The 71,226-nt window shown below is 42.7% G+C and overlaps 3 protein-coding genes and 1 pseudogene across 7 annotated transcripts; 2 read left to right on the top strand and 2 right to left on the bottom strand.

Moving 5' to 3' along the window:
* The first annotated feature begins 3,922 nt into the window (after positions 1–3,922).
* LOC128596163 (androgen-binding protein homolog) lies at positions 3,923–6,425 on the top strand. 2 transcript variants are annotated; one of them, XM_053605646.1, is made up of 3 exons: positions 3,923–3,985; positions 4,467–4,648; positions 6,227–6,425. In XM_053605646.1, exons 1-3 carry the CDS (start codon positions 3,925–3,927, stop codon positions 6,326–6,328), a joined length of 345 nt encoding a protein of 114 aa, XP_053461621.1. In that variant the 5' UTR covers positions 3,923–3,924; the 3' UTR covers positions 6,329–6,425. The 2 variants fall into 2 exon arrangements, with proteins under 2 accessions (XP_053461621.1, XP_053461623.1); XM_053605648.1 differs by having other exon boundaries at positions 3,932–3,985; positions 4,470–4,648.
* Positions 6,426–13,785: 7,360 nt separating this feature from the next.
* Positions 13,786–25,189, top strand: LOC128596159 (zinc finger protein 181-like). 3 transcript variants are annotated; one of them, XM_053605643.1, is made up of 5 exons: positions 13,786–13,904; positions 14,589–14,665; positions 20,169–20,289; positions 20,549–20,644; positions 21,813–25,189. In XM_053605643.1, the coding sequence occupies exons 2-5, from the start codon at positions 14,657–14,659 to the stop codon at positions 23,285–23,287; spliced, it is 1,701 nt and encodes a 566-aa protein (XP_053461618.1). In that variant the 5' UTR covers positions 13,786–13,904; positions 14,589–14,656; the 3' UTR covers positions 23,288–25,189. The 3 variants fall into 3 exon arrangements, with proteins under 3 accessions (XP_053461618.1, XP_053461617.1, XP_053461619.1); XM_053605642.1 differs by having other exon boundaries at positions 13,786–13,975; XM_053605644.1 differs by lacking the exon at positions 13,786–13,904 and adding an exon at positions 14,096–14,136.
* A 13,518-nt stretch (positions 25,190–38,707) lies between these two features.
* Positions 38,708–40,556, bottom strand: LOC128596161 (regulator of nonsense transcripts 3B-like; annotated as a pseudogene). Its single transcript, XR_008383083.1, has one exon. The product of XR_008383083.1 is annotated as a regulator of nonsense transcripts 3B-like (transcript).
* An 857-nt stretch (positions 40,557–41,413) lies between these two features.
* ZNF599 (zinc finger protein 599) lies at positions 41,414–64,057 on the bottom strand. The gene is given in 8 exon segments (XM_053606182.1): positions 41,414–41,512; positions 41,514–42,261; positions 42,263–42,473; positions 43,466–43,924; positions 59,536–59,634; positions 61,526–61,649; positions 63,594–63,704; positions 63,860–64,057. Coding segments are annotated over 8 exon segments (2,049 nt in total).
* Positions 64,058–71,226: the final 7,169 nt, after the last annotated feature.

Genomic DNA, 71,226 nt, shown 5'->3' with positions numbered 1-71,226 from the left:
GCAGTGACGAACTGTGAACCCTGTTTGGCACAGGGTTCTAACCAAGACCAAAAAGCTTGAGTCCTCCTTTTGTCTCTGTGGCGCCAGCAAACCTTACTCTATCACTCTGAACTCGAGAGTCACAACACCATCTGTCCAGAGTGAAAGCCAAGCATCTTTCTGCAGCTCACCGCACTGTGTGATGTGCTCATCCCATCTCAGCCCTGAGGGCTTTCTGAGCTCACCCCACCATTCTCCCTGCCCTCCTTGGCTTCTTTCCTTCCTTTCTTTATTTTGCAGTTGTCATTCATGGTTTTCAGCTGGTTCGGGCAGGGTTTGAACACCCTACCCATTGACCTACAGGCACCACCCTACTGGCTTCCTTTCTGTTTCAGGCCAAGCCTGCTCCTGCAGCAGGGCCTTTGTGTGTGCTGTGTCTGCTGCCTGAGATGCTCCTTCTCCAACTGGCTGCAGGATCCGCATGCCCTAATTCCTCAGGAACTCCCCCTCATTCTCTTTAAATATCACCTTATAAGGGGGCAGTGAAGTGGGTTATGCCTGTAAGCCCAATCCTCTGGGAGGCCGAGGCAGGTGGATCCCTTGAGCTCAGGAGTTCAAGATTAGCCTGAGCAAGAGTGAGACTCATCTCTACTAGAAAGAGAAAAACTAGCGGGCATTGTGGCGGCACTTGTAGTCCCAGCTGCTCAGGAGGCTGAGGCAGGAGGATCTCTTGAGCCCAGCAGTTTGAGGTTTCTATGAGCTATGGTGACTCCACAGCATTGTACCCAGAGCAACTGAGACTCTGTCTCAAACAAACACAAAACGAAAATCATCTTCTGAGAGAGACTGATCTAAATTCTTGACCCCTTACAATAAAAGGCCTTCCCCATCTCCTACACAGCGTCCTCCGTTCTCCCTCCCCTTCCTCCACACCACTTCCCGTCATGCGTGGATGGTCTCTCCCTCTTACTCTTGCTTCAGCCTCCAGAGTAGCTGAGACTACAGGCGCCCACCACCAAGCCCAGGTAGTTTTTCCATTTTTAGTAGAGATGGGGTCTTGCTCTTGCCCAGGCTGATCTCAAACTCCTGTCTGGCTCCCTCTTAGGTGTGTATGCTGAGGTCCAGGACAGCAAAGGCCTTGCTGCTCCTGCTGCTGTGTCCCCAGAACTAGGACAGGGAACCCCACATGAGTGCTCCATAAATGTGAGATAAATTGAAGGCATAGCCCATTTCTCTGGAGTCTATAAGCAGGAAAAATCATGCATACTGGCTTGGCACCTGTAGCTCAAGTGGCTAAGGCACCAGCCACATACACTAGAGCTGGCGGGTTCGAATCCAGCCCAGGCCTGACAAACAACAATGATAACTACAACCAAAAAATAGCTGGGTGTTGTGGCAGGCACCTGTAGTCCCACTTACTTGAGAGACTGAGGCAAGGGAATCGCTTAAGCCCAGGAGTTGGAGGTTGCTGTGAACTGTGATGCCGGGGCACTCTACCCAGGGTGACAGCTTGAGGTTCTGTCTCAAAAAAAATTCATATGTACACTTGCACTATAGGTACTTATGAAATTGATTGGCATTCAATAGAGTGAAAGTTCTCAATGTTTGTCACGTCAGAATTAAGCAGTTATTTATTTTTCTGCTGGAGGCCCTTGCCCGACCTTTACTCTCAGTAACAGAGTAAGGTTTGCTGGTGTCTCAGAGCCAGAGGGAGGACATACATTTTTTGATCTGGTTTAGAACCCCGTGCCAAACAGGACTCGCATCCGGTAACTGCTCTTGGCCGAGAGGCTCCAGCACTGAGTGCAGCTGCCAGGTGTCCACCATGCCATCTGCTCTGTGACAATCTTAGTCTTTCCTTGTTTTTTTTATGGCCTTAGCCATCTTGAAGAGGACAGGCCAGGTATTGTAGAAAGTACACCAAGCTGAGTCTGTTTGAGTTTTCCTCATAATTTACACTGGGGTTAGGATTTCGGGAAAGACACCACAGAAATGAAGTGTCTTTCTTGTCACATGGTGTCAGGGTGTGTGCGATATCCACGTCTCATCACTGGTTATCACTTACCCCTTGATTACTATTATCTTTGCCACGCACCAGGGAAGCTGGTGGAATGATCCAGTTGGTGGGAAAGAACGGGAGCATTCCCAGACCCTTTCTGTTCTCCCCTTTCTCTACTCTTTTCTTTGGAAATGTCTGTAGATCCTGCTGGGAATTCTTCTGTAAGGAACGTTTGTCTCTTCGTCCCTGCTTGTTTATTCAATCATTTATTTCTATCTCCATCTGGCTGCAGGAGGGACTCACATTCAGCCCCCCTTGGTATTCATGGGGGATGTGGTGCAGGAGGACCGCACAGATAACAACATCCACAGACGCTTAGGCCCTTCCGTCTGCGTGCACGTGCGGTGATCCCATGTCGCCTGTGCACGTTGACCCCTCATTCACGTGACTTCAAACACAGCACTTGGTGCACAAGAAATTCAAGGTTAGGGTTTTGGAACTTTGAGACAGAGTTTCGCTTTGTCACTCTCGGTAGAGTGTCATGGCATCACAGCTCACAGCAACTTCCAACTCCTGGGCTTAGGCGATTCTCCTGCCTCAGCCTCCTGAGTAGCTGGGCTATCCGTGCCCCCACAATGCCTGGCATTTTTTTTTGTTGTTGTTGCAGTTTGGCTGAGGCTGGGTTTGAACCCACAACCCTCGGTATATGGGGCAGCACCTTACTCACTCAGCTACTGGCGCCATGCTAGGGTTTTGGAACTTTGTAGAATTCTGTCCCCCCACCGAAATATTTTCAATCTACATTTGGTTGAATCCACAGCTGCGGGACCCACACATACAGAGTGCTAACTGTGTACAGTTTTACACTCTGGCTTACAATCCAATAATATGTCATTTATTTTGATGCTCATACTGTCCCAGATTTGACCACCAGGAACTTTCTCAGGCTTCCTCCTGCTACAGTGCTCATGGACAATCTCATCTTGTCAGTGCCACAAACAGCTTTCCTAGGGTAGAAGATTGAGGTGAACTCCTGAGAGGCTAAGCAGACAAAGTGTCACCTCTGGTTCACCTGGAACTCTGGTCTATAAAGCTCTAGCCCACAGTGGCCTTTAGGAATGTGGACACCTTGGGGGGTTCTGCTGATGTTACTGGATGGGCTATGTAGGTCCACCCTTTTGGGCCGTCTTTACTGATGGACATGGGTGAGACAACCAGAGAAGGGAAAATGCTGGAGCCACAAGGAGTCAAGAAGGATTCCGGGAATTAGCTCCCTATAGGGTGAGAGGGAAGCTGGTGGCATGATCCAGTTGGTAGGGAATGGAGAGCATTACCAGACCCTGAGGAAGGAAACATATGGCCACAAGTCCTGGCACTTCCCTGGCATAGAGTGACTCAGAGCCCAAAGATGCACCCACTTGTCACTGTGGCCCAATTTAGAGATGGCAGCTGTTAAGATGTTCAAGGGGCCCCTATCAATCTCAGATCCCCATTCTTATCCCCAGGTCTTTAACTCATGCAAAAGTCAGTGTTTAGATGATATTTTGGCCACATAGACTTGTCCTTGACTCCTTCTGTGACTTTCATTTGTCCATTCGAGGAGAGTACTGCGTTAGAGCCAGGATAGGTGGGGGAAGGATGTGGCCAGGAGGCAGAGATGACATTTGTGGCTGGGACAACACAGTATTTGTTGACCTTAGAAAGATCAACTCCAGTTGCTTTTGGGCAAAGATACAACCTCTTCTCTCCAAAAGTCAACAGCATTAGGACAACCATCTCCAGGTGTTTTGCTCCTTAGAGGGGGGTCTAAAGGAATCACATGTTCCTCAGCCCAGCCCACAGGCATTATGAGCTCCTGGAAGGGGCATGGTCTAGTGTCAAGGAGTCAGCAGTTTATAAGGCAGCAGAAACCCTGCCCTGAGCAGAGCCTTCCAGCAGCCAACATGATGAAGGGGGCACTGCTTATGCTGGCCTTGCTGGTGACCGGAGAGCTAAGCCTCAAGACGGGTGAGAGTGGGAAGGAGGGAACAGGTGGCCTTTCACACCTCACCATCCTCTATCTTCCTCTGTCCTTCCAGATCTCAGAGCAGCTTCTAGGGATTTAGGGACCATCTGGGAGATTGTCCCCATGGGGCCTTCAGAAGACCTCAGTGCAGAAAGCGGTGGGGAGAGGGAGGCCTGCCGGCAGCTGAGCACACAGTGGGGAGAATGAGTGGGGACAGTGGTGCTTATTTGAAAGCCAGAAGCACAGCAGGCAGGCGTGTATGGAACGGTGTTCAGGGACAGAGGGGTTGCTAGTTCTGGCCTCTCTCACTGCTCCTTCCTTCTGGGGGTGCCCCCTAGAGAGGGCAGTCTCTGGGACATCAGCAGTCCTGGGAAAGGGCATGTCTGCAGGAAGTCACTCAGGAGACACTGGGGACATGAAGAACCTCAACCCATCTGACCCTGGCTGCTTTCTAATGAGGTATTTTGCTGTTTGTGTTTTCAGTAGAAGCTTGCCCTGCTTTCTACGGAGTCTTTGGTGCACTTGTCGCTGGAGACAAGCACATATTGGACAGCCTCCTCGATCAGGTCAATGCTACTGAACCAGAAAAGGCAGCCTTTGAAAACATCCAGGAATGCTTCAATGAGGAGGGTATCAAAGGCAAGACGCTGGATGTGCTCGGCCTGGTAACTTCCTCTCCACGCCTGCCCTGCCCACTCCACACGCAGCACACAGTAATGTGCCACATAGTAAAAGACCACATAATCATGTGATACACAGCACACATGATCTACCAACAATCTGCTCCAACCTTCAGGACATATAATATGTGACAATAAGCCACATGCACATCCACCCTGTTCTGCTGCCACACCTGTTCCTCTGACACCAATGAGCTTACATACAGTTGGTAAACAGGGGAAGGATACCCGTGAGACTCCTGTGATTGTTTTCCTAGGGGAGCTAACACAGCAGGAGTAGAATTTTTAATGTTTGTCAGCAAAGAAAGTTCTCAGTTCAGCTCCTGCACAGGTGGGAGCCCTGTAAGTTCTATCTGACACATTTTTAAAATGAGCATCTGCCCTTGGATTCCCTCCCCAGGAAGAAGGCCCTGGCCTTGTAAGACCTCTGCTTATGGGCTAGTTTCACTTCCGCTGGTGCAGCCTTGATGGCCAGTCTACTGGCTCAGATGGTGTCCCACTTCCATCTCTATTGTCTCAGGCTGCAAAAGCCAGAATTTATCCCTAAGATTTTGATGCCTGAGGCAGCTTTTAGTTACAGGCCACTGATCACCAGGATTATCCAATATATTTCCTGATGAACCTTTTTTATTTTTATTTTCTTTCTGAGACTGAGTCTTGCTCTGTTGCTTGGGCCAGAGTGCAGTGGCATCATCGTAACTCCTGGCTTCAGGGGATCCTCCTGCCTCAGCCTGCCAAGTAGCTAGGATTACAGGTGCCCACCACGACTTGTGGTTAATTTTTCTATTTTTAGTAGAGACAGGGTCTCACTCTTGCTCAGACTGGTCTTCAACTACTGAGCTCAAGTGATCCTCCTGCCTTGGTCTCCCAGAGTGATAGGATTACAGGCATGAGCTACTGCACCCAGCTAAGTTTTTGTATTTCTTGTAGAGATGGGTCTTGCTGTGTAGTTTTGGCTGGCCTCAAGCGATCCTCCCACTTCAGCCTGGCCCCTGATGAGCTTTTTGCTGCTATTGTTATTGTTCTTGTAACACAGTTATATAGATTTTGATAAGTCTGTCTGTCACCCTATTTTCCCCAAAGTGCTCTTATTTTGAGTGTCTGATTCTGCAAAATGAGAGGTTTTTCAAATAACAGAATTCCTTATGCTGATCTATGCACGCAGGACACATGAAGTTGTTTAGGACATATGTGTACACGTTCTATCCTCCATGCATCTGACAGATGGGTCTTAGGTGCTTCACAGAAAACCAGGCTGAGCCACCTGGTCCCTCCCTTGGGGCCAGTCTCCCCTTGCCCTCCAGAATCTTCTTATCTCCTTCCCTCCCTGGCCGGAGTGGTTGTTCAGCCTCCCTCCTGATACCTGTAGTTGGGCAATTGAGCTTCCATCCTCATCCTTGACTGACTGCAGCCCCCTTGGACCTGTGGGGTGGAGCTAGATCACAGAGAGGAACTTTTCATTCTTGTGGAAGAGGAGTGGGGATGCTGCTGGGTGGGTGTTGGGTAGCCCTGCTGTGGGTTCAGAACCTGCCTGCAGCCACCTCTTTCCCCTCTCTCTCCCAGGGCTCCATCGCCATTAGTGCAGAATGCCTCAGCTTCACAGGAAAAGAGATAATAGAAGATATCAAAAATGCACTTTCCAAACTGAACCCTTTTTCGAGATGAATCTTTGCCACTCATGGCTGACGTGAGCACCATCTTCTTGCCCTGCTCTCCATCCCACCTGAAGCTGGAATCCAGACACCTGTCCCCACCTGATGCTGTCTTTGTTAGACTGTCCCTAATAAAACACTTGCAGCTCAGCAAGGTGTGCCTGGTGTCTGTGTGTTGTGTGAGAATCAGAATGTGGCTGAGTGTGAGGAGAGATGACACACATGGCCACTGAGACTGTGGGGACAGGCCCTGCCACCAGCTAGCTGTGTGATCATGGGCAAGCCAGTTTATTTTTCTGAGGCTGTAAAATGTCCAATGAGGACTCAAAAACATGTGTCACCCTAGGCTATACAAGTCTGGCAGGATAAAAATGGTGTGAGCGGCTAATGGCAGCATTTCTCTGGCTCTGGCCTTTATCATAGTTGCAAGGCTATAGTCTCTTATGGCCAATAATTGTTGGGTAGCTAAGGAGGTGACTGGGTGGCTTCTCCCAAATCCTCTTGGCCTCCCAGTGTCATTCCGTATTTTCTACTTCTTGGCTAGATGTCTCCTGAGGAGGCCAACCTTCTGCAGGGATGTTCAGTAACACTGCTGCTCGTTAAGTTCTGTCATGGGGACCAGGACACCAAGTAGTCTCAGCCTGGGAAGAGGGACTAACGGAGTAGATGACAGAAACTCACCATCAAGGAATGCCAGGATCATGGAAAGAGCCCAGGCCTGGAGGTCTTTTTTATAGCTCAGTGCAGTGGCTCCCACTGGAATCCTAGCACTCTGGGAGGCTGAGGCGGTTGGATCCCTTGAGCTTAGGCGGTTGAGACCAGCCTGAGCAAGAGTGAGACACCATCTTTCAAACAATAGCAGGCCATTGCAGTGGCTTCTTGTAGTCCCAGCTCCTCGGGAGGCTGAGGCAAGAGGATCACTTGAGCCCAAGAGTTTGAGGTTAGTGTAAGCTATGACGCCACAGCACTCTACCACAGGTGACAAAGTGAGACTCTGTCTCAAAAAAAAATCTTACTTATACAATGTACCACCTGGGACAAGTGCTGTTATCTCCCCTCAGAGTCTATTTCCAAAAGCATCACATGGGTAACAGCAGCATATGATCATGTCAAGAGATACAAAGAAAGCATTTGACAAAATTCGGCACGCTTTCATGATAAAAACCTTCAACATAGAAGGACCATTACTCAAAATTCTAAAAGCCATATATGAGAAATCCACGACCAACATCATGTTGAATGGGGAAGAGTTGAAAACATTTCCCCCAGGGACTAGAACAAGACAAGGTGCCACTGCCATCACTACTATTCAGTATAGTGCTGTAAGTCCTAGCCGGAGCAATCATGCAAGAAAAAGAAATGCAGGGTGTTCAAATCAGGAAGGAGAGGGCCAAACTGTCGGTCTGCAGTGATGACATGATCCAGTATCAGAAAAACCCCAGACTCCACCAAGAGACTCCTGGAATTGATAAATAAATTTAGCAAAGCCTTAAATTATAAAATCAATGAACATAAATCAGTAGCATTTCTATATACTAGTAACAGTCAAGCTGATAGCCAAGTCAAAGACTCAATATCATTCACAATAGCTACAAAGAAAATAAAATACCTAGGAATATACTTAACAAGATGAAAGATCTCTACCTGGAGAACTATGAAACACTTATGAAGGAAATGGCGGAGGATGCAAACGAATGGAAAAACATACATTGCTCAAACATTGGTAGAATCAACATTGCTACAATGTGCATACTATCCAAAGTGATTGCAAAGATGCAATGCAAAATACCAATGTCATATTTCGCAGATGTAGACTGAAAAGGACCCCCATCTTCACCACTCAGAAAAGATGGATTAAAAAAAAAGACTTAAATATAAGGTATTAAACCACATGAATTCTAAAGGAAAATGTAGGAAAAATGCTTCTGGATATCAGCCTAGGCAAAGAATTTAGGACTAAGGGCCCAAGTAATGGGATTTGATTAGACTAAAAAGCTTCTGCACAGCTAAGGAAATAATCAACAGAGTAAATAGACTACCTAAAGAATGGGAGAAAATTTTCATGAGCATACATCTGACAAAGACCTAATATGCAGAATTTACAAAGAACTCAAACAAAGTGGCAAGAAAAAACAACCCCATTAAAAATTGAGCAAAAGACATGAACAGAAGCTCTTCTTTTTTTTTATGTTAATGTTTTTCTTTTTTTATTTTCTTCTTGATTCTGTGTTTCTTTCGTTCTCCAGTCTGATTGAAAAAGTGGAAAAGAGTAAAAGTAGCCATTCAGAAGGAGAATGTTTATTTTATCCAGGAAGGAGTCTTCTCTTTAGACATAAACAAACAGAAGCTTTTCAAAAGAAGATAGACAAATGCCAACAAACAGAGGAAAAAATGCTCAATATCACTAATCTTCAGGGAAATGCAAATTAAAACCACAATGAGATAACACCTTACTCCAGTTAGAATGGCTTTTATTTAAAAGTCCTGAAACAACAGATGTTGGTGTGGATACAGTTTTAACACTAAAATGTCTAAAAAATTGAAATTTTCAAAAATTCCTTATTTCACAGCCATAGGAACATGTTTCACATTGTTAAAGTTTTGGGGACTGTTAGAGTCTAAGGACATTTGAGTTCACTCATCATGTCCATTCTGCGTGCAGTGTTCTCACTGGACAAGACATTCTGTTGTGCTTTCTCCTTGAATTCATTAATTAGGAAGTCAGCGCCCAAGGCCATGCCACAGTGCCTAAGATTCCTTCATGAAGGGACAGGATATTTGTTGCAGATGTAGACTAAGGCTCCAAGGGTAAAGAGTTCTTGGGATATGGCTGCCATGGCAATAGTGTTGTTAGGATAATTCTAACAATCACAAACAATACAATTACAAAAATGATAATCCACATCATAATCCTTCTTGCACTTTGGAACGTCCATGGCCGTCCTCCCAGTGATTTCCAGTGAGCACAATAAGGGCTCCTGGGCTGCACTCCCCAAATAGACTCTGTGCTTTAGTTTGCTCTGCCGTGGTCTCCACAAACATCTCAGACAGCACTGAGTGGTGCGTTCTTTTTATCTGAAGATGTACATAAGTTGGGTTCCCACTCTCATCCTGATGAAAACTTTGTTCAGTGAACTTTATTTCAGCTCTTATAACGGCTTTTAATTAGCCGTTTTCTTGATTTCTTTATTCAGATCTTCAAAGTCTTCTTTTATGTTTCCTTCTAGCTTTAGTGAAGAAAGAATGGAATTATACAGAGTTATTTTATGCAGGTAACTTAACTTTGTTCACATACAAATATTCTAGACTTTTGCCCTCCCCTCAAGATTTATAATTTTGCTTCCTTATTTTACAATATTTTAAATATCTTTTGCTGAACCAAAATTGTCTTTGAGATATCAGAATTAATTCCCCACATAACAAATGAAAAGATGCCACATATGACTTGTTTCTAATCAAGATGAAATAACAGGGAGCGGATTTATTCTTAGTTAAAATGATTATAAAACCACATAAAATACATGAAACAGGTCTCAAGATATTGTACTTGAAGCAGTGTGGGAGAGTTGCCTTTAAATTACGGGAAGGCAACATGCAAAGTACACCCTATAACTGCCCCATCTTATTGCCTAGAGAAAACTTCAAGGGCATGCTATGTGAAGGGGGGAACTAAATGGAGCCTGGAAGTCTCCTTAAGGTAAGGGGATGAAATTAGAATTAAAGGAAGAACCAAGGCCTATGTAGCTGTACAACAGAGTACCAGAAATGAGAGGAACAGAGGAAGATTCTCTAAGATCTGTAGAAGCCCCTCAAGTATTTGTCTGAGCACTGGTATGTTAGGAAACTACTAGAAAGTGGGGAAATATCCATCCACAAACATTAGACAAGGAAAAAAATCTCAGAGATCACAACAGGTCAAATGTAGAGAATTTCACTTCCATTGTTAGGCTTTTTGTTTCTTTCCTGCACTTTTATCATTCTTGGCCCTCTTTCAATTATGCACTTTAAAAAACTGCTGCATGGATTACTGTGTGACAAAGAAGCAATATAGCTACATGGTTTGCTGGCTGCGGGGGAACTAAATGACATACACAGTGATAGAATTTGAGAGAAATGACATGACTGTCCACTGATCATGGGCATGTCTGTTATTTACACAGTGATTTTTTTCTTTTTTTTTTTCACACAGTGATCTGTGGGCTGAAGAGCTGGTAGCAATATTTGTACTTATTTCAATTACTCACAGTTAATATGAAATTACAACCATATTATCAGGGACTTATATTGGTATCAAGTAAATAACCAAAGTTTGTGTATATCTAGTTCAAAGTGAGGACTACCTATATGGAACAGAAAAATGCTGGCCAGGCACAGTGACTCACGCCTGTTAATCCCAGCACTTTGGGAGGCTGAGGGAGGTAGATTGCTTGAGCTCAGGAGTTAGAGATCAGCCTGAGCAAGAGCGAGACCCCCATCTCTACTAGAAAAAGAAAAACTAGCTGGGCACTCAGAGGCTTGAGCGTACGAGTCTGAGGTTGCTATGACACCAGGGCATTCTACCCAGGGTGATAGATTTGAGATTCTGTCTAAAAAAAAAAAAAAGGCTAAGTTGGATAAATTCATAAAACTTGTCTAAAGGTAAGGCATTTAAATCATATTGCCATTCACTGTATAATTAAACAGCAGGAACTTTGCAAAATATACCTGCATCTGTCATGTACTAGTGAACTAGCAGTGTCAAAGGTTACTTTTACTCACTTGCAGGGATCTAATTATCTATTCCATGAATTTTGGACAGAAATAAAAACTAACCCAAGTTGCTGTCCTGCACAGTACAATAACTTAGAAGTTTTATTGTGATTTTTAAAATGCAGGGACAATATTAATTTTTTTTCTGAATTTAAAGATCTACTTTAACCACTATTCTTGTACACTGAAAGCCTCTGAAAACTTTTTTTTAGTCAAACTTGATTGTTTCCTAATGTATTCAAATCTAAACCTACCAGGCAATACAGCCTGTATGTGCAGAATTTATATTGTGTCGAAGTCTTTTAGACAGAAACTAAACTTGTTTGAATCTTAAGTAAGGTCAAGTTTCTCTAATACATTTTCTGTATTGCCAAAAGTTAAAACAAGAAATGAGATCTAAATTTCCACACAAATTTGCATCAGATATTTCCAAGGCAAAACTATAATTCCAACAGATATTTTTGGACCTCACTGCAAATGCAAAGGAAATTTCCTTATTTTAAAATCCATGTATCTTGGCTGGGTATCTGTGCTCAGTGGTTATTGCTCCAGGGCTGGTGGGTTTGAACCTGGCCCAGGCCTGCTAACCAAAGAAAAACGAACAAACAAAAAAAATAGCCGGGTGTTGCGGCAGGCACCTGTAGTCTGGGCTACTAGACTGAGGAGGCTGAGGCAAGAGAATTGCTTAAGCCCAGAAGTTTGAGTTTGCTGTGAGCTATGACACCATAGCTCTACTGAGGGTGACACACTGAGACTCTGTCTCAATAAAAAAAAAAAATGATAAAATAAATCCATTTAACTGTGTGAGATTAATCTGTAATATAATGACATATTAAAAAAGCAAATATCAAAAGAAAAGTCTAATGGACTTGTATAAGAGCCATGCTAGTGATTAATATACTCTATTTAAATCATATTTTTGGCTGGGCGCCCATAGCACAGTGGTTACGGCACCAGCCACATACACGCAGGCTGGTGGGTTCAAACCCAGCCCAGGCCAGCTAAACAATGACAACTGCAACAAAAAAAAAATAACCAGGCATTGTGGCAGGCGCCTGTAGTCCCAGCTACTCAGGAGGCTGAGACAAGAGAATCCCTCCAGCCCAAGATTTAGAAGTTGCTGTGCTGTCTTGCTATGACGCCAGGGCACTCTACTAGGCAGCAAAGTCAGACTCTTGTCTCAAAAAAAAAAGAAAAGAAAAGGCACAAAGAGTCACAATTTCACACTTGGTAGACTCACAAAATTTGAAAGTTTCACAAAATAAAGTGCTTGCACTAACAGTTAACAACCAAAATAACTATAAACTCTAATAGGAGCATAAATTGATAAATCATGGAAAACAATTTGTCCTTGTAAAACAAAGATGCTTATGAGAACATACTTTGTGCAGGCAAATCTTTCCTTACTGAGAGGAAACCAGCTGATGTCATGTTTTTTTGTTTTTGTTTTTTTTTTTAAGACCATGGCTGCCACAGAAATTAACCACCACACTTACACGATCTACCAATGTAGAAGCACCGCCCACCGCCTAGCCAGTATCATGCACATTAAGTACTTGACATGGACAAGAAAATTGATAGCCTACTATTATAATTTTAAAAATAAGTAAAATAGACCAGGCATGGGTGGCTCACGCTTGTAATCCCAACACGTTTGGGAGGCAGAGGCGGGTGGATCGCTTGAGCTCAAGAGTTTAATCCAGACCAGCCTGAGCAAGAGTGAGACCCATTTTTACTAAAAATAGAGAAACTAGCTGGGCGTCCTGTAGGTCCCAGCTACCGGGGAGACTGAGGCAGGAGGATCGCTTGAGCCCAAGAGTTTGAGGTTGCTGTAAGCTGTGATGAAAGGCAGACCCCTGTGGTGTGCAAGGTCACCATAAAGTGTCAAAAGGGACAAAGAACATTCTCAGCAAAGGAAACAGCATGTACCATCTAAGGCCATAACGGCCTGATGTCAGAAGCTAAGTAGGGTCGGGCCTAGTTAGTACTTGGATGGGAGACTGCCTGGGAATACAGGGGGAAGGAAGGAGGGAAGGGAGGGAAGGGGGGAAGGGTGAGAGGGAGGGTGGCCGGACCAGGCATGGTGGCGTGAGCTCACGAGTTTGAGAGCAGCCTGAGCAAGAGGAGACGCTGTCTCTACTGAAAACAGAAAAACTAGCAGGGGCGTGGTGGCGGGCACCTATAGTCCCAGCTACTCGGGAGGTTCGCTTGAGCCCAAGAGTTTGAGGTTGCTATGAGCTAAGATGATGCCGCTGCACTCTACCCAGGGCGACAGAGTAAGACTGTGTCTAAATAAATAATCAAACAAATAAACAATAAAATAAAAATAAGTAAAATAAATTGCAGGGTAGCAGCAAGGCCTGGGAGGACATCCAATTTGTGAGAGCACAAATGACCCGGCAGACCTTGTCGCGTCCGCATAATCTTCTGGGAAGCGTAGTTTTGTGGCCCGAGAGCCACTGTCTTTACAATGCAAGTACGGGCCTTGGTCCCGGGAAGGATACTTCGCCACAAGATGACAGCGTGCGCGTCCTGGCTCCGGGCGGTGTAACTTCTTAGAAGGCAGAGCCTGTTTTCCTCACGGGCCGCCATGTCGGCGCCGCCGCGGAGACTTCTGGGAAGTGTGGTCTTCCGCAGGGCGACCGTTCTCGGGCCGGTTAACTTCTGTCCCAGAGGCGGAAGAGTCTGGGAAATGTTGCTCGGTCGTGGGCGTCGCTCCTGGTTGGTCCTCCTGAAATCTCGGGCCTGAGAGCCGGGTTCCTAGCTCTGGAAGGACCCTGGGCAGTGTAGTTCCCGGAGTCCCAGCCGGTGGCCCGCTCACCAGCGACCCTGCGCGTCAGGTAGGCGGAGGCGCCCGCTCCGGACGCCCCCGGGCCTCGGGGCCAGTGAGGTCCTGCCGAGGAATCGCCAGGTGGGTCCCCAGGGGACTCCGGCCGAGGAAGCTTGTCTGGTCCCGGGGCCTACGCCTCGGTGCGTCCTCGGCCGGGGCCGGGCTTTTCTGGCCGCCCGCGCCCTGCTCTCTAAGGAGGGAGGAGCGACGGTGCTTGGCTTGGAGAGCGTTTGCGAAAGCCAGTGAGTGCCCGTGAACGCTTACTGGAAACAAAGGCCACCGGCGAGTGTTTTCATGTTATCTAGCCAAGAAGCTGACGCTTTCCATTTGTGTAACTTGAACAGATAGATGGTCTCAGTGTCTCCGAATGTCAGTTTCGTCGTCATTAAAAAATAGTAATCTGAGATAATGAGAAGGCCCACCTTTTATAGTGGTGAAGATTGAACAAGCGGATATTTGAAATTATTACTGTTGCTTATGAGTCTGTCATTGAGTACAGAAGAGTTGATGTTCCCCGCAGGTGGCACCCGGTAAAATGGTTAGTTAGGCCATGCCAAGAAAAGCCCTGTTGAAGCGAAGAGAAGGGTTGGAACTCAGATTACCACTGTGTTTTTCCATTGTGGCGTATCGCAGAGTTGAGGATAAGCCTGGTTTCTCACAACTGCTTTTTCCTACCCTTACTATGCCTTCTCAGGATACTGCCCATTTATATAATGCAAGAGCCTGGAAGAGAACTGCATTGATATCGTGAATCGCAAAGTAATGTCTCAGGTAAGTCGGTTTGTCCCCAGGTCTTCCTGAAACTCTTATTAGGACTTTGAGTTTCTTTGCTTCTCCTGCCTGTTTCTGCGTAAGAAAGCCCTAAATGGGACTGGGTCTACGGTTCTTTTCATTATACGAAAGGACAGAAAACCCACAGGAAAGCCCCAAAGTACTGGCCACCTCACTCACTACTTCTCTTTTCTACAGTTTTTGGCTGGAAGATTCTCTAGAGTCCTGAGTCAAAAAAAAAATTTTTTTTTTTTTTTCTTTTTGAGATAGAGTCTTACTCTGTTGCCCTGGCTAGAGTGCCATGGCATCATCATAACTCACAGCAACCTCAAACTGCTAGGCTCAGGCAATTCTCTTGCTTCAGCCTCCCTAGTAGCTGGAACTACAGGCACCTGACTCAATGCCTGGCTAGTTTTTCTATTTTTATTTATGTATTTTTTTTTTTTTGAGAATGAGTCTCAGTATGTCACCCTTGGTAGAGTGCTATGGTGTCACAGCTCACAGCAACCTCAAACTCTTGGGCTCCAGCCATTCTCTTGCCTCAGCCTCCCAAGTAGCTGGGACTACAGGTGCCCACCACAGCTCCCAGCTATTTTTGTTGTTGTGTTGTTGTAGCTGTCATTGTTTAGCAGGCCCGGGCTGGGTTCGAACCTGCCAGCCCCAGTATATGTGAATGGCGCCCTAGCCACCAAGCCTAGTTTTTCTATTTTTAGTAGAGCTGGTGTCTTGTTCTTGGTCAGGCTGGTCTGTAACTCCTGAGCTCAAGGGTTCCATCCTCTTTGGCCTCCCAGAGTGCTAGGATTATAGGCATCAGCCACTGCACCTAGCCCAAATTTTTAAAATTACAACTCAAAATGCAAGTTTGGAATTTTATAATAGATTATCTGTTTTATGGTTGTCAAAACCGTATTATGTGGTCTCAATTCTTCCAGTTGCTCAAGTCAAGAGATGTCTGGAGTTGTCCTTGATTCATCCCTTTCACTTAAAAGTCACATTCATATATTCTAGTTAGATCTAAAATGTATACAAAATATATATAGACTCTAACCAGTAGTTACCCTGTAACCTCCACCACTGCTGCCATCCCACTCCAGGCACCTGCATCATTGCAGTAGCCTCCTTGCTGGATTCCCTGCATCTGCCTTTAACCCTCTTCAGTGTGTTCTCCATACATCTGCCAGAGTGAGCTGTTACTTAAATTCCTGTCATTTCTCAACTTAAAAATTTTCGGTGCCTCTAACTCAGAATAGAAGTCACAGTTCTGTAATGACTTATAAAGCTTTTGTGCAGTTAGACTATTACCTCAACTGATCACACCTTGCTCCTCTGCCTCCTTGTCCTTGTGAACTCCAGCCACTGCCTCCAGGCCCTGGAAGTTGCTGTCCTAGATGGAATATTTTCCCCTAGATTTGCACAAGCTTACATTCTTTTCTTCTTCATATCTTTCCTCTGTGATTACTTTCTCAGCAGATCTTTCCTGGACACCTATTTAAAATCACAGTCACCTTCTGTTGCCTATTCCTTCCCTCCTGCATCACTGCTTCCTTGGTTTCCATAGCACTTATCATTTACCAGCTGATGCACGCTGTTTAGTATATGCACTCACTCATTGTTTCTCTCCGCCTGATGGGAGGAATATATTTTCTTCTTTGTTGACTGTCGTATCTTTAGTACCCAGAGTGGTACTTGGTATAAAACAGATTCTAAGTAAATAAATGTTAGTAAATAAAATGAGAAATGGAAAAATAATAGAGCAGAATCATGAGGAGCAAAGTGAAGCCAGCATTGGTGAGAACATGAGTAGCAGATGTACATGTTAGGCAGAGTCTATTTTCTTGGGAAAAGTAGATAATTAGAATTGAAAAAAAAACTTAAAAAATAAAGGCTAAGATGAATTAATGCCAAAATCTCATTGATTTATCTTCCAAATACTTAAAATACATGTTAGGAAAAATTGTGCACAAATTTGGGTGTACACTGACAGAAGGGACTTAATGATTTAGTGTGACAGTGACTAAGATAACTTTTTACTCTAGTGGAAGTGTTCCATGGGTGTGCTGGCCAATACAGTAGCCACTAGTATGACTATTGAGTACTTGAACTGTGGTTAGAGCAACTGAGGAACTGAATTTTAAGTTTTATTTAATTATATTATTTTTACATTTTAGTTAATTTAAATTAAGATAGCCAAATTAGCTAGTGGCTACTGTATTGAACAGTAAAAAAGCATAAGAAATTAAAGTAAGTGCTAGGATACTTTTCTATTTTGTGTTAAGTCTCATCACACAAAAAAAGTCTCCATCTCTTTTTTTGGCTGAATAGTATTTCATGGTATACATATACCACAATTTATTAATCCGTTCCTGGGTTGATGGGCACTTGGGTTGATTCTACATCTTAGCAACTGTGAATAGAGCTGTAATAAACATTTATGGTACAATGATTTTTTTTTTTGATAGATACCTAGTAATGGGATTGCAGGATCAAATGAAAGGTCTATTTTTAGCTCTTTGAGGATTCTCCATACTTCTTTTCAAAGAGATTGTATTAGTTTGCAATCCCACCAACAGTGTAAAAGTGTTCCCTTCTCTCCTCAACTGTGCCAGCATCTACAGCTTTGGGACTTTGTGGTGTGACCTATTCTCACTGGGGTTAGGTGATATCCCAGGTAGTTTTGATTCACATTTCTCTGATGATTAGGGGTGATAAGCATTTTTTCATTTTTGTTGGCCATTCATCTATCTTCTTCTGAGAAGGTTATGTTCATGTCTCTTGACCAGTGATAAATAGTATTGTTTGTTCTATTTCTGTTGATTAGTTTGAGTTCTCTGTAGATTCTGGTTATTAGCCCTGTGTCATTTTTGTAACATGCTCTTTACTTGTGTCCTTAGCTGTGTAGAAGCTTTGTAGCTTGATACTAATATGAAGCCAGTAGATGAACAACTGCATACTCACACGAGAGAAAAAAACATAATTAAGGTGGGGGGAGAAATGGGGAGGGGGATTGGTATGCTCTCACTTAATGGGCACAATGTTGGGGTATACAGCACACCTCCTGGGTGAAGGGCTCAACTGCAACTTGGACTTTGTAAACCTAACAATGTAAACTAATTGTGTGTACCCTTAACATTAATCTGAAATTTAAGCAAAAAATAAGTGCTGAGACAGATATCCTAAGTTCTTTTGAGGACAAAGATGAGTGAACACCACAGGTTGCCCAGGCAATTGAAGTGTAAGAAAGAAGCATCCCTGGGGCAGTAAGGCTGGAGCTGGGTTTTCGTTGAAGAAGAAGAGGTGACAGTGAAGTTACACTGAACTGAGAAAACACCTTGTGTGTGGGTAGAGAGGCCTAAGAGGGTCTTTCAGGGAACTGCACTAATTTTCTTAAGAGGTGGTTCTCAAACACAGGCAGTTTTGCTACCTTTGGCCCTACCCACTGGGGATATTTGGTTGTTAGAATCAAGGTAGGGGTAGGCTTGTATTGCTCCTGGCATCTAGTGAGTAGAGGCCAGGGGTGCCGTTAACCATCCTGCAGTGCATAGGACAACTCCCAGCAACAGAGAGTTACCCAGCCTCAACACCAGTAGTGTAAAGGTGGACAAACCTGGCTCTAAATAAAAGGAAAAGAGTATTTATTGATGAGATTATGTAGAGTTTCCTCTTTAAGCCATTAATAGTAGTGACATTCATTAATATGTGTTCGAAACAAAATGAGAACTATCTTTGTATTTGTGGAATAAAACAGTGTTTTATGCATTTAATGAATTTTTTATTTGTGTTATCAAGTGAGATTTATAAAAGTTAATCATTTAAATATTGTGGAAAGTAGGAAAAGATTGAAAGATTTTCAGTTTGTGTAGTAATTATGCTAGCATAACTCTAATACTTGGATAAGTATAAATATAAATTTTTTAAAAAAGGAATTTTCCCTGGTGCCAAAAGGGAAAGAACCCACCCCCCCACTACTTAGAGTATTTTCCAGAGAAAACCTGTAATTGTAGAATCTTTCCCTATCCCTGTGAGGTTCATGTAGATCTTTTTAAAAGATCAATAATCCTCTTGTGAGTTTCATTAGTCAGCAGAGTCTTCCTTATGTGTCTTGGAGCCATAAACAGGAAGCAGTACTGCCCTGCTTCCTGTGTGTGTAGTTCAGCCTCCTGGCTCCACGTTGTGAGGACCTGCTTGTCCTGAAGATACTTTAAATGTAATCTTTTAACACCTTGGTCACTGCAATTAACACATGAATTTAGCATGAATTATATGCAGCAAATTCGGTTCTAAAGTCCTTTGACTGGAGGGCAAGTTATGTTTTGTTTTGTTTTTTACATTTTTTTTTAGAGACAGAGTCTCACTTGCCCTTGGTAGAGTGCTGTGGCGTCACAGCTCACAGCAATCTCCAACTCCTGGGCTTAGGCGATTCACTTATCTCAGCCTCCTGAGTAGCTGGGACTACAGGCGCCCACCGGAACGACCAGCTATTTTTTTGTTGCAGTTGCCGGGGGTGGGTTCGAACACTTGTATGTCATGGGTATTATCTGCCTGGCTGTATAAATGGTGAAATTCCTTTCTGTCATTATAGCCTCAGTGGATTGCCTGTGAACTGTATCCCAGGCTGATTTGGTGCTTATACAATAATAAACTGTATTCTTTCTTTTCTACAGTTGTGGACAGGATTTTCTATATTGGCAGGATATTTGATTTTTTAATTTATTTCTCCAATACCAAAGGTAAATTCTCCCTTTAAAACCAAAGACCAGGGGCAGCACTATGGCTCATTGAGTAGGGTGCTGTCCCCATATACCGAGGGTGGTGGGTTTGAACCCGGCCCCACCCAAATTGCAACAAAAAGATAGCTGGGTGGTGTGGCAGGTGCCTGTAGTCCCAGCTACCTAGGAGGCTGAGACAAGGGAATCGGCTAAGCCTAGGAGTTGGAGGTTGCTGTGAGCTGTGACGCTGTCTCTAAAAAAAAATAAAAAAAAAAAAATTAAACCAAAGACCAGGCTTGGCACCAGCCACATACACCAGGGCTGGCAGGTTTGAACCTGGCCCAGGCCTGCTAAACAATGACATCTGCAGCACCCACCCCCCAAATAAAATAGATTAAAAAAAATAGCTGGGTGTTGTGGTGGGTACCTATAGTCCCAACTACTTGGGAGGCTGAGGCAAGAAAATTGCTTAAGCCCAGGAGTTAGGTTGCTGTGAGCTGTGATGCCACAACACTCTACTAACAGCAACAAGTGAGACTCTGTCTCAAAAAAAGTAAATAAAAATAAATAAATAAAACCAATGACCAGTGTCACTGGTGAACATACATGAAAAATATTCAAAAAAGTAATACAATATTGGATCAGCAACTCTTTAAACAAAACATTTATCAGCCAAGCAACATCACAAATGAAGGATAGTAATAAAGCTCTTACGTTTTTTCCCAGGGTAATTTTACCCCTTGTACAATGACAGAGGCCTGTGCTGTGATTAAGCCTAAATACATTTGGTGTTTCAGGTGACATTTAGTGATGTGGCTGTAGACTTCTCTCATGAAGAGTGGGGATGGCTAGATTCTGCTCAGAGGAATTTATACAAGGATGTGATGGTCCAGAATTATGAGAACCTGGTCTCTCTAGGTAAGGATATCTGCCTTTCTGCTCCAATGGGAGAGGACCTTTCTTTTGCCACTGTGAATTGCTAGAGATCCTCCTAAGTAAATAGCTGAATTTCTATACCATGTTCCGAAGGAAATGTGCAGCTCTTTTGTGCCCTGCCTGAAGTTTATTGTCCTATTTCAATGAATGTTCTTCTACCCTTCCTTTGGTCCCTCTTGTGATGGCCTCTCATCCTTGAGGACTACAGCTTAAATAAGTTCTGTATTTTTCCTGTGAGCAGGTCTTTCCATAACTAAGCCATATGTGATCACTTTATTGGAGGATGGAAAAGAGCCCTGGATGGTGGAGAAAAATCTGTCAAAAAGTGTGTTTTCAGGTGAGTTACGGTGAATTGGGCAAAGGAGGTCTTTGCTTAAGATTCTTGTGAGTGTTGAAGCATTTTAGGGATACTGTCTTCAGAGATTTCAGATGTAAATGAAATTAAGGGATATTCAAAACAATCATTACTCTATCCCAAATTATTATTTGTCTGTATTTCTTATGTCATTTAATCAAAGTTGGAATCATAATAATTCAAATTCCTGTTTTAAGACAAAATAAAGCAAATTCTTCTTCTTTTTTGTTTTTTTTTTTTCAGAGACAGAGTCTCACTTTGTTGCCCTCAGTAGAGTGCCATGGCATCACAGCTCATAGCAACCTCCAGCTCTTGGGCTTAGGTGATTCTCTTGCCTCAGCCTCCCCTCCCAAGTAGCTGGGACTACAGGTGTCAGCCACAACACTCGGCTATTTTTTGTTGCAGTTTGGCCAGAGCGGGGTTCAAACCCGCTACCCTCAGTATGTGGGACTGGGGCCCTACTCACTGAGCCACAGGTGCCTCCCGGCAAATTATTCTTAAGTCTTTTGAAGAAAAAAATGACCTGATGGTTTTAGTCCAAGAAAAGCTATCAGTTACATGGAAAAATCCCTTTTCTTCTAAAGCTGAACTTAATAGATCAAATATTAATGTGTTACAGAAGTAAGAAATATGTAAGACTAATTCTAGGAATAATATTTTCTAATGTCTTATAAATGATCATATAATTTATCACAGATTTACAAGATACAGAAAGCCAAATATTTGCGAACCATAAGAGCATTTAGTTTTTCTTTGTTATTGTAACTATTTAATGTATTATCAGTTTTGCATTTTAAGCATACTGATCTGATAGCAAATTGAGATTAATTGAAGGTTGGAGAAGAAGGCTGTAAAGCAAAATGTGATCTTTCATATGATTATTGGCACAAGATGATGTTTTGGGATCCAGAATGCCTTCTATGTTTTCCTTCTGTTGCCTTCATTATTCCCCACATCACTCTACTCCAGCCTCAGGGCTTCTGTGTTCTCTGTGCTCCACCTGAACGTTGTTCAGGAACCCTTGAAATACATGGCTTGTCAGAACCAGGTGTTTGGAGGTGTTTCTTATTCAATTCTCCTGTTTCTACCAAAATAAATTTCTTTTCAAGAAGTAAAGTAAGTAGTATTTTGCCTTCTTGATATATTTCAGATTGGGAATCAAGATGGGAAGATAAGAAATTATCAACAAAGAAAGACCTTTATGATGAAGATTTATCCCCAACAGTAATCATAGAAAAAACTATAAAACAAACTTGTGAATTTTCAGATTTTAATAAGGATTCAGACAAGTTGGAGAGGAAGCATGGAAGTCAAGTAGAACATTTCAGACCAGTGACCCTCACCTTTAAAGAAAGCTCCACTGGGGAAAGTGTTTACAAATACAATACATTTAGAAGCATCTTCCATTTAAACTCCATTGTTTCTGAACCACAGAGAATTTCTGCTGAAGGGAAATCACGTAAATATGATATAATGAAGAGCTTACCAAAAAAGGCAGATACAAAAAATGAGAAAATAAGTGGCGGAAAGAAACTTTTGAGTTCCAATGAAAGTGGAGCAGCCTTCAGCCAGAGCAAATCTCTAACCCTTCATCACACTTACAATGGAGAGAAAATCTATACATGCAGTGAATGTGGGAAAGCCTTTGGCAAACAATCAATCCTTAATCGCCACTGGAGAATTCATACAGGAGAGAAACCCTACGAATGTCATGAATGTGGGAAGACTTTTAGCCATGGCTCATCCCTTACTCGACATCAGATAAGCCATAGTGGAGAGAAACCATACAAATGTATTGAATGTGGGAAGGCCTTTAGTCATGTTTCATCGCTTACTAATCATCAGAGCACTCATACTGGAGAGAAACCCTATGAATGTATGAACTGTGGAAAGTCTTTCAGTCGTGTTTCACATCTCATTGAACATCTAAGAATTCACACTCAAGAAAAACTGTATGAGTGTTGTACATGTGCAAAGGCCTTCATTCATAGGTCATCTCTCATTCACCATCAAAAAATTCATACAGGAGAAAAACCTTATGAGTGTAGTGAGTGTAGGAAAGCTTTTTGCTGCAGCTCACACCTTACCCGACATCAAAGAATTCACACTATAGAGAAACAATATGAATGTAACAAATGCCTGAAAGTCTTCAGTAGCCTCTCATTTCTTATTCAGCATCAGAGTATTCACACTGAAGAAAAACCCTTTGAATGCCAGAAATGCAGGAAATCCTTCAACCAGCCCGAATCACTGAATATGCATTTGAGAAACCACGTCAGATTGAAACCTTATGAATGCAGTATATGCGGGAAAGCCTTCAGTCATAGGTCATCCTTGCTTCAACATCATAGAATTCATACTGGAGAGAAACCTTATGAATGCATTAAATGTGGGAAGACATTCAGCTGTAGTTCAAACCTTACTGTACATCAGAGAATTCATACTGGAGAAAAGCCATATAAGTGTAATGAATGTGAGAAAGCTTTTAGCAAAGGCTCAAATCTTACTGCCCATCAAAGAATACATAATGGGGAGAAACCCAATAGTGCGGGAGGTATGGAGGAGCCTTTAGACCATATGAGTCACTACATATTTGAGACAGCATATAGGAGAGAAACTACTTGATGCAGTATTTATCATAAACTTTAGTCCTAGTTCCTCATTCAACGCCAGGAAATTTGTACTGCAGAAAATTTTAGGAATGTGAATATAGGAAGAGCTTTTGTTTTTTTTTTCTTTTATTTTTAGAGAGAGGGGTGGGACTGTACCCTGCTGCGTCCGCAGACCCCACCGCCTGGGTAGACACCCGCTGCTCCCCAGAGCTCTCCCGCTCTGGGCGGGGGAGCGGGGAGGAGGTGGGTCCCTGAGCTTGGGGAAGGCGGTGGTGGAAGCGCCACCCAGCCTGCCCAGGGTTTGTGCTTTGCTGCCGCCACCCACTGGCGGGAAAGAGGAGGATAGTGGCCGGAGGGACCGACCCAGGGCCCTGGCGGTGCTGGACGTGCGCCTGAACAAACCCTTGTGTTGAGGGCTGACTTTGAATAGATTGCAGGGAGGGGGCTGCTCTGCTAAGTAGGAAACCCCAACCCAGAAGCAGGTAGTCTACGATTGGTTTAGCACCAGGTTCCCCATGACAGTACCTTGAGTGACGGGTGAGCAGGCCACCACCTTTCCACTGTGCCCCATTTCCCAGGACAAGGCAGCTCCGCTCTGGACCCCTGTCTGCAGCACAGGGGGTACCCAGGTTCCTGGACGTTGCCTTATCGTTCAGCCTGGGTGGGATTCTGACTTAGAGGCTTCAGTCTTAATCGAGGAGACATTAGCAATGATGCAAACCCTTCTATCAGAATTCCTACCCTAGAGAAAACCATATGAAGACAATAAATGGGGGAAACCAGTTGTCAGTATCCTTTAATTGACATAAGTATATTTGCATTAGGAAAAAAAGAAAAGCAAGGCCAGATGTGGTGGAGCATGCCTAGGCATTCTGGGAGGCCCAGGCAGGTGGTTTGCCCTGAGTGTACAGGTTCCAGACCAGCCTGAGCAAAAGCCAGACCCCCATCTCTAAAAAACATAGCCAGGTGTTGGGGCAGGTGCCTGTAGTCCCAGCTACGTGTGAGGCTGAGGCAAGAGAATTGCTTAAGCCCAAGAGTTGGAGGTTGCTGTGAGCTGTGATGCCCTCACACTCTACTGGGGGTGACAAAGTGAGACTCTGTCTCAAAACAAAACAAAAAACACGTATATGTAGCAAATATGGGAAAGACTAGGTAATATGAATTTCTTACAAATGCCTACAGGAAAGATGCTGTATGAATATAGAAAATTTAAAAATTACGGGATGTTTTTAGGTTCCAAGGGCATCCCTTAATGTATATCAGATAACTTGAACAGAAATCTGATGTAAGAAATGTAGCAAATTGGCTTGAAGCCCGTAGCACAGTTACAGTGCCGGCCGCATACACTGAGGCTGGCAGGTTCTAACCCACCCTGGGCCAGCTAAGCAACAATGACAACTGCAACAACAACAAAATAGCTGGGTGTTGTGGCAGGTGCCTGTAGTCCCAGCTACTTGGGAGGCTGAGGCAATTGAATCACTTTAGCCCAAGAGTTTGAGGTTGCTGTGAGCTGTGATAGTACGACACTTGGCGAGGGCGACATAGTAAGACTTTTATCTCAAAAAAAAAAAAATATATATATATATATATAGCAAATTGTTCACTAAGGGTTCTTAGCTTGATTAGTTCTCAGAAGATTAATGACAGAACAACCTAAAGGAGGTAGGAATTATGTGGAAATCTTTGCAGTGATGCTATTTGTAAATGGAATTATATAGAAGAGCAAACAAGAATATTATAAATATGCACTCCCTATAGCAGTAACTTGCGGTTTTACTTGAGTCCTACAAAGAAATTATTTTTAGCTTAATGAGCATGTGAAAATATTTAGTCACCCAGAAGAGCCAGTAAATGTTATGATGTTGAAAATTAAAGCTGCAAAGAAGTAAAATGGTGTTAATTTTTGGTCTTTAAATAAAATCATTTTGTATATAATGAACTTTTTCACTGTGACTCTATTTCTTGCAACATTTTTCACCAACTCTTGAAAATTATTAGCAAACCTAGAGAAAAATGGCTTGGCCTCTGTACTGTTTTTCTCATGAGGATAATTCAGAGTACATTTGCAGTAGGCTTAATTAAACACTTCAAGAAATTGTGTTGAGCATCACTCCTGTTACAAACTGCTGGGATGTAATCAGTAGTTCTCAGCTTCAGTGGTACAACAGAATTACTAGAAGGGCCTGTTAAAACACTGACCACCAAGCCCCATCTCTGGAGTTCTGTTTTAGCTGGTTTGAAGTAAAGCCAAGAATTTAAATTTTTCACAGGTTCTCTAGTGACACTAATGTTTATCCAGAAAGTGCTGGAAGCCAAAACACCTCACAAAAATGCCCCTTGCTAGCTTGCTTGATTTGCGGTTTTATGAGCAAACTATTCTCAGGAAGTCAACCATAACAGCAACGGTACTTTCCCCTTGCATAACTCCTAAGAAATGCACCCCCCGCCTTAGGGACTTGCCGCTAGCAATCTTTCAGAAACTAGCCCCCTCCCCGCCCTGCTAGGAATAGCCCTTAGTTACTTCCTCATTTGAATGCTTATAAGTCCAGCTGAAAAACAAACTCTTCAGAGCTTGATCAGACTCTTGACTTGCTCTCATTCTTTCGTGTCTCTTGTCCCCTCATTCGACTGACCCTTTTGTTCCCCAGGTCCCCACTGAATTCCCCGCGAGTCCGGGCAATTGGCGCCCAAACATGGGGCGAGGGTACGGGGGTCTCATTGAACGTTGCTGCCAGTAAGGGTACCCTTATCATTGGATTGCCACAACCCGAAGGTTGTGAGTGAAAATCCACACTGTGATCGCCGCACCACAAGAAGGACGTGAGTGAAGATCCGCACCGCGATCGCCGCAGAATTGCCCACCTGAGAGTCTGATCCGTCAAGGTAAGAGAAAGCAACGAGTTTATGGGACAAACGTTAAGTAAACATGACTTGTTCATTCAGGGACTCAAGGAGTCCCTCAAGACACGAGGAACTCAGGTAAAGAAAAAAGATCTCTATAAATTTTTTGTTTTTATTGGTGATATCTGTCCTTGGTTCCCCCAAGAAGGCGCTATTGATGTTCTAAGATGGACTAGAGTCGGTGATTGCCTAAAAGATTATTATAGAACATTCGGCCCCAAAAAAATCCCCGTTCAGGCATTTTCCTACTGGAATTTGACCTATGAAATTTTAAAAACTTACAACCAATGGCCTGATATGCAAGAGGTTGTTAAAGAAGGGGAGAAGGCGCTTAAAGAACACTCCAGACCACCCTCAGCCTGCCCTTCTGTTTCTATTCCTATGCCTGAGCCTGACACTCCCCCGATCCTAAACCTCCCAAACCTCCTGTTAATTCCCTATACCCGTCCCTCAAGGAGCCCCGCCCCCGAGTCCCTGTCCCCCGAAGAAATGACCACCCGGGAAGAGGAGGCCACTAAGTATCACAATTCTGACTGGCCTCCCTTCCCCTCCGTCCTAAATCATCCCCCTCCCTTTGCTTCTGCCCCTCCATTTTGTGCTCCGATTCTAGGCGTAGACACTGCAATTGAAAATATCAAACGCAAATTATGTCAAGAGGTCTCCTCCCTTAAGGACTTATCCTTCCAAACAAGGAAGGAACATTTAAAACTCATTCAAGAGTTACGTGCTTTAGAATTAGAACTAAACGCCCCCCCCAACCCAACATTCCATAAACATAGCTCAAAAGAAAAACCTTTAAAGGTGCTGCACGCCTTTCCTGTAACTAAAATTAAAGGGGACCCCCCTTCCAAATCAGGACCAAAACCTCCCTCTGACGGGGACGACCACCCCTCGGCAGATGACGCCTCAGAGAATGACCACGAGGCCTCTGACTCAGATGCTGAAAAAACTGAAACTGCTGATCAGCAGTATCGTCACTTGAATTTCAAGCATGTTAAAGAATTAAAAACTGCTGTGTCCCTCTATGGCCCCACAGCCCCTTTCACCATATCTATAGTTGAATCTCTGAGCGAGCAGTGGCTCACCCCAAATGACTGGTTCTTTATAACCCGCACCACCCTGCCTGGAGGTGATTATGTCCTCTGGAGAACCGAATATGCTGATAACTGCAAAGAAACAGCAGCCCGTAATCTTGAAAATAAGACCTCCAAGAAATGGACTAGGGATAAACTTATGGGACGTAGTCCCTATGATACTAACATTATACAAGCTAAAATTTCCCCCGGCCTCCTAGCCCAAATACAGAATGCTGCCCTCAAAGCATGGAGAAAGCTCCCTCCCAAAAGGATCGGCAACTACCTCCTTGGCTAACATTCGACAGGGCCCTGACGAGCCTTATAGTAATTTCATCAGCCGCCTTACCGATGCGGCTGAGAGACTTGTCGGCCAGCACGAAAATGAAAGCGAGTTCATTAAACATCTCACATTTGAAAATGCAAACCCTGCATGTCAAGCCGCCATATGGCCTCACCGCAGCGGCAAGACCATTTCTGATTATATTAAACTTTGTGCAGGTATCGGCACCGCTCACTCCATGGGACTCGCTATTGGGGCCACCCTTAAAGAATTCGCTCAGGGAAACAACCCAAAAACTTGTTTTAATTGTAAACAACCAGGACACTTTTCTAGAGACTGCATTTCCCCTGAGGCCGAACGACCCATACCTCCCTCTCTTTGTCCACGATGCAAGCGAGGCAAACACTGGGCGTCCGAATGCCATTCCAAAACAGATGCCCAGGGCAATCCCTTACCTCAGAAGCAGGGAAACTTCCTACGGGGCCAGCCCCTGGCCCCCAAACAGGAACAAATCCCTGGGGCTATCAGGTTTGTCCCCAAAAACCTGCCCCCTCAAGTCCAAGCCTCTTCTCCCTCTCCCGAGCAACTGCCGGCAGCACAGGACTGGACCTCTGTTCCTCCACCAGTGCAATACTAACACCTGAAAATGGGCATCCAAATCCTCCCTATTGGGGTTTATGGACCCTTGCCCACCAACACTTTTGGACTTCTTCTTGGCCGTGCCAGTACTACCCTACAAGGCCTTGCTATTCCCCCGGCATCATTGATAACGATTATGCTGGAGAAATTAAAACACTTGCTTCCTCCTCCTTGGCCCTATAACCATTCACCCAGGCCAAAGAATAGCTCAGCTAATATTACTTCCCCTCTTGCCCTCCAACCATCCTTATTCTCTAAAAACCTGGGGTACTCATAACCTCGGTTCCTCTGATGCCTATTGGGTCAGACAGATCACACAAGAAAAACCCCTCCTTGAGTTACAATTAAACGGCAAAAATTTTGAAGGATTACTTGACACTGGGGCAGATGCCACGGTAATCACTGGTAAATACTGGCCCCCTTCCTGGCCCCTCACTACTTCCCTAACCCATCTCCGGGGTATCGGCCAAACCTCCAACCCCCAACAGAGTGCTGAAATCCTCAAATGGACAGAGGAGGAAGGCAACACTGGTACTATCCAACCTTATGTTGTGCCTGGCCTCCCAGTCAATCTCTGGGGCAGAGACATCCTTGCCCAACTAAGACTATGTGCAGTCCGAACGAAACCATCACCCACCAAATGTTAAAACAAGGGTTTCGCGCTGGTCAAGGATTAGGGAAATATTCCCAAGGAATAAAAGAGCCCATTCAAATAACCACAAATCTTAACTGCGCTGGACTAGGCATAGAAAATTTACCCTGACGGCTATTGACCTTCCTGTACCCCACGCTGATAAGATTACTTGGAAATCCAATGAACCGGTGTGGGTCGATCAATGGCCGTTAACTACAGAAAAATTAACTGCGGCAGCAACGTTAGTACAGGAACAGCTTGCTGCCGACCATATTGAGCCTACTACTTCCCCTTGGAATACTCCTATTTTTGTCATAAAAAAGAAATCCGGCAAATGGAGACTACTGCAAGATTTAAGAGAAATAAATAAAACAATGCTTTCCATGGGGGCTTTACAACCAGGTCTGCCTACTCCTGTGGCTATCCCTGCTGGATTTTATAAGATTATAATTGACCTCAAAGATTGCTTCTTTACCATTCCTTTACATCCCGAAGACAAGGCACGCTTTGCATTTAGCTTACCAGTAACTAATTTCAAAGGACCCATGCCTCGCTTCCATTGGAAAGTTCTACCTCAAGGCATGGCTAACAGCCCAACACTGTGGCAAAAGTTTATAGCCCAAATTATTGACCCTTTTCAAACATTATGGCCTACTATCTATATAATTCACTACATGGATGACATCCTTTTAGCAGGAGCAGATGCTTCCCAAGTACTCCTATGTAGTCAGCAACTCTCACAGAGATTAATAGACCGAGGCCTCCAAATTGCCCCAGATAAAATTCAATTAAAAGACCCCTATTTTTATTTAGGATTTGAGCTCCACCATCAGAAAATCAGCACACAAAAACTCCAATTAAGAACCAGCCATTTAAAAACCTTGAATGATTTTCAAAAACTTTTAGGCAATATTAATTGGATTAGACCCTATCTCAAACTTACCACCGGAGACCTCAAGCTCCTCTTTGACATCCTTAAAGGCAATCCTAACCCCTCTTCCCCCCGCTCCTTAACCCTTGCAGCGATAACAGCCCTAAAAACTGTTGAGGTGGCCATCCAGAACCAAGGGGTCACTTTTATCTCTTATGACAAACCCTTCTCATTCATTATCTGTGCCACACCTCATACCCCTACTGGAGTATTTTGGCAACATGGTCCTCTCTTGTGGACCCACCTTCCTGCTTCCCCTTCCAAGATTCTCGTCCCTTATGCTACCTTAGTTGCCAGCCTTGTCCGTTTAGGACGTGAACAAAGTCGTCAGTTCTTCGGCAAGGATCCTGACAGGTTAATATTACCCTATACAAAAGACCAGCTAAACTGGCTCTTACAAACCACAGATGAGTGGCCAATTACCTGTTTATCTTTTTCTGGTGCAATTGACAATCATTACCCTGCCGACAAATTACTCCAATTCAGCAAAATTCACCCTTTTATTTTTCCAAGAATAACTTCCCTTCAACCACTTCCTGAGGCATGCCTTGTATTTACCGATGGCTCCTCTAATGGTCTTGCTGCCTACACCATAGACGGACAAACCACCACTGTCCAATCTCCTTTTAAATCAGCACAACTTGTAGAACTTTATGCAGTAATTCAAGTTTTCTTAACCTTAACTAATCATCCTTTTAATCTATATACTGATAGCGCTTACATTGCTCATTCAGTTCCTCTCCTTGAGACAATTCCCTATATTAAACCCTCCACCAATGCCACCCCCCTTTTTATCCACCTCCAAAAATTAATCAACTCCAGAAATTACCCCTTTTATCTTGAACACCTTCGCACCCATTCTGATCTCCCCGGTCATCTCGCCAAAGGAAACGCTTGTGCTGATGTGACCACACGCCTCACCTTCCCTATTTCTGTAGACCCTATTGCAGAAGCCCAGCGATGCCATGCCCTACATCATTTAAATGCCCAAACCCTATGGCTAGCCTTTAAGATTACCTGGGAACAAGCACGACAAATTGTTAAACAATGCCCAGCCTGTGTCACCCTACTACCCTCCCCTCATATAGGTGTTAATCCCAGAGGTCTAATTCCTAATGATATATGGCAAATGGATATTACACACATCCCTGAATTTGGCAATCTCAAGTACTTGCATGTAACTATAGATACCTTCAGTGGATTTATATTTGCTACCCTCCATACTGGAAAAGCCTCCAAAAACGTTATCGTCCATGTCCTTAATTGTCTCTCAGTCATGGGCAAACCTAAAATCATCAAAACTGACAACAGCCCCAGATACACCGGAAAAAACTTTCAGGAGTTTTGCCACCAAATGCAGATTAAACATATTACTGGCATACCTTATAACCCTCAGGGACAGGGCATCGTTGAACGTGCTCATCAAACCCTTAAAAATACCTTTCACAAGTTAAAAAAGGGAGAATTATACCCCACAAAAGGATCCCCAAGAAACATTCTTCATCATGCCCTATTTGTCCTTAATTTTTTAAATATGGATGCCCAGGCCAAGTCTGCCGCTGACCGCCTTTGGCACCCAGAAACAAATAACAATTATGCCACAGTTCTATGGAAGGATCGACTCACCTCGAAATGGAACAGCCCAGACCCAATTCTTATCTGGGGCCGAGGATCCGTATGCCTATTTGATGCCAAAGAAAATGCAGCCAGATGGCTGCCTGAAAGATTAGTAAAACAAATTGATAACAAATCTAAAATCCAGGGAGAAGAACCTCCCTGAGATTATCTTTCTCCTTTCCCTTCCAGAACCACGGATTTCCATCCATGATGCTGCCTTATCTCCTGATCTTCTACCTCCCGGCACTAGGCCACCCTGTTCCAGCGGTCACCAAGCCCTTTGCTTGGCGCTTCTATTTAACCGAAAACACGACTGATGAAAAAGGTTTCGACCACCTCCTAGCCACTGCTGACTGCCCGCCTTCTGGATGCAGTTCTACCATTTTTCTTAATTTGACTGACTTTAAAACCCAAACATGGCATCCCCGCCCACATCTATGTTTTTTTGTACGATCAAACCGATCGTAATTGTAAAGATTACTGGTACATGCAAAATGTAGGCTGTCCCTATTACTACTGCAATATTCACCCAATCCAATATCCTAATTCAAGTTATTCCCTTAGATCACTTCCTTACAATAGCCCCCATAAGCTTTTTTACTTCCAAGACCACTACACCCTTATCATTCAAGATCCATGGGACAATAGATGGACATCCCCTGTCAAAGGCGCCATGTACCCTACCTCATACAGCTCCTGGCCTTCCAGCAAGCTATTCATATGGCGTTCCCTTGTACAAATCCAAACCACCCTTCATACCCAGATTCAAAACCAAGAAAACACCTTGCTTAGACAACTTGCACCCCCTTCCCCAAGTAACCCTACAAAATAGACGAGCCTTGGACCTCCTCACCGCCGAAAAAGGAGGAACATGTCTATTTCTACAAGAGGAATGTTGTTACTTTGTTAATGAATCAGGCATAGTAGAAACACAGATTAACAAACTTCATAAGCTTAGCTTAGATTTACAAAAACAAAAATTTTCTTCTGAGGCAAATGAGTGGTGGAAATCCTCCATGTACTCCTTACTCATGCCCCTTGCAGGTCCCTTATTAGCTTGCTATTGATAGTCACCCTTGGACCCATTATTCTTAACAAAATCATAAATTTTATCAAATCACAGATTGACTCCCTGGCATCAAAACCTATTCAAGTTCATTATCATAGACTCGACCTTGCAGACCGGGGTCTCACCAAACCTAACAACAAAGATATTCCTCCGGGAACCGCGTAAGCACTCAGAGCTATGCACGTTGACTCACCATCCTATGTGAGTACAACCTGGGTACCTTTTTACGGGGTGCAATAAAGATACTGCAGAGGGAAGGCATAAACAGCCTCTCCGAGTCCCTTGGAAGTAAACCTGATTTGCATAGAGGTTAGCGTCATAAAAATTTCTCCTCTCCTCCCCAAAAGGCGCTCAAACTTATCATGCGGTCATTATGCCCACAGGAGGAATCAGGTCAATACTTCCCCCCAAAAGGTTAATGCCCTCTCCTCAACGCCGATGACTGACAGACCCCAACAAATTTAAAAACTAAAAGGGAGTAGATGCCAGGAGCCAAAACACCTCACAAAAATGCCCCTTGCTAGCTTGTTTGATTTGCGGTTTTACGAGCAAACTATTCTCAGGAATTCAGCCATAACAGCAATGGTACTTTCCCCTTGCGTAACTCCTCAGAAATGCACCACCACCTGCCTTAGGGACTTGCCACTAGCAATCTTTCAGAAACTAGCCCCCTCCCCGCCCTGCTAGGAATAGCCCTTAGTTACTTCCTCATTTGAATGCTTATAAGTCCAGCTGAAAAATAAACTCTTCGGAGCTTGATCAGACTCTTGACTTGCTCTCATTCTTTCGTGTCTCTTGTCCCCTCATTCGACTGACCCTTTTGTCCCCCAGGTCCCCACTGAATTCCCTGCGGGTCGGGGCAAGAAAGCACATTGTATCAAAATGAGTGTGATACTTTTCTCACAGAGCTTGTATCTGATAAGAGAGAAAGCAAATTTGTAGTAATCTTTGCAAGTACTGTGAGGATATAACCAAGGAACAACATACTGTGAGAGAACAGAACAGGCTTAGCTGTGGATATTGTTTTCAATCTGAATCCTAAATGATGAGCACTAATTATATGAGGAATACTTACACAGCTGTGTGCATACACGCACATGAACCCACCTATGTGAGTGCGCGCATGTGTATGTGGTGTGTGCTGGGTGTATTTGGGTAAAGCATTCTGGTTCTGTCATAACTGCTGCAGCTGGACTTCATGTTCCAGTGTCTACTTTAAAGGTCTGTGGCCTTGAGGTACTACTGCAGGCAGCATCATTGGCCACAGCAGCAGTCATTTCTCTATCCCCTGGGTCACAGTTATGGAGGTTTACTTGAGAACAAAAGTGCTCCCATTGCTTTTCCACCATGCCTACCAATTTTTGAAAGCATTAATTTACTGTATTACGTGAATACATGCTAACATAACCAAAATAGATAAAAACTATAAATTCTAACATAAAATACCCTGGATGAGACTAAAGTCATATTAGACATTGCAGAAGAAAAGATTAGGACTCTGGAAGATGTAGCAGTAGAAATTATCCAAAATGGGCTTGCCGCCTATAGCTCAGTGACTAGGGCACTGGCCACATACACCGTGGCTGGCAGGTTCAAACCCAGCCTGGGCCTGCCAAACAACAATGACAACAACAACAAAATAGCCAGGCACTCTGGTAGTCCCAGCTACTTTTATAGTAGTAGTCCCAGCCACTTGGGAAGCCGAGGCAAGAGAATCACTTAAGCCCAAGAGTTTGAGGTCGCTGTAAGCTGTGAAGCCACGGCACTCTACCAAAGGTGACAAAGTGAGACTCTGTCTTCCGCCCACCAAAAAAAATTATTCAAAATGAAACTCAGAAGAATAACTAAAAAAAAAAAATTGTAAGATGACTTCAAAGGGACTAATTAATACACATATAATTGAAGGGCTTGAAAGAGGTATACAGGGACAGAAAAACAGGCTGAAATATTTCTGAATTATTGAAAACTACAAACCCACAGATAAAGATATTCAATGAATGTCAAGCATGAGAAAATTTCACCAAGCACATCATAAACTTGTGATATTCTTGCTATTTACATGAAGTAGTATAGTGTTATGACCGTCAACTGTAATAAGTTTTTAGGCACCAGCAAACTGCAACCTGTAGCCACATCCATCTCTTTTTGTATAGCCCATTAACTTAAAATGGTTTTTATACTTTTTTTCAAGACAAAGTCTTCACTCAAGCAATCCACCCACCTCAGCCTCCCAGAGTGCTAGGATTACAGGTGTGAACCATCACATCTGACTCAGTTTTTACACTTTACTTACTTTTTTTTTTTTTTTAGATAAGAGTCTCACTCCATTGCCCTGCGTAAGTAGAGTGCCGCAATGTCACTGCTCACAGCAACCTCAAACTCTTGGGCTGAAGCCATCCTTTTGCCTCAGCCTCTGCCTACATGGCTAGGACTACAGGCAACTTCCAAAACACCCTACTAATTTTTTGTAGAGATGGGGTCTCACTCTTGCTCAGGCTGGTCTCCAACTCCTGAGCTCAAGTGATCCTCCCACCTGGGCCTCCCAGAGTGCCACAATTTTAGGTGTGATCCACCTCACCCAGACAGTTTTTACTCTTTACATGGTTGAAAAATTGAAAGATGAATAATAGTTCATGACACATGAATCTTACTTGAAATTTAAACAGTCTTCATAAAAAACATTTTATTGGAATGTAGCCACACTCTCCTTTATATACTATTTATGGTCTGTGGCCGCTACTCAGTTGTGACAGAGTGAGCCTGTGGCACTCACACATCGCAGCCCCTGCAGTCCTAAGTTGAAAGCCAGCTGAGTGACATGATACGTCCATACCTTGGCACTGTATTTAATTTTTTCTTTTTTTTTGAGACAGAGTCTCACTCTGTTGCCCTGTGGCATCACAGCTCACAGCCACCTCCAGCTCTTGAGCTTAGGTGATTCTCTTGCCTCAGCCTTCTGAGTAGATGGGCGCCACAACGCCCGGCTATTTTTTGTTGCAATTTGGCTTGGGCAGGGTTCGAACCCACCAACCTTGGTATGTGGGGCTGGTGCCCTACTCACTGAGCCACAGGAGTGCCCTGTATTTAATTTTTTGTATCCATGTGTATTCATCATGCCAAAATATGAACAGAGAACAGGAGACTTCAAATGCTATGCTTTTAAAACACATCAGAGCACATGATATCTACAATTTAGATGGCAAAACCTTGTGTTCAGTATGTAATGACATTGTAGCTGTGATAAAAATGATAAACCATTATTAGCAGACAAAGCACTCCTCACTATTCACAGAAAATGGTCAGAAAAATTAGAAAACTCATGGAATACATTATCACAGCAGGTACTTTGTGGAAAATATTTGAATCTATCATATGTTAATGAGCTATTGATTCACATGGACTTAACCAATGTCAGTTCCATGCATTTTGTCAGAAACAGGAAGTGAATTTCAGAGTTGCCCCACCACATAGCAGTTCAGTTGCTTAGTAATGGTAAAGTTTAATGTGATTTTTTAAACTCAAGGCCAACAATAAAACTTTTTTCAATGAGGAGAACTGTTCTTCAACCACCATCACTGAATACATCTGGAAATTAGTCTTTGCTTCAGACTTGAATGTCTCCTCATGAATTAAACTTAAAGTTATAAGGCAAAGCAAAATTTATATGCAAAGCTTAAACTACAGTAAAGTCTTTTCAACAAAAGCTAACCTTGTTTCAATCAGAATAATATGAAGTCACTGTATACATTTCCTATGCTGACAAGAAGTGAGAGCTTCACTGAATACACATTTGCACTTGATGTATTTCCCATGCTCAAACCACAGCTCCAGCACAGGCTTTCTGAGCTGCAAAGTCATTTTGCAAGTGCAAAGGAAATGTCCTTATTGTAAAATCCATTTAGCTGTGCCCTTGAGGGATTACCACTTAACCCTCAGTTGGAAGTGATCTATCTATAGCAGGCGTCCTCAAACTTTTTAAACAGGGGGCCAAGTCACTGTCCCTCAGACTGTTGGAGGGCCAGACTATAGTTTAAAAAAAAAACAAAACCTATGAACAAATTCCTATGCACACCGCATATATCTTATTTGAAGTAAAAAAACAAAACAGGAACGAATACAATCACACTGCCTTATGTGGCCCATGGGCCACAGTTTGAGGACCCCTGATCTATAGCCTTTTGCAACAACTGGATGGAAGTGGAGACCATTACCCTAAGTGTCTAATGAATGGAAAACAAACACCACATCTGATTGCTATTAAATCAGGCCAAATTGATATGCATACACATGCACAGATGGAAGTAAAACTCAGGGGAAATCAGGCAAGGAGAGATGAGGTGAAAGGCTACCTAATGGGTACACTGAACAGTATTTGGGCATTGGACAAATACTTTTTGCAAGCCCTGACTTAAGCATTACAAAGCAATCCATGGAATGAAAAACATTTGTATCCATGTAATGTTATTGAAAAATTTTCCAAAGCAAAATCCCATTCTTTTTTTTTTTTTTTTGTAGAGACAGAGTCTCACTTTATGGCCCTCGGTAGAGTGCCATGGCCTCACGCAGCTCACAGCAACCTCCAACTCCTGGGCTTAAGCGATTCTCTTGTCTCAGCCTCCCGAGTAGCTGGGACTACAGGCGCCTACCACAACGCCCGGCTATTTTTTGGTTGCAGTTCAGCTGGGGCCGGGTTTGAACCCGCCACCCTCAGTATATGGGGCCGGCGCCCCACCAACTGAGCCACAGGCGCCGCCTGCAAAATCCCATTCTTTTACCTCCACTGAGTTAAGGTGTCCCTTTTGCTGGGACACCTAAAATTTTGAGGTTAAAAGCCCAACAGACAAGGCTCACAAAATTTTTCAAGCCAGTTCAGGAAGGAAAATTGCTGACACTATCTCTATCACCCAGATTCCTGTGGTAGGGCTGCTACATGCTGATGTGCCAGCCTGGTAAATGTTCCCCTCTGCCGCAGAGTAAGTTCATCCACCTCTTCCTTGTCTTCTTGGGAACAAAGTTAAGAAGTTTAATCACATAGTGCACTGTCCTATCACATATCTTGTAGCACCATCAAAAGCAGAATTTTAAACTTTAGTGATTTTTCCCAGGACTATCTTTATGTGCATGGCTGCAGTACTGCATAGAATATGTGTTTACTACATATGAGTACCACAGAGCGTTTACTGAATGTGAACACTGTGTGTGTGTGGAGGGAAAGAGTTAAAGTAGCATAGTAGCAATAGAGTACATTACACAAAAATGCTATATTTAAAATATTTTTATTATAAAGAATAGTAATTGTAAGTTTGAAAGAAAGATATATTAAAGTGTCTTTAAATAGAAAAGAAATCACAGCCATAAAAGAAAGTTACGCATCAACTGGTTGATGAAAATGTTTGGACCGGGCGGCGCCTGTGGCTCAGTGAGTAGGGCGCCGGCCCCATATGCCGAGGGTGGCGGGTTCAAACCCAGCCCCGGCCAAACTGCAACCAAAAAATAGCCGGGCGTTGTGGCGGGCGCCTGTAGTCCCAGCTGCTCGGGAGGCTGAGGCAAGAGAATCGCGTAAGCCCAAGAGTTAAGAGGTTGCTGTGAGCTGTGTGACGCCACGGCACTCTACCCGAGGGCGGCACAGTGAGACTCTGTCTCTACAAAAAAAAAAAGTGTCGAAAATGTTTGGACCAGAGGCTCACAGAACCTAACCCTGATTTAAAGTATTTCACGACTCAAATCTTTTTATTTTGAACAGACTTATGTTACCTCAAGAGTAGAAACAATATTTTGGAACAAAAATTACTTTTAATAAATGTTGGAAGAGCTGCCACCAATGGTTTCTTTTTCTTTTTTTTTTTTTTTAGTGCAGTTGATATTTATTAACATTAATACAAGACAAATGAAGACTAAAAGTTGCTACTACAAACAGATTTTGGTGCAGTTTCCTTCCTGGAGAGGATATGCACTCAGTACATGAGACCTAAGATAAAACGAAGACTGGATTGTCAAGAACCAAACGACGACTATATTTTACCTAATAGAAAAAATGCCAAAGGCAAAATGAGATGTTTAAAAATATTCTTTACAGTAAGCTCATATAAGCAAACAGAAAACTAAAATTAATCCTAAAACTTTAGGACACTGGATATAGACCTCACATGACTATTTAAATTTCTGCATCAACAAAATTTGTTCTATCCTTCACTGTACTTGTACAACAATGACATGCTTGTTACTTCTACACTACACAAAGTCAACAGTTACAACCAAGGATGCAATGTAACTAGATCTGAACAAGACTTCGAAGTGACTCTGCTCCACCCAAATTAAGAAAATTCAATCCAGGATTAACATCTTTTGATTGTAGAACCAGCTCTTTTTTTCTCATGTCATAAATATTTAAGCTCTCACTTGACATTTCCTTCCTGTAAATTATAATGCATGTTCTTGCCATCATTTTCTAACATGTTAAAATTAATTTATAGAAGTTGCAAAAACAATGAAATTGTACTTCCAATTCTAAACCTGCAATCAGATTCCTGCTTTAACGCAAAACATACTCCTCTGCAGTGTATCCCACCAGCACAGCGACTCCCTTTCTTTCTCTCTATTCCTTTGCCCTGAAGGCATTTCTGGATTGCTTAACACTTGCTCTTTGGCTGCCTAGACAGTCAGGACACCTAAGGCCATTCGGACTTATCACTCTTCTCCTCCTTCTTTTCTATGGCTAATACCACTTTCTTGCTTTTTTTCTATTGCTGAATCTCCAGACTTGGTGCTGTCATCAGGGGGACAGAGTCGATTTCGGCTTTGAGCTCCTGGTTGGTAAGGCTGCATTGCTGGGCGATCCTTATTTCTTATGCCATCTCTCTTAACCACTTCCTCTTTCTTTTCCGTTTTGTCTGAGCTGCCTATTGATTCTGTACTTTCATTCTTCTTTCCTTTATCCCGAAGTGCTCCTCTTTTTTCATTTCTTCTTCTTTTCTTTTAAAAATCTTCTCTTTCTCATAACGCTCCTTCTGCCTACGGTGCTCTTCTTCTTGCCCTTCAGCCTCTCTCTTTCTCGAAGCATACGCTCCTGCTCTCGTTCATAATCCCCTTCTCTCTCCCTGTAGTCTCTGCTAGTCTCCTCTTCAAATCTCTCTGGCTTTTCATCTTTAAGTTCACTATCAGATTGCTTGGGCAATGTATAACTTTGCCCACTGGCTCTTTCATCATTCAGATTCTCTTTGTCCAATTTCTTGGTTTTTTCTCTTTTGTCCAATTCTTTTTCATCTCCTTTTTCTGGCTTCTTGAGCAGATTTTTCTGATTCACAGCTTGTAACAGAAACCTGTGTACCTTAATCTTTGGTTCATCCTTTATTTTTTCCCTTTCTGGAACTCTGTCAATCTTCTTTAGCTTTTCTATATCTTTCCTTTTCCGTTTCTCTTCTTCTTTCCATTTTCTCCTCTCTTCTTCTCTTTGTCTTTTCCTTTCAATTTCTCACCTCCTTCTTTCTTCTCTCTTTTCTTCTCTCATTCTCTGCTTGTTTTCCAGGAAGCTCAAAAGTGGGGTTGTCTTTTTAGCTATTAGTTCTCTATTTTTTGCTTCTATTTCCTCTAGCAGTGTCTCTGGAGTAGATGTCATCTTCTCATTATCTGTGGCATAACTTTCCAAAAATTTTCTATATTCTGGATCATCATCGATAGTCCCAACTTTGGTATCTCTTTTCTTTGTCTTCTTTTTTGCAGCTTTTTGAAAAGGTGCAAATTCTACTATAGCAGGATATTCCTGACCTTTATTGTCAAGGAATACATAACCATCAAAGCGATCCCTGAACAAAATAATGTCTTCTTGGATTCTAAAGTTGATGTATGCTCTGGCATACATATGAGGATACAGACTAGTATCATTAGAAAAAAACTCAAAATAATCATGTTCAGGCATAGGTTGGAGATGTTCCTGAAGCTGCTCCTTGGTCAAAGTGGGAGGTAATCTTCGAATTACCACCTTGCTCAGAGCCTCTTTCTTCTCCTTGTTTTGATCCTGCTTATCTTCTCCTTTGGTGCTGTCCCCTGAGGTCCCACTGCCGCTGCATGAGGCCCCCGGGGGTGTTAACAGGGTTACTCGTTTCTCCTTAGGCCTGTGCTCCTTCTCTTCCTTCATGGCCATGGTTCCTCACAGAGATTCAGTTCAATGTTTCTGACTCTGGATATATTTATATAAAATACATAAAGGAGGATGGTCATGGTAACTCACACCTGTAATTCCAGCACTTTGGGAGGCCATGGCAGGAGGATCATTTGAGGTCAGGAGTTTGAGACCAGCCTGAGCAAGAGCAAGATCCCATCTCTACTAAAAATAGGAAAAATAGCTGAGAGCCATGTGCATGCTGTCGTCCCAGCTACTTGGGAGGCTGAGACAGGTTGATCCCAGGAGTTGGAGGCTGAAGTGAGCTAGATTGTGCAACTGCCATTCTGTCTCAATAAACAAACAAACTACATAAAGGGGATGAGGCCCATCCCGGCCCATCCTGGACCCCTCCAAATGACAACCTGTCATAAACTGTATAGGGAAAGTGAAAAGAAACCAGGCACACACTTATTTCTCCTTTCTCCTCTAAGTCTCTTCTTCCATCTCTCCTTGTTCTTTAAAATACTCTTGAGATGGATTGATAGTATAATTAAAAGGAAAGTCGTTGCTGACATTTAGGTAAATGCACAATAACCACTGGGTCTCTCTTTTGGATGATTCCCAGGTATGGTGTAAGGCTCTATATGGGTCAAATTCTAACATAATTCTTGGGATGACAAGTGATGACCTGCCATAAAAATCTTTCACAGGGATGATAATTATAATGTTTCTCTTTAGTATGAATTCTCAGATACTGAGTAAGCTATTTTTCTGGCCAAAAGACTTTCCTCAATAATTATGTTCAAAGGGAAAGATATTTCACCAGTATGAATTCGCTGAAGTTGACCAAGGTAAACACACTTTAAAAGGCCTTCTTACATGTAGTGTCTTTTAAACTCTGGTATGAATCTTCCAGTGGTGAGTAAAGGATGAACTGTGGCTGAATGTCTTTCCACATTCGCTGCATTCAAAGGGTTTCTCTCAAGTGTTGAGTTCTCATGTGCTGTCTTAAGGCAAAGTTGTCACAAAAAGCCTTCTCACATGCATTGCACTCAAAGGGTTTCTCTCCAGTATGGATCCTATTATGCCAAGCAGAATTTCCAAGTTGGGTAAAGGCCTTTCCACATTCCCTGCAGATATAGGGCTTTTCTCCAGCGTGGATCCTCATGTGTCGAGTGAAGGAAGAACTATAGTAAAAGGCTTTTGCACACTCTTTGTACTCCCAGGGTTTCTCTCCACTGTGGGTCCTATTATGTTGGATAAAAACAGAGTGGTGTGTAAAGGCCTTTCCACATGCACTGCACTCATAGGGCTTATCACCAGTGTGGATCCTCATGTGTTGAATTAAGGATGAGCTGTTACAAAAGGCCTTCCCACATTCTTTGCATTCAAAGGGCTTCTCTCCAGTATGGGTCCTCTTATGCCGGATAAAAGTGGAGCAGTGAGTAAAGGCCTTTCCACAGTCATTGCACTTGTAGGGTTTCTCTCCAGTGTGAATCCTCATGTGTTAAGTAAAGGATGAGTTGAGGCAAAAAGCTTTTCCACATTCTTTACACAAAAAGGGTTTTTCTCCTGTATGAGCCATGTCATGCTGGATAAAAGTGGATTGGTGAGTAAAGGCCTTTCCACATTCACTGCACTCATAGAGTTTCTTGCCAGTATGAATCCTCATGTGTTGAGCAAACGAAGGGCTGTAGTAAACAGTTTTCCCACATTCTTTGCATAAAAAGGGCTTTTCGGTGAGTCATACTATGCTGGATAAAAGAAGAGCGGTGGGTGAAAGCTTTACAACATTCTTTGCACTCATAGGGCTTATCCCCAGTGTGAATGCTCTGGTGCTCTATGAGGTGAGACCTGTGCTTGAAGGCTTTCCCACACTCAATACACTTGTATGGTTTTTCCCCAGTATGAAACCTCATATGTTGAATGAAGTCGGCCATATGACGACAGGTGCCGCACCCCCGGCATCTAGCCGCGGTGAGGTGGCGCTGTCCGCGTTGTAAAACGCATGGGTAGGTGGTATGTGCTCCCCGGAGCGAAACCCCCAGCACCCCCAGTATGCGACAGCAGTGCAGAAGTTGCCTAGCATACTTTTTGTTGAACGTAATCACTCACGAGGTGTGGCATAAAAGCCTAAGAAACCTTTACCCTGAAACCTGTTTGTTGAGTTGAATGCCTGATTGTTTTAAGAAACCAAGAATAAACATAATGACTTACTGATCCATAATCAAACATAGCCGGTGGAGACTCAATGTCTCCAGGGGAACGATGCAGGAGCACGTTCCCACCATAAATGTCAGTGAATTGAGACAGTGCATTGAGACAATGCAGGAACAGCAAACAAGATGTTCCGGCCAGATATCTACCTACACCACCCACAGCCTCCTACAACTTAAAAATTTTCCACATACTTTAGTTTTCCACATACTTCAATACTTTTATATTTCACATGATTCTTAACACTCTAATCACTTATGTAATTTACACTGAAACTTCTAATCATGGTAATAATAAATAATTTATATTACTAATATGTATAAGCATAAAACATTAGAAGAAAGAAGCTCTACATTCTAAAGTAAAACATTCAGTTTAGATAAAGAGAAGTAAAAGAGTAACTGCTGATAAACAGCAGCCTTTGTTCCCCCTTGCGGACAAAACATTGTGTAAGGAAGACGGTTGAATACTCACGTCTGCAAAGTTAGATAATAACTTGTAAGGCTCAGCAAGTTATAAAAATACCTTTTGTAGTTTGTAAGGCTTTGTCAAAAATGTATAAATACCAAACTTAAAAATCAGTAAAGTACAGCTGCTTTCTTCATCACTCGTGGTGTGTGGCAGTTTGTCATTTCATCCTGCGTCGACCTTTTCAACCAACCTGTACCGTTTACCCTGAGCACCCTCGGACTGAGGCCCATCGACCGGTGGTCCGCGGCAGACAGGCTTTCCCACATTCACTACATGCATAGGGCTTCACTCCAGCATGAATCTGTTGATGCCACACAAGTGCCCAATTCTTGCTAAACCCTTTTCCACAATCCTCGCATTTGTAAGGGTTATTTCCTGTATCAACCATGGGGCCCTTTCCTGGTCCTTGGGAATCATGTTCATGGACAGGATCATGTGGACTGACTCACTCCCATAAAACCCTTAAACCCAGACTATTACATGTCTCCACATCATCATGTCAATGGTTCCACTTGCCAGGACACATCTATGTGTGGGGGTCTGATCACCTCAAGTTCCCTTCCTGCATGTCTGAGAGCCTTTCGTCATCTCTAGTTGGCCCCAACCTGGAATCCCTTAAGGATCTCTGTGCCAGTTGTTCCTGGAGAGAAGATTCCTTGGAGAAGACCAGTGGTGAAACTGTAGGCTCTGTGGTCTTGGGCTTTGGTTTTTCACCTAAAGGAAACCCAATATAAGAAAGTGTCTATTAGTGATGTCAACCCAGAACACACAAAATCAGTACTTTAGTCATCAATTTGACTAAATAACTAGCAAAAAAAGCAAACAAAGGTGGAAGTATTAACACCAGATAGCAAACTACAGACCAAAGAAGGGCATTACATAATGACAAAAAGACCAGTCCACTAGGAAGACATAACTATTTTTTTTTTTTTGAGACAGAGTCTCACTTTGTCACCCACAGTATAGTGCTATAGCATCATAGCTCACAGCAACTTCAAACTCTTGGGATCAAGTGATTCTTTTGTCTCAGCCTCTGGAGTAGCTGGGACTACAGGTGCCTGCCACACCTGGCTATTTTTAGAGATGGGGTCTCAACTCTTGCTCAGGCTATTCTTGAATCTGTGAGCTTAGGCAATCTACTTGCCTCAGCCCCCAAGAGTGCTGGGATTACAGGCGTGAGCCACTGCACTGGGCCAAGATATAACTATTCTAAATCTTTATGCACTAAACACTACAGCCTCAAAATATATGAACCAAAACTGAAATGAAAAAGAAATAAACCCATGATTATGGCTGGGAACTTCACTTCCCAAAATAAAAAATAAACATAATACTGTGAACTGACATTTACAGAAGATACACATTGGCTGATCAATATAGGAAAAGGTAGCCAACTTTCTTGGTAACAAGGGTAAAGCAAAGTAAGACTATAATGAGATACTATTTTATACCTACCAGATTAAAAAAACTTAACCTGATGATATCAAGTATTGGAGAGGATATGGATCCATGGACTTGTTGGGACAACCCAAGTGAAGTGTAAATAGGTATGACCATTTTAGAAAACAACAGAGCCTCACCCAGTAAAATTCTTCTTTTGCTTACCTTATAGTCCAAAAATTCCAGTTCCAGGAACCTTACTAAGAGAAACTCCTACACATGTACATGAGGGCGTGTGTACATGAAGTTTCATGGCAGCAACGTTTTCAAGAACAAAACACTATAAACAAACATTTTCAAACTATCTCTGAAAATGGATAAATACCATGTGTTATATACAGGCAATTGACTATAGCAGAAAAAAATTAGTGAACTACAATTACATGCCTCATAAATCTTATTGACATGCTGTTGATTAAGAGTGAAAATCTCAGAAGGCAATTTAAAATGATACACTGTTTATAATGCTCAAACAAAGAGCAAAATACACACACATACAATGAAATACTATATGTATCTTAAATTTATTTGTATGGCTTTTTTATTGTGGCAAAATATATACAACATAATATTTACCATTATAAGATAAAGCAATCTTAAAAAGTAATAAGGAAACAAATTAAAGCAGACAAATCCTTTGAATGACTCAAATTACCAAAATGAGACACAAGAAAAAACAATATCTGAATAGCCTATAAATAAAAACCCAAAACCCAAAACACTCTCCCTCCCAAATCTTCCTATAGAATAATCAATGGAATAACAAATCCCAAATAAAGTGGCGATGTATGCATGGGAGGCAGCACAGGAATGGGAAAGGAAAGAAACACATCAACAGATGGAGGAAGTAGGTAATCTTCTTGTACTTGGGTGAAGGGTTCAAAGGAGTCCATTGCAATCTTTTTAAAGGAGAATGAATAAACACATTAACAAATGAAGTGAAAGATAATAAAAGAAAAAAAAAGACCATGCATTGGCCAACAGTGACAATGTGTCATAAGTCATGATTTATAATTTTTCTACATCTGTACACCCTGAGGCAATTATAAAAGTCAGAGGGCCTACAGAGGACTGTAGTTACCTTCACAGTCTCTGAAGACAAACACATGAAGTTCCACCAATGGCCTTCACTAACTCTGTGGCCGTTAGTAACCCACTCAAATTCCGTGAGGTTTCCTGAAAAGACTGTGGTGAGGATGAAGTGAAACAGCTCATATATAGCACTTAATAAGGCACCAGGCACCAAGTCAGCAATCAGTGAAAATTATCCCTGGGTCTATATCATGGGAGCTACCACACTTGGGTTGAAGTTGACAGTATAAACAGGAGTGAGTGGATACAGAGAAAGTGCATAGAATAGAAAGGGCTGTGAGATGTTTGCTGAAGGTCACGCTGAAGGAGTTATCAGAGTAAGTTGACAAAAGTGAGGGTTAAGACAGAAAAGGGAAGGAGAGAATGAGGGCAAATTGTATAAAAGCTCCAGCATAAAAATGCAGAAAGAGCTTCTGCTGAGTTCAAAGTCAGTAAGGCATCATGGTTCAGAGTACGAGGTATGGAGCCAGACTTACCTTTTTTCAAATCTTGCCTCTGCCAAGCTAAATGTTCTTGGTAAATTAGCTTTCTGTTATGGACTAAATGTCTGTGTTCCCCCCAAATTCATATGTTGAACCCCTAACTCCCAATCTGACTATATTTGGAGATAGAGCCTTTATGGAAGTAATTAAGGTTACATGAGATCATAAGGTGAGGCCCTGGTTGTGCCAGGATTACTGTCCTGATAAGCCCAGAGAGCTCTCTCTACTCTCTGTCCCTGTGTGAATGCACCGGAAAGGCTATGTGAGCGCAGAGCAAGAAGGCAGCCATCTACAAGCCAGAAAGAGAGCCCTCACTAGAACCCAATCATGCTGGCACTCTTTCCTGAAACTCAATGTCTTTTTTTTGAGACAGAGTTTCACTATGTTGACCTCAGTAGAGTGCTGTGGTGTCACAGCTCACAGCAACCTTAGAGTCTTGGCCTTAAGCGGCTGAGCTATAGGCACCAAGCCTAAAACTCAATTTCTTCACCTGAAAAACTGGGTAACCCTCAATTCTTGCCTTACAAGTTGTTTTGAGCATTAACATGAGAAAAGGATGAAAACCACTCATTTTGCATGGCAAAGAATAAATAAATGTTCAGTAAATTGCAGATCACTACTATTCTTGTTATTACAGTTGTTTGAAGATGACCTAGCCAGTCCACTTGTATGTTCCCAACAGAAATGTAAGTTTACATCTAACAAAAAATATGATCAAGAATATTCATAGCAGTAGTCTTCATAACATTCCAAAAATGGAGACTAAGTCAAACGTCCATCAATAGAAAAATGGGTGTTATGTAGTCTATTCATTTAAGCGATTGCACAGTAATGAATTTACTCCAACTATATGCACCATGTTAATGAATTTGAGTCATGAAGATGACAGACATGATGGAGTATGGGTTCTATTTTTATGCTTTCAAAACGAATGTCTGGGTCCCTCTCACCTTTTCTGCTTCATGAGAGGGACCCACTTCCAACTCTCTTTGGAAGTGCTCTAAAGTTTCTCTTTGTTCTTCCTAAATAAAATCTCTCTTTGTTACCCTGGGGGGAAAAAAAAACTAAAACTAATGTATGGTAATAGAGTTTAAACACTGGTCTCTAGGACAGTGATTTTTCAACCAGTGTGCTATGAGAGGACCTTAGGTGTTCCCTGAACATTTTTAAAGATCATTAAATTATTTTCGAAAGAAGTTCAAAGCACAGTAAATATATTCTTCTTTCTGACCAACATAATTTAAGTGTGCTGTGGAAGTTCAAGTGTGTGCCATGAGATAAAAAAAGGTTGAAAAACACTGGTTTAGTAGAAGGAGATATTTACAAAGAGGGAGCAAAAGGAGCCTGCGAAGTGCTAGAAATACTGTATTTCTTGATCTGTGTGATGATTTGGTGGTGGTTTGCCTGTACCCATAAAGTTCATGTGCAATTTATATTTGAAATTTTTTTTAAGAGACAGAGTTTCACTTTGTCAACCTTGGTAGAGTGCCATGGCATCACATCTCCCAGCAACCTCCAGCTCTTGGGCTTAGGCGATTCTCTTGCCTCAGCCTCCCAAGTAGCTGGGACTACAGGTGCCTGCTACAATGCCCAGCTATTTTTTTTATTGCAATTTGGCCGGGGCCAGGTTCGAACCCATCACCTTCAGTATATGGGGGCCAGTGCCCTACTCACTGAGCCATAGGTGCCACCCCAAAATTTCTTTATCATATTTTTTTGTTGGATGTAAACTTACTTTTCTATTGGGAACATACATTGAATTTAAATTGCACACGAACTTTATGGACACCTGTATTTGCAAAATTTCATAGAAATAAAACTGTAAGATTTGTACATTTGCTATGTATAAGTTACATCTCAATATAAAAATCAAAGAAAAAATAATAAAAGGGAGGTCCTATGTAGATGTATCCTCTCAAAAGGAGAAAACCTTGCAATAAGCTAGGTTGTTCAGGTGAGACAGAATCCATGATACTCAGATGCTGTTGGAGAGGTGAAAGCATGTTTTAGTTTTATGTTTCTGCATGTTTTCTTTAATGTGATTAGGGAGGGGATGAAAATACAGAAGAGGTGTTGGGTGACCAGAGACACGAAAGAACAGAAGCTTTGCCATGGGTATAAACTCGCTCCTGCAATTATTAAGTCAAGAAACAGACTACATAGTATGAGATGGTGTGTAGCAAAGTTCTTTATTCAGGGTTTTGATTTAATACCTTTCTAATCACGTATACACTTAATCTAACATCAGTTAGTTTCACCATTACCTCATTTTACTATCTGAAATTAACTTGTAAGGAAATATCCTGTTACCATATCAACACAATCACTTCTGCAGTAAACATCTTCTTCTAGACACTGACTAATCTCTGGGCAGGTATTTAAATAAAGATCACAAAGAAGAAAGCAGCCACAGGGGAACAGAGTTAATGGAAGAGTACCTTCAAGCATTCACTCAGTTTACTCAGTATGAAGTAATGACTGTGTCTTTCCTCAGGGCAGAGCACCTATAGACCTCTGACAATATGTTTTTAACATACATTAAGCCTCTGGCCCATATCTCTGAGGAAGGGCGGCATTCCCTTTGATCTCAGGCTTCACTGGGTGTACAACTTCAGAGAATTGGCTTGTGGAATTTAACTCCAGGCAAGCTAACTCTGCATGTGTCCCGGGGGGCCCAGTTCCCTTAAGCCTCTGGAAGAATAGCAAGCCATTTTAAACTCACACTGAGTTCACTTTGTGTGCTTGATGTAGGATATGTTTATTTCTAAATATTATCCTACATTTCCCCTTTCTGTTTTCTGATGTATATTATTCATATCCGTCATCATTAAAGCAAACACTTGTGCATAACGTTCATTTTCTCTTTGGGCATGCTTCATTTTCTTACAAATTAAATACAAAATGAATCCAATAATTAAAAATAATGCTAACGATCCTACTGAACTTCCTATAAGTTCCTGTATTTTTGGAATAGGATTCATTTGTTCAATTCCATCAGCTATGCCTTGTAAAATTTGATCTCCATCTATTTTTTGTAACTTATTTTCAAAAGTGGAATATACCTCATGTTGTAAATTTACAATTTACTTAGTCAAATTATCATGGTTTAACAAATGCTTTTTACCATTCTCCCAAGGAAATTTACTCTCTTTATATTTAACAGGGGTTATACAGAAAGTAGTTACATTCCAATCACTTTTTAACTTCATTTGTTTCTTTAAGCTAACTAACTCATCCCCCAACATAACAACAGCTTGTTCTAAATCAGCAATTTCATGAAATAATTCAGTGTCGATCTGTTTTTGAGCAGTCCATAATTGTTCAGAGTTCTTATGCCAATCAGCCACAAAATTATGTGTTCTGATTCCTTGAGTCAAAGCCACCCCAGAGGTGACAGCAGAAGCTGTCACTGCAATAATTCCTAGAATGGCAGCAATCAAAAGTCCAATAAATCTCTTGGTTCTTTTCAAGACTCGATGAGCCAGAAGTTGAAGGACTGTCAGGGCAGGAGATTCTTGCCACAGCCTGGTTAAATTCACTGGCATCCACACACCTGTCCTGGCTCTCAACAAATATAGCCGTTCCTTTTGAGGATCAAAACTTAGAGAACTATTAATACAAGTAAACAGTTGACACACAGGATAAAACAATTCGCCTGTTTTTTCATTCCACTTTATTTTGCCCCTAAGCCACACAAAGGGTAATTGAACACAAGCTTGAATGTATCTTTCATCATGGTCAGTAAATTCCATACCATAAGTATGGTGTGTGGTGGTTTGATGATAAAACAATCTACTGGTCCAAACTTTCATAGGTTTTAGGGCTGCTGCTACTTTCCACAAATGATTTTGTTTAGGAAAGCCATAAATTCCAAGTGCGGGGGGTGCAAACTCAACATCTGTCTAACTCATAGGTGTTATCACATTAATATTAATTTTACTTTTATTGATAGAATAGGTAGCCTCATCTCTTGGCAATTCAATGTTAACAGGTCTTTTATTACTGTCAAGTAAAGTTGCCTTTGGACTCAAGTCCATTATAGGACCTTTAGAAGTATTAGTTAATAAAAAAGTTTGATTTCCTTTACATCGAGTCCAATGCACCCATTCCTTTTGTAATGCAAAACTGTGCTCCTTACAAGAAGGAGCTTCCATATCTATAGGAGTAAAACCCGGGATAAAACGAGAAATGGAATTAGCACTTAGCGTAAACATCTCACGTTTGACGTCATTCCCAGAAGCTGGCAGGTCATAATGACTTAGCCAGTACTGTACAGTCATATTTAAACACTGGTATTGTTGACCAAAACAAATTGGAGGGCTGGTGATGCCAGAAGTATAATTAATAAGCTTCATTCCCTCTTCTTCAGGTTTAAATGGTCCTCGGGTATCATAGGGTCTGGGGAGCCAGACAGACTCATTTGCTTTTATGGGGACTGTGGGTTCCGTCCAACTAACCCTAGCAGAAGTGGTGGATTAGGGGCATAAGTCCAATAATGAAATTCCTTTCCTTCTACAGTTGACATAAGGAAAGCAAACATTGCTAAAAATATATTCATAGGTGTTACCTTACCCTTTTGTCTGCGTAGGCTTGTCACAGCAGTTTTCCCCAGTTTCTGCATTTGTTGCATGGTCACCATTTCTGGGTGCACTGCCATCATCTTCTTGCACTTCTCATTCTTGTGGGTCAAGGTTAGGTATAGGAATCTTGTGGCTAATTTGTTCACTCGAAATTCCATCAGGTTTCTCTGCCATTGTTTCTTTATGGGTAACACTTCTGAGTTTAATATTTTTATCTGGAACCCCAAAATTACAGTCTCCTGTAGAAATATAAGCAAATCCCCTTTCCCATTTTACCACAGTGGCAGGGATCCTCTGATTATTTAGGTTGTCCTTGTAATATTCTGGTTGGTCAGTAGATGGCGGTGTGACCACACTCCAGTGCTTAGATGCTGGAGTTTCATTTTCATTATTCAAATTAAAAAAATTTAAAGTAAATAGAGCTGAAGATAATCTGTTTCTTGGGGAGATATACTGTCCCTCCCCTTTCTGTTTTGTCAGCATATCTTTCAATTATAGCCTGACCTGTGCTATTTTGAGGAATCCCTTTTATATGATTTATTTGATGGAGATTAAAAAATTCTTTGCATTTATTTGAAATATATGCTGATCCATTATCTGTTTTTATAGTTTCAGGTTTACTCATAATAGCAAAGCATTCTAACAGATGAGTGATGACAACATCTGCCTTTTCAGATGATAATGCTGTTGCCTATGAAAAATGAGAATAAGTATCCACAGTATGATGTATATATTTTGTTTTTCCAAATTCTGGAAATTGAGTCACATCCATTTGCCATAGTTGATTAGATTTCAATCCTCTAGGATTAACTCCCTTGGGTAAAGGAGGTGCACTAAAGGTTGGCAAGTGGGGCAAGATCGGACTATGGCTTTGGCAGAGTGTCAAGTGATGCCATGTCTCTGTTTTAATGATCTTGCATTAGAATGATGAATATTATGTTCTTGTTGGGCAGTAAGTACTGATCCTATTAATTGATCTACCATATGATTTCCTTCTGATAAATGTCCAGGTAATCCTGTATGGGCTCTAATATGTGTAATATAAATACCTTTTACTCGGGCTCTTACTAAATTTTGTAGTTTTTGAAACAAATTTAATTCTGAATTATTTTCAGTTAAAGTAACAGTCTCAATATTTTGTACTACAATTGTGCTATAAATCGAATCACTAATTATGTTTAGATCTTTATCTGGATAATCACTTAATAGCATTACTATAGCAAATAACTCAGCTTTCTGGACAGATTGATAAGGAGACTGTTCGACCTTTTGTATTTCTTCTCCTACATATCCTACAATTCCTTTCTTGTTAGCATCACTATAAAAAGTGAGAGCATCATCTAAAGGATGTTCTTTAATAATTTTTGGTAATATCCAATTAGTTATTTTAAGAAATTGAATTTTTTTATCTTTAGTGAAATGGTTGTCTATAAGTCCTAGGTAATCAGAAATAACAATTTGCCATTCAGTGTTGAAGATAAATAAATTATTAATTTGAGAATTAGTAAGAGGCACAAATATTTTTTCAGGGTCTTCACCAATTAATTGTCTAAATCTTTGATGTTCTTTTAAAATTATTGTGGCCATTATATATATATATATATATGTTTCCATTTTCTTAACTGTCTTATTAGGTAGAAAATACCATTCTATGAAATTATTTTCCTGTGTTAACAGTCCAGTAGAGGAATGACTGGAAGGAAACACATATAAATAAAAATGACCAACATCATCAATTCTATCTATTTGAGATTGCTGGATATGCTGTTCTATCCACTGTAATTCTTTTTCTGCCTCAGCAGTTAATACTCTAGGGCTTTTTAAATTGGCTGGCCCTTCTAAAGTTGCAAACAAATTTTTTTAGAGCATACGTGGGAATTCCCAAACTAGGTCTAATCCAATTTATATCTCCTAATAGTTTTTGAAAATCATTCAGAGTTTTTAAAGTATCCCTTCTAATAGTTACTTTTTGTGGAATTAGGTTTTGTCTAGTTATTTTGTATCCTAAATACTCTCAAGGATCTGTATACTGTGTTTTGTCCTCAGAAATTACAGGTCCAAACTGCTGGCAATTTTTTTTACAGCTTTAAACATCTGTTGTAGCTTTTCCTTATCAGGGTGTGCTATTAAGATGTCATCAATATAATGTAAGCACATACCCTCTGGGAAAAGTTTCTTACTATTTCTAAAGGCTGATTTACAAAAAGCTGACACAAGGTGGGGCTATTCAACACGCCTTGAGGAAGGACCCTCCAATGGAAGCGTCTTGCAGGTTTTTCTGAGTTAAAAGCAGGAATAGTGAAAGCAAATTTCTCAGCATCCTCAGGATGAAGAGGAATGGTAACGAAACAGTCCTTTAAATCAATTATGATAATAGAATAAGTTTTAGGAATTAGAGATGAGTTAGGTATACCTGATTGTAAGGTTCCCATCGGAGAAATAAGTGCATTAATTTGTCTTAAATCAGTCAACATTCTCCATTTTCCAGATTTCTTTTTTATTAGAAATACTGGACTGTTCCAGCAGCTGTTGCTGTGTACAATATGGCCTGCTTTTAACTGTTCCTGAACTATATTATTAAGTGCTTCTAATTTTTCATAGGGAGTGGCCACTGTTCAACCCATATTGGTTTATCTGTTAACCATTTTAACAGCAGGGCAAAGCGCTGTACAGGAGCCTCTATATAAAACCTTCATGAAGAGCAGGCAAGCCTAGTCCAGTTTTGTCATTCCCCATTCTTACAATTTCAGGTTTTAAAGTAGGAGTGCGGTCAATGGGATTATAACCCATATTCATCATTATAGTCTTGGCTAGTTTGGAAATAGTTGGAATAGTAATCATGGCTCCCCACTGTTGTAAAAGATCTCCGCCCCATATAGATAACACAATAGGAGCCACATAGGGGCGCAGTTGAGCTTTCTGACCCTCAGGGCCAGAACAGTCTAAAGTATTAACACTTTGTTCAATATCAGTTAAGGTTCCCATACCAACAAATGTAGCCTCAATTTTCTTTTTTGGCCAGGCCCTAGGCCACATGAAAGAAGAAATTATTGAAAGATCAGCTCCTGAATCTACTAATCCAGTAATTGCTGTTTTATCAGCAAAAGTTACTGTATACTGAGGTCTAGAGTCATTAACGAAAGTATGCCAAAAAACCTGTTTTCCAGTGCTGCCAAAGCCACCTTCCCACTTTATGGGCCTGTCCTTTATGATAAGGCAGTATTAAAATTTGTGCAAATCTTTGACCAAATTTTAATTTTATATTCTGGGTAGAAGAAGCCATAAGCATAATTTCCTCTTGAAAATCAGAATCAATAATTCCAGGATGTATGTTTAAACCTTCCATTGTTGAACTGCTTCTACCTAAAATAAGCCCTACAGAGTCTGGTGGAATAGGGCCATAAATTCCAGTCTGAAGTTTTCTAGGCTTTTGTCCAGGTAAGATTTCTTCCTCAGACAGTATTGGTATGTCTAAAGCTGCACTTCCTTGAGTTGCATGAAAGAGATCCTGAACATATAATTTCACAGGCTCTATTTCAATTAGTTGTTCTGATTTGCCTGTGCATGTGTTACCCCATTGTCCACTGGAAATTGACCTTGAGTGCTCGTATTGTTCATTATCGGGTCCCGAGCTGGGCCCTGCACCCCATTTTTTGGATCCTGTGCTGGAACAAATTCTACCTTTGGCGGCAGGAGTTTGCCATCTTTATCCTTAACAGATCTACATCATTAGTCCAATGTTTGCCTTTTCTGCAGCAGCAGCAGAGGTCAGATGCTTGTGGCTTGGTATCCTGAGCTGCACCAGCCGGAGCACTTTCAGTTTTAGCCTTGCGACATTCAGAATGCAGATGCCCCATTTTTCCACAATTAAAACATTTTGCTTTCTTTTTAGTCCCATTAAGTGCCCCTGCCAAGGCTGTAGCATTAAACTTTGCCTGAAATGTTCCAGAGCCAATATCCCAACAAGTATGGAGATATTGTTCAATGGAAACATTGTCCTGATTTTTCACAGGTGTCAGGGCCAACTTACAATCTGAATTGGCATTTTTGAATGCTAATTGTAATAAAAGCATCTGTCTGAAGTCTAGCTACAAATTCAGAATATGGTTCATTGTTTGCTTGCATGATTCTTGTAAAAAACTGTTTAACCCCATCTTTTTCCTCTAGTTTTTGCCAAGCTCTAATACAAACATCTTTAACCTGCATTAATAAGTCTTGTGTTAATTGCAGCTGTTGGTGAATGTGGGCCACAGGGCCAGTACCCGTTAAAGAGTTAACTGGAGTTCCCCGAGCTCGATTTTGCAAAGTTGCCTCTTCCAGCCACCAAGCCTTGAATTGTAAAAGTTGACCAGGGTTCAAGGTAGTACGAGCTAAAGTTTCCCAGTCAGCAGGAATAAAAATATGATTTGTGCAATATGAATTTAAAATGCCAATCACAAAAGGAGAAATAGGTCCATAAGCATAAACAGCATCTTTCATTGTTCTTAAAAATTTTACTTCTTTTTTTTTTTTTTAAATTTTTTTTTTTTTTATTTGGCCGGGGCTGGGTTTGAACCCACCACCTCCAGCATATGGGACTGGCGCCCTACTCCTTGAGCCACAGGGGCCGCCCAGGAGCATGTTGAGTGGCTCCCAATTGACCATTCTCTTGAATTTCCCTGAAAACAGGATATGCTTGTATAACAGGCTCTTTATTATTACCCAATTCTGAAATTTGAACTGAGTTCTCATTAGACATAGCCAATTCAGAAACATCTAAGGGAAAGTGATACCATGCAGTGAATCAAATATCTGGGGGATTAGGCCACACAGGATAGATTCCTGGTGGAGCATTACAATGTAAGGGGCCTTCCCTCCAGACCATAGGACCTGCTGGTACAGAAGGAGTTAAAGGCTTGTGAGGTGGAAGCACATCTTTACAAGAACCTGCTTTAGAGCTTGCTCTAGAGGAGAGTATTTCAGCTCCCTTCTTTTCTAAGAAGGCAATTCTTTGATTCATTGTTTGAAAATTTTCAGCCATAACCTTTTTAAGATGTTCAAATTCAGACTCTTTTTGAGCTGATTCATCAGCCATTTCCACTAATTCCAGACAGCTCTCCGCGTCACTCTCTAGACTAATTAAGTCACCCATATATTTCTTTGTAGGCTTATTAGGCTCAGGTTCAGAATGGGATTCTGGCATATCACATTCATGTTCCGGTTGTCTGGGACTTTCCGCAGCCTGCTCTGGCTGGACTAACTGACCCAGCTCGGGCAAAGGAGGCAGGGGTGGCAACTTGTCAGTGCCAATCTCCTCAGGCTCAGAGCTTTGCTCAGAACATGTCTGAAATGGTTCCAATGCGATATGAACCAGCTGATACGTTGCCCATATTTCCCTGCTTATAAAATTGCCCTTGTGGTGGGCATGATGCAGAGCCTGACCCACTTTCTTCCAGACTTTCAAATTAAGCTGGACTCTCCAGTCAGGTGTGAACCAGTGGCAATGCTTAACAACCACACAGAAAAGTTCCCGCAGGTTACTGGTTTTTACCAGAATTTAAGTGGTAGAAATCAGAGTTTTTAAAATGGCAATATACTGGTCCTCCAAAGAGGAAGAGAGCTGAAGACTCATATTATTTCCTCCCATGTTTCTTGCTATGCTGGAGATGTCCCATGTATGCTGCGTGGCAATTGCACTGTCCCAGTTACAGGGTTCTCAAGCTTACCTCAAGTGACTTCAGCAAAGATCTCTCCAAGGTGTCCTGGAGGAGGCGGCCATCCTCCAGCCCAGGGTCCAGAAAGGCTTTCTGCTCCTTTGCGATCCCCTTATCCTGCCAACTACGCCAATATGTTGTGTGACTGGAGACGCGAAAGAACAGCAGCTTTGCCGTGGGTTAAACTCACTCCTGCAATTATTAAGTCAAGAAACAGACTAGATAGTATGGGATGGTGTGTAGCAAAGTTCTTTATTCAGGGTTTTGATTTTATACCTTTCTAGTCATGTACACACTTAATCTATCATCTGTTAGTTTCACCTTTACCTCATTTTACTTATCTGAAATTAACTTATCTGAAATACCCTGTTACCATATCAACACAATCACTTCTGCAGTAAACATCTTCTTCTAGACACTGACTAGTCTCTGGGCAGGTATCTAAATAAACATCACAAAGAAGAAAGCAGCCACAGGGGAACAGAGTTAATGGAAGAGTACCTTCAAGCGTTCACTTAGTTTACTCAGTATGAAGTAATGACTGTGTCTTTCCTCAGGGCAGAGCACCTATAGACCTCTGACAATATGTTTTTAACATACGTCAACCCTCTGGCTCATATCTCTGAGGAAGGGCGGCATTCCCTTTGATCTCAGGCTTCGTGGGGTGCACAACTTCAGAGAATTGGCTTGTGGAATTTTAACTCCAGGCAAGCTAACTCTGCGTGTGTCCCAAGGGGGCCCAGGTCCCTTAAGCCTCTGGAAGAATAGCAAGCCATTTTAAACTCACACTGAGTTCACTTTGTGTGCTTGATGTAGGATATACTTACTTCTAAATATTATCCTATAACAGGGATTTAGCGAGCGAGAAGTACATGTTCTGACACAGCAGACAGACTCACACATGGCTTCCTGTGAGCCTCCTCCTTTCAAGATACCATCCATGGGAATGTTGATGGGACTTTGATTTTCTTCTAAATAACAGAATATTGCAAAGGTGTTACAATGCACACAATAAAATATATGTAATTCTATAAGACTTAGCACCCATCTGGCTGCAGTCTCTCATAGCTGCTGGATCTGAAGGGGTGAACAGACAGGCTGTGAGGTGCCTGTGACTGCAGCCTTGTGGAGGACCCTGCTACACTGTGCCTGGACTCCTGACCAACAGATGGGAAATAATAAGTGAGGGATGTTTTAAGCTGCAGTGTTGTGGTAATTCTGTTACTCAGCAGTAAATAACATACTTGAGAAGGCAGGAGAAGGTGTGATCCAGACTCTGTGGGGAGAATTAGCCATGGCTTGGGACAAGAACTCTTCCATAGAAGTAAGAAGGAAGCTACAGGGATGAGTCAGATGCAGATGAATCCATACAGGTTAAAAAGCAAGAAAAACAAGTGTGTAGCTTTACTTTGAACATGAAGAAGGTTATATGCTGAGACATCAGTGGCAAGAAAGTTGATGTATTTGGAACATATGAGTGGACAGGGAGAATGTAACACACAGGGCTGACCAGAGGCACAGAGGAGATGTAGAGAAATCAGCTAGGAATTTGTTAGTACCATGCAGGCAAAGACGAGACTAGCTTGGAAATGATGGAACTGGTGAAGGCGATGGGTTCAGGAGATATGAATGATGTAAAACAGTCATGATTGGGGGATGGCTGGATATTGGGTAAGACAGAGATGGTGTTTGAGTGTTGTCCAAGTTAGTTTTTAGCCTTCCTCACTTAATGAAAAGGCCATCAATTGAAGATGGGGAGATGAAAGGAGTGGGTGAGATCATGAGGCCCTTCTTAGGCTGATGATGGTGAGGGGTCTTTGAGATATTCAGTGAAAATGTGGAACTGGGAAGAGGGGTGATGGCTGGCTGAGCAGCCTGGAGGAACATAAGAGGGTCAAGACGATGAGTCTGCAAAGTACTTATCCACATACTCAACGGCTCTAGCTGCCCTTGGTGGCCCAGCTGTAGACTGACAAAGGCAAACGGTACTTTGAGGTTTTACAAGACAAGAAGGCAAGAAGACAACAGGGCTAGGAGTACTTCTGAGCATCTGACTGACAAATGGAAGGATGAAGGCATGTATGGATGAATTAATAAATGATTGGATGAAGGTGGAAAAAGGTGAGGTGCAGAATAGAGTTGGAAGTAATAATCTGCAAGGAAAAAAACTGACTCTTTTGAAGCTGGAATGAAGATTAAGACATCACTATTTGTTATAACTGGTAATACATGAATATTACTAATAGGTAAATGCTGTAGAGCCCCTTTGGGTCAGACAGTGTGCTAGGCAATTTCCTATTATCTGCTACATAATTATATTCCCAAACAACCCAATGATGCAGAATCTATTCTCATTATCTTTTTTCAAATGCTGGCTGAGTTGAGCAGACTGTGTGTATGTTTACTATACCCATGGGCTCTTCTGCATGAGCACAAAGAGGCTAAACCCCATTTCCCAGCCTCTTACCCAGCTGCAGCCTAACACCCAGCTCCCATGAATGAAATGTGCATGGAAGTGAAGTGTGTGCACCAATGGATGTGACAAATGCCTTTCTCTGCTATTCCTTGAGCCAGGGTAACCTTAAATCCACCTATTGACAATAGAATATAACTGATCCCTAAATAAATATGTGCTCCAGAGCTCTCCTGTTGACCCATGGGAGACTATTGCATGAATGAGAACAAAAAGACTCAATCTCTTGAGTCACCAAGATTTTGGAGTTTATCCAGAGCAGTTAGCTTTAACTCAGTGTAACCTGAACACCAAAGACAGTGAGATCACACAACTTCCCCAGGGTCACGAGGCTGGGGAGTGGCAAATCTTTAAAGCCCAGAATCTATCTCCTATCTAAGATACCATATTCTAACATGAGTAAAACTGTGTTTGGGGGGGTAAGAAGATAGAAAGACGCCAGTTTCAAAGGGCTCCATGATATCCCAGACCACAAAAAGCTGCCACCCATGGAATTGCAGACACCGTGATCTCCTGGTATTCTGCAGGCTGCCATGGCCCCACTGCAAGACTCACAGCCACCTACCTGCACAGGTGCTTGGGGGGAGGCCTCTCTGCACTGTCCACAGCTCCTGCCCATGCTCCAGTAGGTAGATCAGCTCTGGTTTGGGAACATAATGCCCTATGCATGGAGAAATAAATGGAACCTGGGTAAACAGGTAAAGACAAAAGGAAAAGTCTCAAGTTTAAAGGAGTATAGACCTTTAGCATACTGTCACAAAACCCTAGAAAGAGGAAACATCCCTCTACCCTCTGCCAGATACTCTCTAATTAACTAAGTCATTAAGATTCAATCTCCCTGTGCATCGAGACTACCTAGTGATGCTGGTTCCAAAAACAGAACAAAATAAACCAAATCTCTGAGCACAAGGACCAACTGGTACTTTTTAAAGCTACCCAGGCACCATTTTGGTGCCCAGGGGATAGTTAAAAAAGCATTGGATTAAATCAACTAATCTGACAGTTGTCTGAGGTAGGTGATCTGAGTTAGCTATCTATTCTAAAAAAGCCTCTAATCCATGTTGGGAGGACAGAGATGAAAGTGGGGGCCTGGGCCCTCACTGTTACTGCACCATTCTGTGGTGCCTGCAAGGATGCTGGCCTGATGACCCTAGCTAAGGAGAGAAAGCAGGCAGAGAGCACTGGTTGGCATCTACCAACCTGGGAAGTAGCACAACCTCTGGGCTAGTATAAAGTAGTCTCCTGTTACATGTAACCAGACACATTTTGCCAAATATGGAGGCTAAAAAGTTAAGACTTTGGAGAGACATCAATGACTGAGGCACCAGCACCCACAAAGACATCAATGGAAAATCTTGTCCTGCAGGCTGAATGCATCCAATGCATCATTTGGTCATTTGGTAAATGTTCGCTGATGTCTGCCATATGCCTGGCACTGAGCTCCATGATGGGCCAGTGGGAAAGGAGAGTCAGACTGCCCTTCATCTCTGTTTAGAAATCAAGCTCCGTGCCCCCTCAGAGACTCTGCTTCTGTTGATCCCTCCACCTGGAAGGCTGTTCCCCACACATTTCAACAACTAATGCAAATGTCATAAAATAGCATTGTATTTACTTCACCAATGACTGATATCTTGGGAGAGCCTTGTCAGAGGCAACATTTGGATAGCTGGGAAAGTGAGACTGTGAGCTTCCACTCAATTCCTATTTAGACCAATTTGTGGGTAAACTCCAGCAAAGGTTCAGATGGGAGAACATCTGGGATATATTCATTTGGTAACAAATACACATATAGCACTACTTCCTGCGCTGTTCCAAGTGCTTTACAGATATTAGTTCACGTGCTGTAAATGAAAGGGTACTATGATGAAACCAAAATAACAGTATTAAGTCCCAGCGAGCTCCTGTTGTCTGTTCAAGGATGGCAGTTTGAGGCTAGTCTTTCTGCTGAAGAAGAATTTAGCCAACAGCTATGGGACTCAATAATCAAGAGGCAGGAAAGACAAAGCAAAAACCAAAAACAAAACAAAACAAAATACCCTCAACCCTCCCCCAAGCCCCAGCTTTCTCACTTGCCCATCAATATCATTTGATAGTGTATCTATACATCCTTGAAAATTGCCTCCTGGACAGGCAGAGAAGCCAGGCACAGGCCACAAGGAAATAACTGTCCACTGAACTGTGCTTATGCCAGTGGTCAAAGAAGGCCCTTAGCCAAGACTGTGCTGCTTAGAAAGATATCAGTAGTTCTGGTGACAATACCTTCTTACTGCCTGTCTAATCACTCCCTTCTCGGAGAACCTCTCATCACCCACAGGTGCTGCTAACTAGGCTGTGAGGACCTTTGACTCAAGCAAGGACAAGGACATCAGATGAGGCCAGCTTGTGCCTCTGGGAGGAAAGTGTTGAGAAGGTCTATTTCCTCACACAATAATCCCTGATGGAGATACAGGGAAAACACAATGTGCTGAGGCTGCCAGGAAAAGGGAAGGTGGGTTCCTGAGTCCTTCTCAACCAGCCATGCCTAGAGAAAGAGGGTGCGGAGAAATGAGGCCTCAGTGACACCAGGAGCCAGCATGTCTCCAGCATCACTTCCTGGTACAGCATTCTCTGGGCCAGGTCCAGATGCCCCCATTCCTCCCCAGTGAAGGTCACAGCCACGTCTTCAAATGATACCAAAGCCTGGAAAGTCAAACAGAGGTGATGAGGTGTTGGTGCAGCTATTTGATGGAATTAGAGCCTATGCTTGGTTACTGGCAAAAGTGCAGAGAGCCCAAGGCCTGAACCACTGAGCATCTCTTGAGAACTTAGCTCTGGGAGGCAGATGGCACCTTTGACAGAACACAAAGATGTGGGAGAGAAAAGCCTCTTCTGTGAGAAGCCATCAGAGAATGACACAAAGATTATCGATAATCTTTGTATCTATCGATTATCATTGATAGATAATCCTACGTGGACTGTGAGAAGACACTAAATTCTCTGAAATGTTAGAACAGTGTATAAAAAATAACAATCTAAATAACAGTGGCAGCAGCAGCTGAGCCTCACTAGTGTGCTGTCTGCCTGTACCCGAGGACCTTCCATGCTGTGTGAAAGCAACTAACGTCTCCAGGTCTGAAACCACACTTCTGGGGGTTTAAAACCAGCCTCTTGAACCAACAGGCGACAGACGTGTGAACCTGGGGAAGTCTCTTAATTTCTTTGAGCCTTAGTTTCCACATCAGTACAATAACAGTTTCTGATTCACTAGGCTGTTGTGTGAATTGCAGAGAAAATGCTCATCACACAAACACTGCAGAGCCCAGCACATGTTGTTAAGCTTGTCTGCGGGTTTTACTGATTGTCCCACAGCCCTGAGGTAATGCCATCAACATCTCCATTTCACAATCAGCAAACTGAGGCTTAAAGTTGAGTCATTCAGAGTTGTGTGTCAAATGAGCAGAGGCAGAACTGAATCGGGGTCCCTCTGGCCCTAAGAATATGGCCCCGTATTCCACCATGACCACAGGGACAAGGGCAAGAAGCAAGTCCAGTAATTTTTACAGTTGAAGTCATGTCACCCACTCCTGAAAATATTTCCATAGACATGGGAGGAAGAGCAGAGCTGTCTCATCACCTGCCTCACAGAAGAAGCACCTGAAGAGGTGCCAACTGCCTGAGTTCTAGAAGGGCTCAGATAAGCTCTCCCTGCCCTCAACTGATAGCTGGGACTTGAAGACTCCCTGGAAGATTTCACAATGAACTATAGGCCTGTTCTTTCTTCCTCTGAGTCACTGTTGTCACACTTCGCTCGGGTATCATTACATATGTACTAGAGCCTCATCCCACCATCCCATCCACACCCAGGACAGACATCCTGGTAAAGGCTGCTGCCAGCTGCTCAGAGCCACAGCCTACATTGTCCTTGGCAGCTTGTGATCAAATCTGTTTATTAAGAGGATTTCTTCTGTAAAATTTGGATTCAGTTAAAACCATCAAGGATCCCAAAGGTCTCATGCAACCCCAAGGCCACAGGTTCCCCACCCCTCGTAGAGTCTTTCATTCATCAACAACTTATCGAGTAAGTGGTACAGACACAGAACTGTACTGGGCCTGAGGATAAAAAGAGAGAAAAAGAGCTTTCATTCCGAGGTTGAGATCCTCAATAATAAACCAGCAAATTAACGTCAGAAGACTCTGGAAAACAACAAAAGTGACCCAACCACAAAGGTTAGGATGAGGCAACCAAGGAAGACTTCTCTGTGGGGACTGTGGAACAAGGCTACAATGAAGTCAGAGAGCAGGCCAGGTCTGAGATGTATATCAGAGGAGTTCTGAAGGTGATCAGTGCTATGATAAGTAAACAGGGTGACATGCTGGGAGTAACTTGTTGCACGCTTACATACCAAGAGACACACATTCCTGTCTCCTGTCATTAATGCGTAGTGTAATGAATTCGCTTTTCAAATGCAAGCAAATGTGTTAAATGGAAAAATGGGTTTACTGCTAAGTGGCAAGCCAAATTCACTTTATTCACAAGATAAATCCAACGATGTTCTAGACTGTGGGGAAACCTTCTATTCCTATCAAGAGTGCAATCCTAAAAATGTTGCTGTCACCTCACTTCTGCCCTGGAGGCTCTCATACCCTTTCCCAGCTTTCAGCTAGGATCAGATTCCTGCTGAAGTGAGTCCCTGTGGTAATAAATGCAGGACCTGCGCAGTCCTCTCCATAAATAACATCGATGCTCTCTGAGTACTGAAGGACACGGGCGACACGAGTACCCGTTCCAGTTCCCGCAACAGAGAGAATGATTAACATTCCATTTTAGACTGAAGGGAAAGGAGGCCAAGAACAGCGAGGTGAGGAGCTCAAAGTGAGTAGAGCCAGAAATGGAGACCTGAATTCAGGACCCTGGTGTGGAAGTGACAGCGCCCCCGGACCCCCGGGATCTCCAGATCCAAGAGCATCCAAAAGGAAAGTCCCGGGGTCTCGTCTATCACAGCAGAGGGGACCGTGCCGGTGGCGATCCTAGCTCGCGTGGGCCTGCAGAACACCCCACTCACCAACGCCGGCGTCTCCATGGGACCCAGGGAGCGGAGCAAGGCCATCAGTGACGGCGACAAAAGCTAGTCCGGCGGCCCCAGCCACCCTCACTCTAGCCCCGGCGTCGGACCGCAGTCTCCGCGGTACGAAAGGGTCCCAAGGCTCAAGGCGCCGCCTCTGGGCGCTGTTACGACAGAAGCCCGGTTCCAAGGTCCTGGAGAGCGCTCAGCGGACAACCCCATTGGGGTGGGATCATGGCTAACGCAAAAGCGTGTAAGTGGGTCTGTTTCACTGTCCTGCTCTGCTCAGTTTGGAAAAGCCTGGCAAGCTACCTCTGCCGAGCGTTCCAGCCCGCCCATCGCAGGTAAACACAGCAGACGCAAAAACGTGCGCAAACCCCACACCGAAGCCCCGCCCACGCCGCCACCGGGAACGCCCCCTCCGTTCTTCGTTGTCGCTCAGCGCCTGCCTCCGACGCTCCAGGCACTGCCTTCTGGGTAATGAATGGAGTTTCTGACCTGAATCCGGGCGGAAGTTGGAGCGCCCTTCCTTCCTCTGCCAATCAGCTTCCCAATTTCCAAGGGGGACGTGGCTTCGCTTCTTTTTAGAGGAGACGCGCGCAGATTTCCCACCTCTTGAGGCAATGGGAAGACTGCCTCAAAGGTTAACAGTAGGCTCACTGAAAAGCACTGACGTGGGTCGGATTGATTAATAGGAGAAAAGGCACACAATTTTATTTAACGTGTGTACACGGGAGCCTTCAGAATGAAAACCGAAAGATGTAAGAGAAATTGTTCATTTTTATGCTTAGGTTCAATAAAATAGAGACAACTGTGTATAAATATGGTTGTGCATAAAGAATATGAGGATCTAATGCTAGTAAGCTGAGTGGGGAAACTCAGCAAGATCTGTTGAGATTTTTCTTGTACTCTGATCAACCTGCCTTCCTTCTGGCTGTGGGGCTGGACTCACTCTGTAATGGGGGTCTTATGACCTACAGTTGACTAATCAAAGTAGGTGAGACAATTTTTTTATGGCCAATTTTTACACTGAATAATTTCAGGTTTTATGACTGGCTTTTGGGAAAAGGGGTTCTGATTTCTATGACTCTCCATTGGGAAGAGGGATTCTAGTTTCTATGGTTAGCCTTGGTGGAGAAGAGGACTGAGAGACAGGAGGACAGGGGGTCAGAGAAAAACTTATTTCTGAGGCTTTCATTTTGGGCTACTGTTTTCTGATCTCCAACTCTATCATTATTACTAATGTTTTGTGTTATTTGCAACATCATCACCAGGATATCATGTACACTGCGGTGGAGAGTAAGTCTGAGATACTTCTTTTCAAACTAACTGGTTAGAAACTAGACAAAGTTGGCTAATTTTACCACCACTATTCATCACTGTACTATAAGTTTTAGCCACAGAAATTAGGTAAGAGAAAGAAACAAAAGGCATTAAAATTGGAAAGGAAAAGTTAAAACTACCTTTATTTACAGATGACATGAGCCTCTATATGCAGAAAATTTTATAGAAGCTGCCAGAAAAATTACTGTGCCAATGCATGAGTTCAGAAAACTTGCAGGGTACAAAATCAACATGCAAAAATAAGTTGTTTGTATGCACTGACAATGAACAATCTGAAAAATAAATTAAACAACTCCATTTACAATATCATTTTAAAGGAAAACATTAGCTAAGATAAATTTAATCAAGGAGGTAAAAGCATATAACTTAAAAACTACAAAAGATTTCTAAAAGAAAATAAAGAAAATCTAATTAAGTGGAAAGACATCTGTGTTCACAGATTGGAGTCTTTATCTTGTAAAGATGGCAATACCATGCAAACCATTTTAGTTTGGTAGAGTTGACATAACAAAATACTACACACTGGCAGATTAAACAACAAAAATTATTTTCTCACAGTTCTGGAGACTAGATGTCCCAGAATAAGATGCTGGCAAATTCATTTTCTGGGGACGGCTCTCTTTCTGGCTTACAGATGGCTGCCTTCTTTCTCCCTCCTCACATGGCTATTCCTCTAAGCATGAGCAGAGAGAGAGAAAAAAATCTCTTGTGTTGTTTCCTATTCTTATATGGACCCCAGTCCAGTGGGATTAGGGTCCTACCCCATGACTTCATTTAATTTTAATGAAATGTAATCCGTAAAGGCCCTGTCTCCAAATATAGTCACATTGGAGGTTAGGGCTTTGACTTACCAATTTTGGGAGGATACAGTTCAGTTTACAACATAAAGCAATCCACAAACTTAGTGCAATCTCTATGAAAATTCCACCAAGCATCTTTTGCAAAAGAAAAGGAAAATCCAGTCTTCAAATTCATATAGAACTGCAAGGGGCACAAATAGGCAAATATTGAAAAAGAACAAAGTTTGAGGACTCATATGTCCCAATTTTCATGATTTCTATACTAATGTAAAAAAAAAGTTATGTACTAATAAATTTACTAGTACTCAAAACACCACAATGCCTGGCTATTTTTTAGAGACGGGGTCTTGCTCTTGCTCAGGCTGGTCTCAAACTCATGAGATCAAGCAATCTGTCTGCTTCTGCCTCCCAGAATGCTGGGATTACAGGCATGAGCCATCTACCTGGCCCTCTATTTTTCTATTTATTTCATTAACTTCTATTTTGGTCTTTTTTGTTACACATAAAAATATCCTTCTCCCTCTCACTTCAGGATACCAGAAGATTTGGAAACACTAGGTTGATTCTACCATTGCTATCTACATGCTTTGGTGGCAAAAACTGGTAAATGATGGGGACTATTTCCAGCTAAGCCTTCAGGAATAATGGCTAGCATACAATGCTACATCCCTGACCTGTGGGATACTCTGGGCTACCATTTATAAGTCCCTGTTTTTCTGTCTGTGCACCAATGGCTGTGGGATGAATAGTCCAGAGAAGTTGCAGGAATCCAATAATCTTTATATTATTAACATTTTTTTGGCCAGTGGCCTTGGTATCAGAGAAACATACATCCTAAAGACCTAAGAATTTCTGAGAAATTCTCATCTTGAGCAACTACATACAAGGCAATGTTGGATGTACTTTTAGGATAGGCACGTTGCCTATAGTTTGTTGTCATCTCACTCTCAATCACACTCTTGTTTCTATGCAAATTATGATGTGCACATGGTCCCCGCAGGTCTTACAACAAGTAACACCTGTCCAATGGATTCCAAACCAGGATAGGTGTCTTCCAATTGTACCAGAGGTTGTCATATCTGCCCTCTCTTTGGGGTTACCTCCAGGGTCACAAAAAGCCTTGCATCTACCACAGCATTGGGCCCACAAGGCCTATAATCTTCCCTAGGTGGCCTTGGGTAGCAATGCCAATTAGGCCAAGACTGGACTGAGAGTTTTCCTCTGTCTCCTGCTATCCCTTCTGAGGCAATAGATTTGGAGGCACACCCAAAAGTTATCCACCGCTGTAGTTTGATAGGCCTTAATTCTGTTCTAAATCTGCTTCATACAGTGAGCAGAACACAGGAGACTAAAGATGACTTAATAAAGCTATTATTGTAGCACAAACCATAGCAATGGGAAACAGATAGTTCCTGGATATGGTAATTTGGATGCCAGATAAATTTATCTTAAGTAGCATGTGTGACCAATGTGTGTCCTTGAACTGCCCAAAGATGGGTCAGGTCCATAGTGAAACCAGTCGCTGGGAGGAGGAATGAAGTGCTGTGGTGGCATCAGGCTACTCACGGTTCACTCAATGGATTACAAAGAGGAAATGGAGGTCTGTCTTCCCAAGCACGTTGTTCAGATTGATGCCCACTCTGGAGACCTGACAGCTGGTAGAACTGAGATGGCTTCTGCTACAAATGCTGGCAGTGGCAAAAGTTGTAAAATCTACTTTCTTTTTAAGTAAGAAAATGCAGCACAGGCTGGGCACAGTGGCTCATGCCTGTAATCCTAGCACTCTGGGAGGCTGAGGAGGGTGGATTGCTTGAGCTCAGGAGTTCCAGACAAGCCTGGGCAAGAGTGAGACCCCATCTCTACTAAAAAAAGGTAGAAAAACTAGCCAGGTGTTGTGGCGGGTGCTTGTAGTCCCAGCTACTTGGGAGGCTGAGGCAGTAAGATGGCTTGAGCCCAAGAATTTGAAGTTGCTGTGAGCTACAATAATACCATAGCACTCTACCCAAGGTAAGAGAGTAAGAAATGTTTTTAAAAAAAAAAAGAAAGAAAGAAAATACAACATAGCTCCAGAAAGTTTCTGACATACCCATCAGTCACAGAGGATCTTCCCAGTGTGAATGAAGTTCAACTTCTGTCTGATGGCCCCTTTATAGGCGGATACTTTTATAGCTTAACTCCCATGTGAGTCATTAACTTTTGGGGGGGGCAAGAGTTTTACTCTGTTGCCCTTGGTAGAATGCCATGGCATCATAGCTCACAGCAACCTCAAACTCTTGGGTTTTTTCAATTTTTAGTAGAGACAGTCTAACTCTTGCTCAGGCTGGTCTTGAACCCCTGAGCTCAAACAATCCACCCACCTCGGCCTCCGAGAGTTCTCAGATTACAGGCGCGAGCCACTGCACCTGACCTGTGAGTCATTATCTTGAACAAGGAGGGAGCACATTTCTTCTCTCTTAAGATCTTCAAATCGTTCTTCAGTGGCAAAATTTCCAATAACAAATGTGTGCCTTTGGCAGATGCTTTCTGACATTTGCTTGACTAAGAAAGTCTATATGGGTTGTGAATCTTCTAGTGCTAAATCAGAGTAAACTGGCTGGATGCTATTTCATGTGCACTGCACTCATCCTGTCTTTCTTTCAGATCAACTTTTTGGTGGGGTATAAGGTGGGAGCTCGTGCCCACCATGATTGCACTTATGAGGCCGTGTTTCAGTGTGACTTGTTGATATTTCTTTAAGCTGGAGCTTTGGTTAAATGTTTTCCATACTTATTAAACTCATCAGATCTTTCTCTCCTGTGAACTCTCGGTGCTAAGGAGATGGGGCCATGATTGGAAGACTTTCTATGGGTTGCCTTCATGAAGTTTCTGGTGCTGAATCAGGGTAGACCTTTTGCTGAAGCCTTACCACCTTGGCTACACTCCCGAGGTCTTTCCCCACGGTGAACTCTATGGTGTTTAATGCGGCTGGAACTTTGCCTGGACAATTTCCCACATTCACTGTACTCAGAAGGCTTTACTCTGCTGTGGAAAGAGGCCAGATAGCCGCTGCTCCAGATGGGAGGCAAGACCTCCATCTCACAAAGGCACATATAAGGCCTTTCTCCATTGTGGATTTGCTGATGCCAAATACATCTCATTTGCTGTTAAAGGGTTTTCCTTTGTTGCACCCCGGACCTTTCTTTAGTGTGGACGCACTGATACATAACGGGAGTGGAGGCCTCGCTAAAGAATTCCCCATATTCCTCACACTCATTTCCCCTTTCTCAAGTGTGGATTCTCTGGGCTGAACAAGTGTGAAATTGTGGCTGAGGGCATTTCTAAACTAACCATGTTTGTAAGGCCTTTGCACCGTGAGGAAGGCTGCTGCGCATCTGATGCTTTTGTGAGGCTTGTCTACCTGCTTCACCCCCCTGGAGTGACCAGATGCTGGAGAGAGCCTGCTCTGGCCAGAAAGTCCCTCCAACCCTCCCTGCAGGTGAAAGGCTCCTCTGATGTGTGGTCTTTTCTGGTCTTCACAAGCCTCAGTCTCCACCAGCATAAAATACATATGAGGTCCATGGCACTGCAGCCCGGAGGGTGAGTGCAGGGGCTCTGGAAGATCTGACAGAACCCTTGTTCTAGGGGGACACAGCTGATACAAAGGTGTACATATAGGTCCTATTCTCCACGATGTCTCTCCCAGCTAAGTGCTGACAAGCATTCTCTGCTGGACCAAATTAGTCAGGTGTTCTTGAACTCTCTTCTCAATTAGGCCCTGAGTTCTGGAGTTTTAGCAAAAATTCTGTTCAGTCAGTTTGTAAGAGTCCCTGTTTGTCTCTAATGTTTCCTCCTGGAGATTTTCCATTCATTGTCTCCTACCCTGTTCCTTGGGTATAAATCCCCATTACCCCTTCTGTATTTGGAATTGAGCCCAATTTCTCTCCCTCATTGTAAAACCCCGTTGTAGTCGTCTCTATACCTTCCACAACACCACAACACCCTGGATAAGCCCGCCTTACTGTAATGTAACAAGGGCTAGGAATGTTTTATCTTTAAAATAGTCCTGAGGAGCCACCTGGGAATCGACTTGGCCCCTAAGGAGTGACCCAGCACTGTCAAGTGAACATCTTCAGTGGTGTCTCCTGAAGTCCCGCCACCACCTGTGTGGGTGTAGGAAGTGCCCCTCTCCTGGGTGGACACCCTTCTAGGTGATCTAGTTTCTGTCCTGTATTCGTTCCATGACAATTGCCAAGCAGCTTCCCAAAGGACCCTGGAAAATACCGTTTGCAGGTTTTACTGATAAAGTGAAGGCTTTTGTTCCTCTTAAGTGGGACACATCAATATTTATGGGGTCACCTAGGCCAAGGCCCCACCCTCAGAGGTCACCAATAGGAGATCCATTTCTTGACCTTTTTGCCTCTGAGGCCCTGGGTGAACTTCACCTCTTGGACATCAAGTGACCTAGATTCAAAATGAGAAATGAAGAAAATACAAGGCTTTCAGGGTCTAACATTAAAGACTGCACTAATTCAGTGGTTTCCAAGCCTTTACCTTAGGATCACCTGAGAATTTGTTACCAATGTAAGTTCTCTGGGTCTATCCACACCTAGTGGAACAGAAACTCTGGGTGGGTGGGGCAGCAATCCAAACTAAGCTCTCCAGAAAATTTTGATGCCTTCTCCAGTTTGAGAAGGGGTATACTCATTTGTACTAGTGAATACAGTAGGCACCCCATGGAAAGTAATATAAAAAGTGCTTTGCACAGGGCCTGGCATCACAGCTCACAGCAACCTCAAACTCTTGGGTTTGAGCAATTCTCTTGCCTCAGCCTCCCAAGTAGCTGGGACTACAGGTGTGCACCACCATGCCTGGCTAGTTTTTCTATTTTTTAGGAGATGGGGTCTTGCTTTTGCTCAGGCTAGTCTTGAACTCCTGAGCTCAAGCAATCCACCTGTTTTGGCCTCCAGAATGCTGGAATTACAGGTGTGAGCCAACATGCCTGGCTTAAAGGATGAATTCTTAAAGGTCATGTGATTCCACACTTGAGAACATCCTGGCTAACTGCCTCCAGGCCAAAGCGGAAAGTGGAGT

The sequence above is a fragment of the Nycticebus coucang genome, chromosome 10, assembly GCF_027406575.1.
Source record: "Nycticebus coucang isolate mNycCou1 chromosome 10, mNycCou1.pri, whole genome shotgun sequence".
NCBI classification, from domain to species: Eukaryota; Metazoa; Chordata; class Mammalia; order Primates; family Lorisidae; genus Nycticebus; species Nycticebus coucang.
The sequence above is the reverse complement of the archived record's forward strand: the minus strand, read 5'-3'. Positions and strand labels throughout refer to the sequence as shown.

Excerpts from the sequence above, each read along its gene's own strand:
- LOC128596163 (XM_053605646.1), top strand. The coding sequence starts at position 3,925 with ATGAAGGGGGCACTGCTTATGCTGGCCTTGCTGGTGACCGGAGAGCTA. Across the intron at positions 3,986-4,466 it reads AGAGCTAAGCCTCAAGACGG|TAGAAGCTTGCCCTGCTTTC; the intron begins GTGAGAGTGGGA and ends TTGTGTTTTCAG. Across the intron at positions 4,649-6,226 it reads CGCTGGATGTGCTCGGCCTG|GGCTCCATCGCCATTAGTGC; the intron begins GTAACTTCCTCT and ends TCTCTCTCCCAG.
- LOC128596159 (XM_053605643.1), top strand. Across the intron at positions 20,290-20,548 it reads TGAGAACCTGGTCTCTCTAG|GTCTTTCCATAACTAAGCCA; the intron begins GTAAGGATATCT and ends TCCTGTGAGCAG. Across the intron at positions 20,645-21,812 it reads GTCAAAAAGTGTGTTTTCAG|ATTGGGAATCAAGATGGGAA; the intron begins GTGAGTTACGGT and ends GATATATTTCAG.